Genomic DNA, 72,089 nt, shown 5'->3' with positions numbered 1-72,089 from the left:
GACTCAATCAAGATAAGTACTAAAAAAGTTTTTCAAACCATTGAGTAGCATAAGAATTTTTCACAAAATCTTTTACCAATGAGTTTTACTCTCTGGTAATCGATTACCAAAAGGTAGTAATCGATTACCCGTAGCTAGCATTGTTTTCAAAACTGATTTACAAAGCTGTAATCGATTACCATGAGCATGTAATCGATTACCAATGTTTTAAAACGTTAGATTTCAAATTTCAAGAGTCACAACTAGTGATAAAATATTTTCAAATCATTTTAAACTTGTGTAATCGATTACACAATACTTGTAATCGATTACCAGAGTTTTTAAACGTTTTAATTTTCAAATTTAAACATGAAGAGTCACATCTATTGATGTGTAATCGATTACACCTTGATGGTAATCGATTACCAGTGACTGATTTCGAAAAATAAATTTCCAAAAGTCACAATTCTTAAAGTGACTTGTTTTTGAAGATTTTTTTCAAAAGTCGCAACTTTTTTAGTGACTAGTTTTCACAAAAGTCACAACTCTTAAAGTGACTAGTTTTAAAGAAATTGTCAAGAGTCACAAACTTTAACTTGAGTCATCAAATGATTATAAATATGTGACCATGGCATGAATTTCAAAAAGCTAAGACTGATTCCTTTCATTCTAAAAGATTGATTTCTTTTTATGATCAACAGATTTCTTTCATAGAGTTTTTGTTCAATACTTTCTCTTCCAAGAAAAGTTCATTGTTCAAAAACTTGTGCTACTCTTCTTCTTCATTCACTTCTTTCTCTTGCCAAAAGATTCAAAGGATTAACCGCCTGAGAATTCTTTTGTTTCTTCCCTTCTCCCTCTTGACAAAAGATTTCAAAGGACTAACCGTCAAAGATATCTTTTTCCCTTTCCCTTTATACAAAAGATTTCAAAGGACTAACTGCCTGAGATATCTTTTGTATCCCCCTCACAGAGAATTCAAGGGACTCATTGCCTAAGAATTCTTTGTCCTAACACATTGGAGGGTACATCCTTTGTGGTACAAGTAGAGGGTACATCTACTTGGTTTGTTATACTGAGAACAAGAGAGGGTACATCTCTTGTGGATCAGTTCAAGTGGAGGGTACATCCACTTGGTTGTTCAACGAGAACAAGGGAGGGTACATCCCTTATGGATCTTTGGCTTGTAAAGGATTTTACAAGGTTGAAAGAAATCTCAAGAACCGTTGGTTGCTTGGGGACTGGATGTAGGCACGGGTTGTTGCCGAACCAGTATAAATCTTGTGTTTGTCTCCTCCTTCCCTACACTCTTTAATTTCCACTGTGTACTTTTCATTGCCGCTTTTACTTTTGGTTAAGTTATTGTTTCTATTCTTTACTTTCTTAACTTAGTAGTAAAAGCCTAATTGAATCTAGTAACATTAAGAAGGATAAATTTTTAATTAGTCAAGACACGTTCATAATTAATTCAACCCCCTCTTCTTAATTATTCCGAGACAACTCGATCCAACATAATATTCCCTGCACAAAAACTTAAATGATGTTAATTTAACAATTATTTGCTCAAAAAGGAAAAATTAGAAGAGAAAAATTACAAATTCCTATATAATTTAACCCCAAGATATACTCATAATTAGTTGTTATCAAAATCCCCCAAATTTAAATTTTTGCTTGTCCTCAAGCAAAAAGTTCAGAGTTTACCAATCACAATTCATGAGATAACTGCATACATTCCAAAAAGCTTCATTGGCCAATTCTCAAGTTCACAGTTGTCATAAGTTCATGAAAGGAGCAGAACAAGATGTACTTCAAATGAAATGGTTAGCAAGAATGACAGATCACAAGGAATAATCACCAAACTTCAGTCCTTACAAGGCTAGTGTTTCTCTCAATCCCACAAGTGTCTCGGTAAAAGTGTTTGAATTATAACAATTGAATAGTAAAATTCCCAACTTTGTACATCATCTCAATCAATGCTATCATACATACACAATGTGAATCACTAAGGACTTTATTAGGCTTATAACGTGGCTGGGCTAACAAAGAAATCATGATTTTTCTAGGATTCAAAGCTTAGGATCTAAGAGAGCATTCATTCGCCCAAATTATTTACAAACCATAACTTAGAAATTTTCACAACACCAACCTTATTGCTTTGCTACTCTTTTCAATACCTTTATTTTCTTAGATGATGGTTTGCCCCAGCTTTTATTCTTTAAAATAGCATAACTTTTTTTTCATTTTTTTTGCAAATGTAAAAACATTAATATTGGGCTGGAGTAATACCATATTTTGTAACTCAATTTAACTTGTGTTGTATATTTATTTTCTTGAATAGAAAACCACCCAAAAATATTTCCCCAAATTTGGGACAAATTTGTATGGATCCATGAGTACTCTCCTACAACCTAAGAAATGGTAGTTAGTAAATATCACATTTTGGGCTTGGGTTCCAATAACAATTTTTTTTACATTAGGCTCAAAAAGTGTGCAAGGGATGCATTCATTCACAGGATGGATTTTTGGCTAAGTAGCTTAAATAAAATAACAAACAAGGCCTTGATCATCTCTACATTATACATGCATTTCAAGCAACCCAAGAATCACGCAAAATCAGGAAATTAAAACCAGTTGTTCTCTTATAGTTGAAAGTTCGCACAACTTATTGGTTTTCATTGAAGTATCAAGGTTCTCATTCCATGCTTTTCTTTCAGAAATACTAACCTTTTCACTCTTGTACTATTAGTTCACACTTCATTACTTACTGTTGGATTGAGTGACCTCAGAATAATTAAGAAGGGGGGTTGAATTAATTATTCCTAAACATTTACTAATTAAAAAATTACTCTTCTAAGGCTTTTACTAAATTGTTAAGAGAATGAGGAGTAGAAGAGAAACTTAACAGAAAGTAAAAGTGGAAATTAAAATGCACAGCGGAAAGTAAAAGAGTAGGGAAGAAGGAGACAAACACACAAGAGTTTTTATACTGGTTTGGAACCAACCCGTGCCTACATCCAGTCCCCAAGCGACCTGCGGTCCTTGAGATTTCTTTCAACCTTGTAAAAATCCTTTTACAAGAAAAGATCCACAAGGGATGTACCCTCCCTTGTTCTCTTTGAAACCCTAGTGGATGCACCCTCCACTAGAACTGATCCACAAGAGATGTACCCTCTCTTGTTCTTAGTCAAACCCAAGTAGATGTACCCTCTACTTGTACCACAAAGGATGTACCCTCCAATGTGTTAAGAAAAAGATCTCAAGCTGTTAAACCTTTGATACTTTGTGAATGGGGATACAAAAGAATTCTCAGGTGGTTAGTCCATTGAACACTTTTGTATTAGGGAAAGGGAAGAATCAAAAGAATTCTCAGACTATGTCATTTTGAATTCTTTGACAAGGGAGAAGGGAGACACAAAAGAATTCAGGCGGTTATTCATTCGTTCTTTTGGAAAAGGGAGAAGAGAGACACAAAAAGAATTCAGGCGGTTAGTCCTTGGCGAATTCTTTTTGGCAAAGGGAGAAGGGAATGAAAAAGATGAATAACATAAGTTTTTGAACAAAGAACTTTTCTTGGAAGAGAAAGTTTTGAACAAAAACTTTTAGAAAGATGAAGAGAAGATGAAACAGAAAAACTGTTGAAAAAGATGAAAGAAAATATTGAAAGATGATTGAAAGAAATGATTGAGATCAAAATTAAATTGTTTCATGCCAAGGTCACATATTTATAGTTTCTTGATGACTCAAGTCAAAATTTGTAACTCTTGGCAATTCCTTTAAAACTAATCACTTAAAAAGATATGACTTTTGAAAGAATCTTCAGAAACAAGTTACTTGAAGAAATATGACTTTTGGAAATGAATTTTTCGAAAACAGTCACTGGTAATCAATTACCATAAAGGTGTAATCGATTACACATCAACAGATGTGACTCTTCATTTTAAATTTTGAACATCTTAACGTTTTAAAACCACTGGTAATCGATTACATGATTATGGTAATCGATTACAACTTTGTAAATCAATTTGAAAAAAAATGCTGGCTACTGGTAATCGATTACTACCTTCTGGTAATTGATTACCAAAGAGTAAAACTCTTTGGTAAAAGATTTTGTGAAAACTTCATGTGCTACTCAATGTTTTGAAAAACTTTTTAATACTTATCTTGATTGAGTCTTCTCTTGATTCTTGAATCTTGAGTCTTGAATCTTGATCTTGATTCTTCTTGATTCTTGAATCTTGAATCTTGAAACTTGATTCTTGAATCTTTGCTTGAAACTTTGCTTAACTCTTGATTCTTTGGCATCAGCAAAATAACCTTGGAAGGCATTGCTTCCACAATCTCCCCCCTTTTGATGATGGCAACCCTGAAAACACATACACATTCTTTTTCCTAGTCGATCACTCACTTATTTCTCCATATTCTCCCCCTTTGTTTTTGAATTTATGCTTCACTTGAAATTAAGTTAATTACTTATGTGAGTTCTTGATTTAATCCTTATTTCTCTCCCTCTTTGGCATCAACAAAAAGCCAAAGTGCGTAACAAGTATGAAACATACAAATACAACTATTCATTCACACAACAATCATGGAAAAATATAAACCAATCATGAAGCAAGAAACATGAATAGATCAAATATATATAAAAACCACATAAATGACATACACAAGAATAGAAAAACAATCAAACAAGATATCTTAACCATTCATAAATCTTAGAAAAATAATACTTCATAGAATGTCATATAATCCAGAAAGTCATTCATAATAACCAAATAAAAGTGCATACCTCTAGTCATATATCATCAAAATAATTAAGTTTAAAACTTCATAATCATAAACAACCAAGAGCAAGTAAATATAATCATCATGTTCAGTCATACTAAACAAATATTTAAAGAAATACTAAGTGTTCAAATGTCATAAAAACATAGCAAAATACAAGGCTTAAAAACAAAATATAATAATTAAACAAGAAAAGAGAGAATCTTATTGAAATCAAACAAGATAATAAATTATCCTCACATTATAATAGAAGCATATGTTCATAAATAACAAATAAGTCATAAGTCATCAAAACATAAATCATTTGTCTAAGTCACTTGCATCTAGAAGTCCTAATTCTCTTCTAATGGTGTAGAAAGAATCTTTGGTTATTGGTTTTGTGAAGATGTCTGTAAGTTGGTTTTTAGTATCTACAAATTTTAAAAATACAGTCACCTTTTTCCTAAGACTAAGTGCTAATTGACTACCAACACTTACCAAGATGAGTTTTTATTAACATAGAAGGTTCTATCATATCAAAATAATTTTATTTGAAATACAATATAATAATTTTGAAAAGCAAAACAAAATATTTTGAACAATTTATCAAGTAATTCAAACATATTAAACAAGAATTATACAAGGATTCAAGGATATAGATCACAGGCATTATCAAACATTCAGATTTTTTAAAGATAATTTAAAAACTTAGAAGGTTCAAAGAACTCAATCAATCATGTAATCATTATTTTCTCTGAAACCTACATGCTCAATATCTTTATTATGCTCATGCTTGATAACACATTTTTCAGAATCAAAAAGATACTTTATATATGAAAATTCTTATATAAAAATAAATAAATATAACATAATGGATTTTGAAAAACTTTATGAATGAACCTTAAGCAAGTAATTCACATGTCATATTAAAAATTATGCAAGAATCATACAAGAGATATAAAACCATACATAACCATTCATAAATGACTAATCACATATCACATAAAAAATCATGCATAATCATTAAAAATATATATTATCAAAATAATCAACATAACTTTTAAATATAAAAAAAATCATAATAACTTTCAATCACAATCAATCATCAAACATTTCAAATTAATTAAATTTAATTAACAATCAACTAACTATGCAAATTACTTTCAAAACAATTTCCAAATTTCAAATTTTTTTTTTAAAATTTCAATTTCAAATTTCAAATATTAAATTTTAAATTTTAAATTTCAACTTCCAACTTCCAATAACTTCCACTTCCAACTTTCAACTTCCATTTTCAACTTTCAACTTCTAGTAACTTCCATTTTCAACTTCCAACTTCTATTTTCAACTTTCAACTTCCAATAACTTCCAAATTTTAATTTTCAAACTTCCAATAACTTCCAAATTTTAATTTTCAAACTTCTTAAAAGTTGGACACAATTTCCAAAGACAAAAAAATCAATCATGTATATTGAAATTCTTTTAAACTAAATATAGTTAATTAATCAAGATAAATTTTAACATAAGTATCAAATAAAAATCATCAACACATATCATGGTAACTATTTACTTAATTCAATTAATCTATCATGTCAAAACAAACAAAACATAAGCAATTCAAGCATTAATCAATTTAAACAAAATTCAATTTATCATATATATTCAAAATTAAAACTAAATATAGTTAATTAAACATTGTAAACACAATCAAACAATTTCAACAATTATTTTCTATTATCCACAAAAATAACTTAACAGAAAATATTAATCATACCTTAATTCATAGAGATGGCTAAGATGTTACCTTTTTTGAGATTTTACTAATATTGTTGTCACCGTATGTAACATGTCCACTTTTCTTGGGAGAAATGGTTGTAAATTTAGACACATATCCTGTCATATGCTTGGAACATCCACTGTCGATGTACCACTTCTTCCTTACAGATTCTTCTTTGTTGTTGTCATGAGATTTTGTCATGAGACACAAGTTGACTTGGTCTTCATCATGATCTTGGAATAACCTGTTCCTGAAAATACTTTTGAAAAACAAAGAATCTAAAAAGGCCATTAATCTTGAAGTTGTTAGACTTTCTACAAGATACCTGCTCTGATACCACTTGTTGGATCGAGTGGCCTCAGAATAATTAAGAAGGGGGGGTTGAATTAATTATTCCTAAACCTTTACTAATTAAAAAATTACTCTTCTAAGGCTTTTACTAAATTGTTAAGAGAATCAGGAGTAGAAGAGAAACTTAACAGAAAGTAAAAGCAGAAATCAAAATGCACAGCGGAAAGTAAAAGAGTAGGGAAGAAGGAGACAAACACACAAGAGTTTTTATATTGGTTCGGCAACAACCCGTGCCGGCATCCAGTCCCCAAGCGACCTGCGGTCCTTGAGATTTCTTTCAACCTTGTAAAAATCCTTTTACAAGAAAAGATCCACAAGGGATGTACCCTCCCTTGTTCTCTTTGAAACCCTAGTGGATGCACCCTCCACTAGAACTGATCCACAAGAGATGTACCCTCTCTTGTTCTTAGTCAAACCCAAGTAGATGTACCCTCTACTTTTACCACAAAGGATGTACCCTCCAATGTGTTAAGACAAAGATCTCGGGCTGTTAAACCTTTGATACTTTGTGAATGGGGATACAAAAGAATTCTCAGGCGGTTAGTCCTTTGAACACTTTTGTATTAGGGAAAGGGAAGAATCAAAAGAATTCTCAGACTGTGTCATTTTGAATTCTTTGACAAGGGAGAAGGGAGACACAAAAGAATTCAGGCGGTTAGTCCTTCATTCTTTTGGAAAAGGGAGAAGAGAGACACAAAAAGAATTCAGGCGGTTAGTCCTTGGCGAATTCTTTTTGGCAAAGGGAGAAGGGAATGAAAAGGATGAATAACACAAGTTTTTGAAAAAAGAACTTTTCTTGGAAGAGAAAGTTTTGAACAAAAACTTTTAGAAAGATGAAGAGAAGATGAAACAGAAAAACTGTTGAAAGAGATGAAAGAAAATATTGAAAGATGATTGAAAGAAATGATTGAGATCAAAATTAAATTGTTTCATGCCAAGGTCACATATTTATAGTTTCTTGATGACTCAAGTCAAAATTTGTAACTCTTGGCAATTCCTTTAAAACTAATCACTTAAAAAGATATGACTTTTGAAAGAATCTTCAGAAATAAGTCACTTGAAGAAATGTGACTTTTGTAAATGAATTTTTCGAAAACAGTCATTGGTAATCGATTACCATAAAGGTGTAATCGATTACACATCAACAGATGTGACTCTTCATTTTGAATTTTGAACATCTTAACATTTTAAAACCACTGGTAATCGATTACATGATTATGGTAATCGATTACAGCTTTGTAAATCAATTTGAAAAACAATGTTGGCTACTGGTAATCGATTACTACCTTCTGGTAATCGATTACCAAAGAGTAAAACTCTTTGGTAAAAGATTTTGTGAAAACTTCATGTGCTACTCAATGTTTTGAAAAAAAATTTAATACTTATCTTGATTGAGTCTTCTCTTGATTCTTGAATCTTGAGTCTTGAATCTTGATCTTGATTCTTCTTGATTCTTGAAACTTGATTCTTGAATCTTGAATCTTGAAACTTGATTCTTGAATCTTTGCTTGAAACTTTGCTTAACTCTTGATTCTTTGGCATCATCAAAATAACCTTGGAAGGCATTGCTTCCACACTTACACTGACGCTTGCTATCACGAGAATCAACCATTCATAAAAATACTCATTAGTACACAGTTAGTCTCACTCATGCAATCGGTTCACTCAAAATGTGTTGTAACCAATCAATAAGTATCTATTTCTCTATCATGCATCAAACTAAATTAAAACTATTAAATGACTGAATTTAAACTGCTAAAATTAAAGTGTCCTAAATGCAAGAAATTAAAATGAAAATAAAAGAAAATGAAACCAAAACAAAATAAATAAAGACAAATAAAGAAAAATCCTTATCAAAATGGGCCTCGTTTTTGTGTTGGCTCTGGATCCCAAGCTTCATGTGCAGCAGTGATGCCCATGATGTAATCATCATCAGCTCCATTGTAACCCACGCCAGAGGTGTCACCCCCCTCTACAGAAGAAGGTTGACTCCTGGCCAGGCAACCTACTGTAGAAAAGCCTCTGGTGTCATCAGTGGAGGCTCCATAGAAAGATGAAGGGTTAACTGCTGCAGGTTCTGGATGACGAGGCGATGGCCATGATGGAGGCTTTGCATCATCTGGACTAGATGCTCCTGCTGGGAAGAGGAGGAAAAAGGCTTGCCGGCTATAGAAGAGGTGGTTGGAGGAGGGATTACCGGAGGTGAAGCAGGTGGAGCGTCTGGAGTAGTTCGGGCCTTGACTCGCCTTGGCCCCGGGAGGACAATGGAAGGTGTTGTTGGATTCAAAATTGGCTTGACTTCATCTTCTTCTAGAAACATAGACTTCAGGTGCCGCCCAACAAGGTCAGCTTCTTGCTCAATTTCCTCCACCTTAAAGCATGTCTTGTTATCATTGGGATGCTTTATTGCCTCAAACAAGTTCAAAATGACTTTCTGGTCCTCCACACTCATCTCCAAGTTCTCATTCCCCAGGTCCACAACACATTTTGCAGTAAGCATGAATGGACGGCCCAATATTAGAGGAATATTAGAATCCTCTTTTATATCCATTATCACAAAGTCCACCAGAAAAGTGAATTGGCGAACCTTAATAAGGACGTCTTCAACTACACCATATGGTCTGCTAGCTGAAGCGTCATTCTAGTGGGAGAAATCTTCAGATTCCCAATTCTCTGGCACATAGATAAGGGCATTAGATTGATGCTTGCCCCCAAATCAAGGAGAGCTTTACCCACTGACACATTCCTTATAGAGCATGGGATGGTTACACTTCCTGGGTATTTGAATTTTTGTGGTGAGTTCTTCTAGATCATAGCACTGCAATTTCCTTCCACCATGATGCTCTCATTATTGATATATTTCCATTTCTTCGTGAGGAGGTCCTTCAGAAATTTGGTATACAAAGGCATTTGCTGTAAGGCCTCTTTAAAGGGAATGGTGATCTCTAGCTTATTAAAGATGTGAAGAAACCGAGCAAAATATCACTCCTTATATTTCTTTGATGGCACCAAGGGATATGGGATGTCCTTCACTGGGACTGAGGGTATCTCTATTCTAGCCTTCCTTGCTAACTGACTCTTGGTCTTAGTGGGTAAGACCTTTTCACCCTTCTCCTTGCTTTCTTCTTTCTCTTCATCACCCTTTTCTCTCTTATTATTCTTTCTTTCCTCATTACTCACATCCTCCAATACTCCCTCAGCTCTCTTTTCTCTCTTTGCATTCTCCCTCCTCTGACTCCTAGTGAAAATTACCTTGCACTCCTCCTTGGGATTCTTCTCTGTGTTGGCCCCAAAATTGTTCGTGAACATTTCATCCAATTGCTTAGCTAATTGGCCCACTTGTACCTCTAGATTTCTAATGGCAAACTCAATGCTCTTGTGATTTGATAGAGAAACATGCATAAACTAATTCAAAGTGTCTTCTAGCTTGATGATTTTCTCATATAAATCAGGCCCTTGATTGAGAGGTCGATTAGATGAAACTCCTTGATTTATGTTGAAGTTATTCCTGGGGTGGGAACTCTAACCTTGGCCTTGAGAAAAATTTCCCCCCTGATTGTATCCTGAAGGTCTTCCTTTATGGAACCCTTGATGGTGTGGATTGGTCATATAGTTGACTTTTTTGGATACATTGTCTTGGACCATGCATATGCCTGACTTATGGGCCTTACTACAGATAGTGCATTCCCCAAGATGCATGACTGAAGAATGGGCAGGTTGCACTGCCTGCAACTGTTGAGGAAGCTTGCTTAGCATCTCTGTGAGGGTCTCTAGTTGCTTGGCTAGGAGCTTGTTCTAGGCTAGTGGTTCATCTTGTGATGTGAGCTCGAGAAGACTCTTCTTTGTAGGTATGTAGGCTCGATCACGAAGGATGGCATGATCACCGGTTGTCATATTTTCAATCAACTTCATAGCCTCATCAGATGTCTTTAGTTTGATCTTCCCACTAGCGGAGGCATTAAATAACTGCTTTGAATGGGGTCGCAAGCCACCAATGAAGATATTGAGTTGAACCGGCTCGTTGAACCCGTGGGTGGGAGTCTTCCAGAGTAAACCATGGAAGCGATCAAGAGCTTCACTCTGTGATTCATTGGGGAATTGGTGGTATGAAGAGATCTCCACCTTTCCCTCAACAGTCTTGGACTCTGGAAAATATTTCTTCAATAATTTCTCCACCACCTCCTCCCATGTCTGCAAGCTATTTCCTTTGAATGAGTGTAGTCATCTTTTTGCTTCACCAACCAAGGAGAAGGAGAATAGGTTGAGGCGGATGGCATCTTCAGGAACTCCAGCTATTTTCACTGTGTTGGAAATCTCTATGTATGTAGCAAGGTGGGCATATGGATCTTCATTGGGTAGTCTAGGAAAGAGATTACCTTGAATCGACTAAATGAGAGAATATGGATAGGAGATGTTGGCAACTTGAACTTCGAGTTGGGCTATGCTTATGAAATACTGAGGCGTAGAGGTACTAGAGTAGTCCTCCAAGGTCTTTGTTTGTACTTAGGTAGATAAATATTTAATTAAGAAAAAGATTTGGAAAGGTTGTAGAAAACAGTAAATTAAATTGCTGAAAATTAAATCAAACAAGAAAAAGAATTAAACATGAATTTAAATTAATTGATTAAAGATAAAAAAGATGAGAAAATCCAATAATATTATAGAAGGATATTTAGAAGATGAGAATGTTAGGAACTTAGCCTACCAGAGCTACTCCTTGATGTAATGTTAATGATTTTTCTCTATTTATAATTATTTCAATTTACACCTGCATCTACTAGTATACTCTAACTTTGGTCCGTCGCACGAAAAGAGTCTAATTTATCTATTTTCTCTCCCAAATCTCTTTGTAGAGCTAAAATACTAAATTGCATTAAGAATAGAGATGTATAACAGGCTAAACAAATATCAATCTATCCCTAGTGATGACTTTATTTAGATATCTTTTCCCAGTTCTATTAGAAAATAACATTTCCTAACGCTACCCCTAAAACTTACAATGCAAATGGATGATCAAGCCACAAGCAATAACATTAAGCACAAGAAAGAATAATGCAAATGTAATATTATAAATAGATAGAAAGAGAAATTACATCAAGAGTAGTTGGCTGTCAAGTTCCCAACAAAGGGATTTTAGTCTCTCATTGTCATGGAGGCTTTACAATTGCAAGAGGAGAATATTTAGTAAAGGGGGAAAAGATAAGAAAAGGAATGGAGGGAAGGAATGACTCTCATTGCTTGCTTCTCCTTCTTCTGGCTTTTTCCTTCTATAAGGAATTGTATTTTGTTGGAATTTTTATGTGTATTCTCCTTCTTCTCTCCTTCTTTTATAGGTACAGATTAGTGGACTTTTGAATTTGTCTGATTTCCTTAATTAGTTTATTTTCCTTAATTATTCCGCTTTCCTTAATTAGCCACGATTTCCTCAATTAGTCTTCTTTCCTTAATTAGTCATTCTTTCCTCAATTAGTCTTCTTTCCTTAATTAGCCCTTCTTTCCTCAATTAGCTTGTTTTCCTTAATTAACTTGTTTTCCTTAATTATTCCTGCATTTTTGGGCTTTATTTCCATCACTTTTAATATTCTCTACACAAAAACTTAAATGATGTTAATTTAACAATTACTTGCTCAAAAAGGGAAAATTAGAAGAGAAAAATTACAAATTCTTATATAATTTAACCCCAAAATATACTCATAATTAGCAGTTATCATAAACCATAGAGACTTTTCTTCAGGCGGCACATTAAGTGTTCTTTCCCTAGTTCTAAAAAACCTTTTGGTTGCTCTATATAAATTTCTTCCTCTAAGTCTCCATGTAAGAATGTTGTTTTTACATCAAGTTGCTCAACCTCCAAGTCTTGTTTTGCAGCTAGACCAAGAATTGCTCTAATTGATGTCATCTTCACAATCGGTGAGAAAATTTCTTCAAAATCTATGCCTTTCTTCTAGTTACATCCTTTCCCCACAATGCGAGCTTTGTACCTTAGGTTTGGGTTGTTCTCTTCATTCTCGAGTTTGAACACCCACTTGTTTCTTAATGTTTTCCTTCCTTATGGTAACTCTACTAGATCATATGTTTGATTTTCAATTAGGGATTGTATTTCTTCTTTCATGGCTTGCATCCATTTCTCCTTATCATCTATCTCAATGGCTTCTTGGAAACTTTGAGGTTTCCCATCCTCAGTGAGATTGACATATTCATCAGAGAAATACCTCTTTGATGGTTGTTTGACTCTTGTTGATCGCCTCGCTTAGGATTCATCTTCCGTCTGGATAGTCTCCATTGTTGATTTTTCCTTTATCTGAGTTGGATGCTCTGTCTAACTCTGCTCCATCTGGTCAAGCTATTCTATCTGAGGAGGTTACTCCGTTTGATTGGTTTTTATCATCTGAGTGGGTTCTGCCTCTTTTAGAAGAGTCTATCCCCTTGAGTTTCTCACTATGGGCTTTGGCTTCTCAGATTGTTGGATATCATGTATTGTCTAATCTTCGAAGAACACCGCATCTCTACTTCAAACAATCTTCTTGTTTATAGGATCCCATAGTCTCAATCCAAGTTCATCTCTTGGTGAACCAAGGTATACGCACTTTTTTTCCTTAGCATCAAGCTTTGCACTTTCATCTTTCGGAATATGGAGAAAAGCCTTGCACCCGAAGAATCTCAAGTGACCATAAGAGGCTTTCTTTCCAGAAAAAAAAAATTTCCTCTATCTCTCCATTTAAAGGTCTTGAAGGACACAAATTGATCAAATCAACTACAGTCTTCATTGCCTTACTCCAGAATGTCTTGGGGAGTTTTGAATGTGAAAGCTGTTAAACAAGTGGCCTCAGATTTCTTAAGAAGGGGGAGGGTTGAATTAAGATATTACAAACTATTTCCTCAATTAAAAATTCTACTTTGATTTTGATGCAAGTTCCAAGTTCCCTTAAAGATGAATTTCTAAATGATGATTCAAATTAAACAATCTGAATGTCAATGTTAAACAACAATAAATGAATGAGATAAGGGAAGAGAGAATGCAAACACAGTTTTTATACTGGTTCGGCAAAGTCCGTGCCTACGTCCAGTACTCAAGCAACCCGCATGAGATTTTCCACTCCCTTGTAAAAATCTGTTTACAAAGTCTGAACCACACAGGGACAACCCATCCCTTGTGTTTAGGAATCCTTACAACTTAAGAGACCTTCAGTCCTTTAATCAATCTCTTTGAATGAGAAGAAAGAAAGAAGAATTCTCTCTTGAAGAAAAGGATATTACAATTGAAGTCCATGGAGAAACTCTTAATGGATTTGCAAGTGTTTGCCCAAGAGTTTCTTTTGAGAGAGCATTTGGCAATGAAGTTCTCTTAAAATATCTCTCTCATACATTTTGTGTCCCAAGTCACCTATTTATAGGCCCTTGATGACCATTCAAAAATCTCTTGAGCAGATGTGACTCTCAGGAGTTATTTTCTGAAGAGTTGTGACTCTTGGGAGTTATTTTCTAAATTTCTGAATTCTTGACTTGGATCAAACTTGAGAAGCGCTTATATTTGGCATCATCAATGTATACATACATTCACATTCTCCCCCTTTTTGATGATGACAATCGAGTGATTTCTTTTCGACATCATCAAAACAATGCATGATCCACATTCTCCCCCTTTTGATGATGACGCTCATTATCCAAGGCTTGATCTTTTTGACATCATCAAAATCTTCATGATTTACATTCTCCCCTTTTTTTATGATGACAACCACCTGTAGGTTAGGAGCAACAACAACAAAAAAATATCCATTTGTATATAGTTTTACTCCCCCTTTGTTTTGCAATGATTGATTGCTTATATGAGAGAGTTGAAGATTTCATATATAAAAAGTTGTCTCTTAAAGATTTCACATATCTTTTATCTATCTCTCTCCCTTTGTCAACATCAAAAACAAATTATGAATAAAGAGGAGAAAAATGTTACCACTTGTTGCAATGTATGAGAATCAAGTGATACCAAAAGGCATTAAAACAATCATTCAATATTAATCAAGCAAAAACAAGTACAATAACACATCAATCAAACACAATCAAATACAATCACTCATCAAACATTTCAAATCAAATTAATTAAATTAACAATCAACTAACTATGCACAATAATTTCTATTCAAAAAAAATATTCAAATTTCAATTTTCAAATTTTAAATTTCAAATTTTAAATTTTAAATTTCAAATTCCAACTTCCAGTAACTTTCCCTTCCAACTTCCAACTTCCAACTTCCATTTTCAACTTTCAACCTCCAATAACTTCCATTTCCAACTTCCATTTTCAACTTTCAACTTCCAATAACTTTCATTTCCAACTTCCAACTTCAACTTCCAGTAACTTCCACTTCCAACATCCAAATTTTTAAGTTCAAATTTCAAATTTCAAATTGCAAATTGCAAATTTAACTTTTCAAATTTCAATTTTCAAATTTAACTTTTCAAATTTCAATTTTCAAATTCAAATTTCAAATTTCCATTTCAAAATTTCCTTTTCTAAATTTGAAATAGTTTTCTTAAAATATGAAACTAATTTGAAAAGTTTAATAAATTCTTTAAAGACAATCAAAAACTCAATCAGGAACAACCATCAAAGACAATCAAAACTCAATCAAAAACAATCATCAAACACAATTAATCAAATATAAAATATAATCAATCAATCAAACTAACAAACATTGAATATCAATCAAGCAAAGACAAACACATCAATCAAAAAACACAATCAATCAATCATCAAACACAATCAATCAAATTCAAACACAATCAATCAAATTCAATCACAATCATCAAGAACAGTCTAAACTCAAGTAGAAAACAAGCATCAAAAGTAATCAATCAAAGACAAGTGACCTGTTGGTATCATTTGATATCACTTGTTGGACTTGTTGATCAAGAGGCCTTTGTTGTCTCCATAAATCACATATCCACTTTTCTTGAGATTCACTTTTCTTAGGGAGAAATGTGGCTTTTGTTTGTTGTCTTCATAAATCACATATCCACTTATCTTGGGGAGAAATATGAATAAACTTTGATGCATGCCATGTGATTTTATTGCAATCAATTTTGTCTTGCATGTTTAAAGAACATTATTAAATTGATTGTTGTTTCTTCTGCATTCTGAGCCTGTCTCATCTTTTAGAAGGGGGTTAAAAGTTTGTTAGTGGGAAATTAATTCAACCCTTCTTAAGATTTATTAGGCCACTTGTTTAACAAAAGCATACATCTGACTTTCTCTGCAATTGTTTTATTCATCCTTTTAGCTAATCCATTTACCTGAGGAGTTTTTGGAGGTACCTTCTCATGTCGTATCCCATGATCCTTGTAGTGTGCCTCAAATGGGCATCTATATACTCCACCATTGTTTGATCTCAAGCATTTCAGCTTTCTTCTAATTTTTCATTCTACTAAGGCATGAAACTCCTTGAAAGTTTGAAGAACTTGATCTTTTGTCTTCAACGGATACACCCACACCTTTCTGGAGTGATCGTCAATGAAGGTAACAAAGTATTGGGCACCACCAAGGGACTTTTTAGACGTTGAGCAAACATCTGAGTGGACAAGATTCAGGATTTGCTTTCTCCTTCTGGCCTCATCCGATCTTTGGAAAGACACTCTACATTGTTTACCTGCAAGACAATCTTCGCAGGATTCAAGTGGTTACCTCTTTATGTTTGGAAAGTGATCCTTTAATAGAGACTCCAAACCTTTCTCACTCATGTGACCCAATCTCTTGTGCCACAATTCTTTGGTTGCATCTTGAGCAACATTTGTCTCCCTTTTGCATATCTTTTCATACATGATGTACAAGGAGCCTTCCTTCTTACCTTGAGCAATGACCATGCTTTCTCTAGTAAACTTTCATCTACCAGCACCGAATTGGTTTATCATCCCAGCTTCATCTATTTTTCCTATTGAGATGAGGTTTAAATGCATCTTAGGCACATGTTTTCCTTCAACACAAGCTTGCTTCCATTTTCAGTCATCAGAGTCACCTCCTATATGCCAACAATCTTGTTTGTGACATGGTTTCCCATCTTCACTGTACCAAAATCCCCTTTATGATATGATGAGAAAAATCCTTCATGAGGAGTAACATGCAAGGATGCTCCAAAGTCGATTATCCATATACAATCATCAAATGTAATATTTAAATAATTTTCATTACCGATAAGAAAAAAAATTTCATCATCTGATGTCACAACAGTAGTGGTTCCACCTTCATTCTACTTCTTTGGGTTAATTTGGTTAGCATGGACAATTCCAGCCTTCTGATCTCTCTTAAAGAATTTTCACTCAGACTTCTTATGACCCAACTTTCCACAATAGTAGCAACTCAAGCCTTTAGGACGAGACTTGGATCTTCCTCATGATTTCCCATGGCCTCATTTACCATAGTGTTTGCTCCTTCCTCTATTTTCAACAACATTTGCTTTGAAGTGACTACTCAAGCCTCTCTCCTTTTGTCTGGACTCTTCATTTAGCAAACTATCTGTGACATTATCCATGCTAAGCTTTCCATCTGGTACAGAGTTACTGAGAGTGATAATTAGTGTGTCCCAACTCTTAGGCAAAGAACTGAGGAGTACAAAAGTTTGTAATTCATCATCTATATTCATATCTACCTTCTTCAATTGATTAACAATAACTTTGAAGATGTTTAGATGTTCAATCATGTTCTGATCATCCATATACTCCAGCTTGACCAAGCGCCTGACAGGATGAGCTTTATTCCTCGATGTCTTCTTTTGAATCAAAGATTCAAGCTTTTCGATAACTCATACACATTGGTATAAGTTGATACATGCTCGGACAAGCTTCGGTCAGTATACTTGTGAATTATAGCTACAGCCTTCCAATTAAAGAGCTCTCATTTGTTGTCCTTCTTCCTCTCCGGCTTATTCTCATGGGTGATTGGCTCGTGCAAATCCTTGCAGTATAGATGGTCTTCCATCATTGACTTCTAATAGGAATAATTTTTTTAAATTAGCTTGAACATATCTTCATCATGAGTGACAACTCCCTCCATCTTGAATCACACGGGATAATAACTCCCCCTGAGCCAAGTGAGCTTTGATACCACTGTTGGGAAACACTGACACTATTTCTCTCTCTGTAGACTCAAAATAAGCACTTAGCATAAATGGAAAAAACAAGAATAGAGAGTAGAAGAATGACACCAATAATTTTTAACATGGAAAACCCTTTCAATGTGAAAGGTAAAAACCACATGACCAAGCCAGTAAATATCTCCACTATTAAAAGTAGGATTACAATGACTCTCTTAATACAAGAGAATATCTCTCAACCTCACCCAACAAGGATGGTTTACAATTTCTCTCTACTCTCACCAAGTGTGGTGAAAACTAGAATTCTATTCCTCATTATCACTCTTGCTTTTATGGGATTAGATGGGATACTCCCACTCTTCACAAGCCTCCCTATTTATAGGAGAGGAATGTGGCTTCCTTCAAGAGTGAGTGGTGGATGCCAATAAATGATTTATATTCACAAAGCTCCTTGTCACTCCAATCTTCACCTTCCTAAGTGTAGTGTGTAAGTCCCAAGGTTAAAGAAACCAATTTTGAGTCATTGGAAAGTGTTCCACAACATGTTATGCTTGCCTTGGAATGTGCTCCTCAATTTTCTATGTATTTAAATTTGCTTGTTTACTTGAATGTGAACCAACCTTAATTATGGAGGAATTTTCAACACAAGTGAGGGCAGTACTGGTGGGAAGAAACTTAAGTAGTGTTCCCACTCCCAAGAGAGATAAGGAAAACGTATATAAAATTAACCTTAATAGGAATTCACTTCTGCTATACCTTTTATTTTCATTCAAAATATTAGAGATAGTGAGATAGAGCTCTCTCTGTTCAGGTATTCCAATTTTCTAGTCTTTCAAGAAGTTATCGATCTTTTTGAATGAAGGTATAATTTATTTTGTGACTTTCCCATCAATAGCTAAATTCAATGCCTTCATGTAGACAAAATTGGCAGTTTGGAGTCTCCAAAAGATTGTACAGTTTGATCAAACTGAAAAGAAAAGAGAAGATATTTTTAAAACAATAATATAAATAGTCACAATAGAATGCATTTCCAAAACTCTTGAACCAAGTAGCATGTGATATTACATCTTCAATCGCACAGCAGGCTTTTTGTTTTGGCTATTGAATTATTTTTGTAGCTATAACTTTTACAATCTCCATCACTTCATATGGATTCTCATTCTTTGTAACAAGATTGTAGATGATATGGAAGATGGCCTCTATATCACGTAAAAGAAATAACAGAACTTGTTAACACACTCACAATAGTTGGTAACATTAAAGGCGCATCCGAATAATCCTATCACCCTGAGCAATTCTCTAAGCAACATCAAATTGGACTGTAAACAAAAAAGTGAGAAATACAACACCAAAAAAGGAAGCGACAAATGCAACATAATCAAGAAAAAAGGTCGAGTGAATATCACACATCAACAATGCCATAACCAAACTAGCACACACACAAATCAATGGTCGTGGATTGATGTATCAACTGTAGAAGCAAGCTTCATGATGATGATTCAAGTATGAATCAAGAAGTTTTGATGATGACAAAAAGCCCAAAAGAATGATTTCAAGATTGAGTCAACAAGTTCAAGATCAAGATTAATTTCAAGATTCAAGAGAAGAAATCAAGAAGACCTCACAAGGGAAGTATTGAAAAGGATTTTTCAAAAACCAAACATAGCACAATTTTGTTTTACAAAAGAGTTTTCTCAAATTTTTCTAAGTTACCAGAGTATTTACTCTCTAGTAATCGATTACCAGTTTACTATAATCGATTACCAGTGATAAAATTTGATTTCAAAAAGCTTTTAACTGAATTTGCAACGTTTCAAATGATTTTTAAATGGTGTAATCGATTACAATATATTGGTAATCGATTACCAGTGTATCTGAACGTTGAAATTCAAATTCAATTGTGAAGAGTCACATCGTTTCATAAAAAGCATTGTGTAATCGATTACATGATTATGGTAATCGATTGCCAGTGACAAGTTTTGAATACAAAGTCAAGAGATGTAACTCTTGACATGATTTTCTCAAGGTTATAACTCTTCCAATGGTTTTCTTGACCAGACATGAAGAGTCTATAAAAGCAAGACCTTGACTTGCATTCAATAACTAATCTTTTTGAACAACTTCTTGAACAACTTTTGAGAAATCTTTAAACCTTTACTACCTTTACAATTCTTTCCTACTCATCTCTCTTTCTTCTTCTTCCTTTGCCAAAAATCTTTCTAAGTTTTCTGTTTTCCAAACCTTGTTCTTCTGCAAGTGAAAATTCTGCAGAAAATAAAAGTGTGCTATATCTTTTCTTTCTCTTCTTCCTTTGCCAAAAAGATTTAACAAGGACTAATCGCCTGAATTATTTTTGTGTCTCTCTTCTCCCTTTTCCAAAAGAACAAAGGACTAATCGTCTGAATTCTTTTGTGTCTCCCTTCTCCCTTTCCAAGAGAAATCTCTTGATTCTTCCCTTTCCCTTAAACAAAAGATTTCAAAGGACTAACCGCCTGAGATATCTTTTGTTTCCCCTTACAAAGATTCAAAGGACTAAACGCCTGATAATTCTTTGTCTTAACACATTAGAGGGTACATCCTTTGTGGTACAAGTAGAGGGTACATCTACTTGGGTTGTTGTAACTGAGAACAAGAGAGGGTACATCTCTTGTGGATCAGTTCAAGTGGAGGGTACATCCACTTGGTTGTTCAAAGAGAACAAGGGAGGGTACATCCCTTATGGATCTTTGCTTGTAAAGGATTTTACAAGGTTGAAAGAAATCTCAAGAACCGATGGTTGCTTGGGGACTGGATGTAGGCACGGGTTGTTGCCGAACCAGTATAAAATTCTTGTGTTTGTTTTCTTCTTCCCTACACTTTTTAATTTCCGCTGTGTACTTTACTTTTACGCTTTACTTTTGTTTAAGTTACATAACTTAGTAGTAAAGCCTAATTGAATCTAGTAACATTAAGAAGGATAAGTTTTAATTAGTCAAGGTACATTAATAATTAATTCAACCCTCCTTCTTAATTATTCCAAGGCCACTTGATCCAACAAGTGGTATCAGAGCAAGTTTCTTATAGAAAGTTTCACAACTTCAAGATTCATGGCCTCTTTAAATTCTTTATTTTTCAAAAGTAATTTCAGGAATAGGTCATTACAAGATCATGATGAAGACCAAGTCAACTTGTGTCTCATGACAAAATCTCATGAAAACAACAAAGAAGAATCTGTAAGGAAGAAGTGGTACATTAACAGTGGATGTTCCAAACATATGACGGGAGATGTATCCAAATTTACAACCATTTCCCCCAAGAAAAGTGGACACGTTACATATGGCGACAACAACAAAGGCAAAATCATTGGAGTCGGTAAAATAGGTACAAGTTCCTCTACTTCTATTGAAAATGTGTTACTTGTAGAAGGTTTAAAGCATAGCCTATTAAGTGTTAGTCAATTATGTGATAGAGGATATAAAGTATCTTTTGATTCTGAAAAATGTGTTATCAAGCATGAGCATGACAAAGATATTGAGCATATAGGTTTCAGAGAAAATAATGTTTACATGATTAATTTAAAACAAAAATCTAAAAATGATAGATGCTTTCTAAGTAAAGATAATGATCCTTGGTTATGGCATAAGAGAATTGCTCACATTAACATGGATCATCTAAATAGATTAATCTCAAAAGACATAGTTGTTGGTTTACCAAAATTAAAGTTTGAAATAGATAAATTATGTGATGCATGCCAGAAAGGTAAACAAACAAAAGCATCTTTTAAATCTAAGAATATTGTCTCTACCTCTCAACCATTACAATTATTGCACACGGATTTGTTTGGACCTTCTAGGGTCATGAGTTTTGGTGGAAGTTACTATGCATTAGTAATTGTTGATGATTATTCTAGGTATACTTGGACTTTATTTCTTACTCACAAAAATGATGCATTTCATGCATTTATAAGACTTGCCAAAGTCATCCAAAACAAGAAAAGTCTCAAAATCATCTCTATTAGAAGTGATCATGGAGGTGAATTTGAAAACAAGGATTTTGAAATGTTTTGTGATGAACATGGCATAGAACACAATTTTTATGCACCTAGGACACCCCAACAAAATGGTGTAGTAGAAAGGATCTTTAGAAGAAATAGCTAGAACTCTCTTAAATGACACTCCACTTCCAAAATATTTTTGGGCTGAAGCTGTCAACACCGCATGTTATATTATGAATAGAGCCTTAATTAGACCCATTCTTAAGAAAACCCCATATGAATTATTTAACAATAGAAAACCAAACATTTCTCATTTACATATTTTTGGATGTAAATGTTTTGTACTAAACAATGGTAAAGAAAACCTAGGTAAATTTGATGCTAAAGCAGATGAAGGCATCTTCCTTGTTTAGTCCCTACATAGCAAAGCCTTTAGAATATACAACTAAAGAACCGTGACTATTGAGGAATCAATACATGTTTCTTTTGATGAAACTAATATTACCTCTACGAGAGAGGAGTTTCTTGATGATATTACAGATTCTTTGGAAGATATGCACAATCAAGAAAGAGATCTAAAAAGGAAGAGAAATGAAGAAAACAACGATGCTCAAGATAACATAATCCAAGAAAATGATTATCTTCCCAAAGAATGGAGAACCTCAAGAAATCATCCTCTTAACAATATCATCGGAGATATTTCAAAAGGGGTAGCCACTAGACTTTCTCTTAAAGACTTATGTAATAATATGGCTTTTGTTTCGTTAATAGAACCTAAAAACCTTAAGGAAGCCATTATAGATGATCATTGGATAGTAGCTATGCAAGAGGAATTAAATCAATTTGAAAGAAATTATGTATGGGAATTAGTAGAGAAACCTTCAAACTATCCAATCATAGGAACTAAGTGGGTATTCAGAAACAAATTGGATGAAAATGGTATAGTAATTAGAAATAAAGCTAGACTGGTAGCAAAAGGATATAACCAAGAAGAAGGTATAGACTATGAAGAAACCTTTGCACCCGTAGCCAGATTAGAAGCCATTAGGATGCTTTTAGCCTATGCATCTATTATGAACTTTAAACAATATCAAATGGATGTTAAGAGTGCTTTCTTAAATGGTCTAATTCAAGAGGAGGTATATGTAGAACAACCTCCTGGGTTTGAAGACTCACAAAAATTAGACCATGTCTATAGATTAAAGAAAGCACTCTATGGATTAAAACAAGCACCTAGAGCTTGGTATGAAAGATTAAGTAAATTCCTATTAGAAAAGAATTTCACTCGAGGGAAGGTAGATACCACCTTATTCATAAAAAAGAAGGGTAATGATATCTTATTGGTACAAATTTATGTTGATGATATAATTTTTGGATCTACTAATGAATCTATGTGCAAGGAGCTTTCTATTGATATGCAAAGTGAGTTTGAGATGTCCATGATGGGTGAGTTAAATTACTTTCTTGGACTACAAATCAAACAAACAAATGATGGGATCTTTGTCAACCAAGCAAAATATTGCAAGGAACTCATTAAGAGATTTGGAATGGAAAACTCAAAACACTTGGCTACTCTTATGAGCACCAGTTGTTACCTTGACAAAGATGAATCCGGTCAACCCGTTGATGCAAAGCAATACAGAGGTATGATTGGATCTCTACTCTACTTATCTGCAAGTAGGACAGATATTATGTTTAGTGTGTGCATGTGTGCAAGATTCCAATCAAATCCAAAGTTTTCACATCTAATGGCAGTTAAAAGAATTGTAAGATATCTATTAGGAACAGTTAACTTAGGATTATGGTACCCCAAGAATTCTTTATGCAATTTAATAGGATACTCAAATTCAAATTTTGCTTGATCAAAAACAGATAGGAAAAGCACTAGTGGCACATGTCAATTCATAGGGTCTGCTCTTGTTTCTTGGAATAGCAAGAAGCAAAATAGTGTAGCATTATCCACAGCAGAAGCAGAATACATTTCTACTAGTAGTTGTTGTGCACAGATTCTGTGGATGAAACAACAACTATCCGATTATGGAATTGTATTAGATCACATTCTTATAAAATGTGATAACACAAGTGCCATAAACATATCTAAAAATCCAGTCCTTCACTCTAGAACCAAGCATATAGAAATTAGGCATCATGTTCTAAAAGGTGAATGTGTTTTAGAATTTTTAGATACTAAAAATCAACTTGCAGACATCTTCACAAAACCACTAAACAAAGATTCTTTCTACACCATTAGAAGAGAATTAGGATTGCTATATGCTAGTGACTTAACCAAATGATTTATATTTTTTTATGACTTTTGAATACTTAGTATTTCTTTTAATATTTGAATAGTAAAACTGAACATGATTATATTTACTTACTCTTAATTGTTATGAGTTTTAAACTTAATTATTTTGATGATATATGTCTAGTGATATATGCTTACATTTGGTATAATACTTTATAATCATTTATGTATGGTTTTATATTTCTTACGCACTTTGGCTTTTTGTTGATGCCAAAGGGGGAGAGAAAATAGGGATTAAATCAAGAACTCATATAATTAAATAACTTAATTTCAAGTGAAGCTTAAACTCAAAAACAAAGGGGGAGAATATGGAGAATTAAGTGAGTGATCGACTAGGAAAAAGAATGTGTATGTGTTTCTTGATTTCAGGGTTATCATCATAAAAAAAGAGGGAGATTGTAGAAGCAAGCTTCATGATGATGATTCAAGTATGAATCAAGAAGTTTTGATGATGACAAAATGCCCAAAAGAATGATTTCAAGATTGAGTCAACAAGTTCAAGATCAAGATTAATTTCAAGATTCAAGAGAAGAAATCAAGAAGACCTCACAAGGGAAGTATTGAAAAGGATTTTTCAAAAACCAAACATAGCACAGTTTTGTTTTACAAAAGAGTTTTCTCAAATTTTTCTAAGTTACCAGAGTATTTACTCTCTGGTAATCGATTACCAGTTTACTATAATCGATTACCAGTGATAAAATTTGATTTCAAAAAGCTTTTAACTGAATTTGCAACGTTTCAAATGATTTTTAAATGGTGTAATTGATTACAATATATTGGTAATCTATTACTAGTGTATCTGAACGTTGAAATTCAAATTCAATTGTGAAGAGTCACATCTTTTCATGAAAGGCATTGTGTAATCGATTACATGATTATGATAATCGATTACCAGTGACAAGTTTTGAATAAAAATTCAAGAGATGTAACTCTTGACATGATTTCCTCAAGATTATAACTCTTCCAATGGTTTTCTTGACCAGACATGAAGAGTCTATAAAAGCAAGACCTTGACTTGCATTCAATAACTAATCTTTTTGAACAACTTCTTGAACAACTTTTGAGAAATCTTTAAACCATTACTACCTTTACAATTCTTTCCTACTCATCTTTCTTTCTTCTTCTTCCTTTGCCAAAAAGCTTTCTAAGTTTTCTGTTTTCCAAACCTTGTTCTTTTGCAAGTAAAAATTTTGCAGAAAACAAAAGTGTGCTATATCTTTTCATTCTCTTCTCCCTTTGTCAAAAAGAATTCAACAAGGACTAATCGTCTGAATTCTTTTGTGTCTCCCTTCTCCCTTTCCAAGAGAAATCTCTTGATTCTTCCCTTTCCCTTAAACAAAAGATTTCAAAGGACTAACCGCCTGAGATATCTTTTGTTTCCCCTTACAAAGATTCAAAGGACTAACCGCCTGAGAATTCTTTGTCTTAACACATTGGAGGGTACATCCTTTGTGGTACAAGTAGAGGGTACATCCTTTGTGATACAAGTAGAGGGTACATCTACTTGGCTTGTTGTAACTGAGAATAAGAAATGGTACATCTCTTGTGGATCAGTTCAAGTGGAGGGTACATCCCTTGTGAATCTTTGCTTGTAAAGGATTTTACAAGGTTGAAAGAAATCTCAAGAACCGATGATTGCTTGGGGATTGGATGTAGGCACGGGTTGTTGCCGAACCAGTATAAAATTCTTGTGCTTGTTTTCTTCTTCCCTACACTTTTTAATTTCCGCTATGTACTTTACTTTTACGTTTTACTTTTGTTTAAGTTACATATCTTAGTAGTAAAGCTTAATTGAATCTAGTAACATTAAGAAGGATAAGTTTTAATTAGTCATGTTACCTAGTTCGAATTACTACTTTCTTTTGACGTGACAAATTAGCAATTCAAATTGCTACTTCATTTTGACGTGACAAACCAACAATTTTGAATTGTTACTTCCTTTAAAGTGATCATCCAGCAAATCCAATTTGTTGTGTCCTTAGTAAATTGTTAGCACCTCTTAGTCTCATAAAGGACATGACCAAATCACTCACTTTGGTGATTTGATAGTGTTTTAGCAGCTACTAAAAATTATAGCATCATGCATAGGGTGAAACAACTATTTAAAATTATTGTTTCATCCTTTTTTATGACTAAACTGCTAGGTCCTCAAATTGTTAGTTTGACCCTGAACTTTGGTCAAAACATACACATGTCATTAATTCATTTTAGAAAGAACTCATCTTAGTAAAAAGTTTATAAAAGTGACCCAAAAAGGTCAATCTCTCAAATTAATTTATAATATATCACTTTTTAAAATATAAAATTGTAATTGAAAAGTGTAGTTACATAGCTTAATATTGAAAGATAAGTTCAAAATAACTTCTATTTAAGCTAATATGTAGAAAGCTTCTCTAAAAGATCAAATAAATTTACAAATTAATATCACCTTTAATTTGAGCTTAAAAAAATTATTTCATTTTTTCTTCCGTATAATCCCAATGAACCTAACAAAGTGAAAACGACCCAAAATAAATTGTTTGTCCTTCAAACCTATAGAATATATCAGTACATCATTTGAGCGAAAGATTATACTCATTACTCTCCTTTTTTTTTTGAATTTAGTATTAAAATCGCTTGATTTTAGACTTGGTATAACTCAAAGTTATAATTCTATTTGGTTTGCTCAACCAATAAATTATTCCAAGAATATACAAGAAGATAAAAAAAAATATGAGATTGTATTAAAAATTATATAAAAAAATATAAGAATATCCTGTGGTGTTGAGAGAATTGGACAAATAAAGATTCAAAAAAGAATAGATTAGAAGTTCTAAGTTTATCCCAACACAACTAATAAAAATTAATATCATCTTTATATATTTGTCTAGATTAGATTATAATGATTTAATAAATAAATATAATGATTTAATGACTTTTTTCTGTTTGACAATCCAATCAAATTAGTATCAATTTTTTTTTTTTTTGTCTAGATTAGATGCTCTTATGTTCATGATTTCAAGCGAATGAAGCCATGGAATTCCTTTCATCTATTGTGTCCGTACCAAACAAAATCAACCTTAGACAATGGAATTTTTGTCAGAAACATACCCAAAAAAAATTATTTACAAAAACATACATATCCTTTATTATTTATATAAACATCCAATTTTATTATTCACAAATATATCCAAATTTACACTGTAATTTTAATAAAAAAATTTGCAAAAAAACATTAAAAAAATGTGGCCACACTGCAATGAACGGAGAATTTTTAATAAAGGAAAAGAGAGAAAATGAATATATAGTATAACAGTTGTGTCAGTTACTCCATCTCAAATATGGAAAATCGTGAAGCATGACGAGAGTGAGAAGTTACCGTCTCATCAATTTAAAACCATGTAATCAGGCAATTGAATGAATAAAAAATGAAACAATTGTCTGTTTACAGGATGAAAAAATCGTGAGCCGCTACCTTCTCTTCAGTTACTTTTTCTATATTCTTTCCAATGTAATAATTTAATTTCTCATCTTATCCTGTAATTGATGATATATTGCATTTGCAGTAAGTAGTTGCAGAATATTTCAGGGCAAAAAACGTATAAAAAATTTGGATACCAAAAAGGAAATATTCCTATATATATTGTTAAATTAATTTGAGGATAGATGAAGAGAGTAAGCAATTATTGTCTCATTAATTTTAAAATCGTATTATATATCAAGCAGTTGAATGAATAAAAAATGGAACAATTATGTCAGTTTGCGGGATGAAAAAAAATCGTGAAGTGAGCACTTATCTTCTCATCAATTATTTTTTTGTACACCTTCTTCTTTCTCATCTAATAATTTAATTTTCCATCTTATCCTTTAATTGATACATATATTACATTTACAGTAATTGGTTGCAGAATATTTCAGAGACAAAAACATATAAAAAAATGTGGACAAGAATATATTCTTTATATATTATATATTGTTAAATTAATCATGGTAGAAATTAACAAAATTATTTTTACTTTTACAATTTGTAAGTGTTTTTTTACATATAACCCCAAATTAAAATTCCAACTACATTAAACTTTGAAATTTTTTAAGTGTTTTTCTTTACCGTTTCAACTTTCTAGCTTAACATGGCATAGGATAGGAGCAACCAGTGACATTTCATGCACCAATTTGGGGTTCTAAGGAAAGTGGCCCATTTGCTCTTCTAGTTTCTCCGAATCCGATCTCACCACCCTTTATCTATATCTCAATTTGAGCTTTGAATCATCGTCGTCGACATTCATAAAATCATCACAATTCATAAACCACTCTTCTCTCTGAAACGCAACTCGAGCAAGTGAGTTTCCTATCTCTGTCTCTGAAGAAAACCAATTCTGGGTACTGGGTAGTTTAGTCATCAGTGACAACATCAGTTTCTGTTTTAAAAATCTGATCTTGTCGTGGGTTTTGTTGCTTGCGGGTCCCTTTTTCATTTCTTTTTATTAATTAATTACATAGAATTTGTTTCAGGAATGGGAAAGTTTCAGGTTATGACTATGCCCAATTCTTCTCTGCAAACTTACCTGAATGTGGGGAATTTATCACTGTTCCAATACAAATTGACCTGAAAGTTACTTTTGTTCCAATACAAATTCTCTACAATATTAGACATTGAATGAAATTCTGGGCAGTTTAGGGGTGTATTGAATTAAGATTTCAAAGGATTTTAAAAGACTTTTTTATGATTAAAAAGTCTTGTGGTATTCAATCAAGACTTTTATAAAATATAAACAAATCTTGTGGTATTCAATCAAGACTTTTATAAAATATAAACAAATATTGTGGTATTCAATTAAGACAATAAAGATTTTTTTTTCAGGGCAACAAAATCTGTTGGTATTCAATTGAGATTTCTTACCACTTTTAAAATGTCTTTTGGTATTCAAAAGTAAATAGATTTTGATGGATTCTTTTGTGGAATGGATTTTGAGAGACTTTTTAGCTAGAAATACACATAAAATACTCCTCCAACAATCTCACCCAAACCCTTGAGACTTTTCATAATCTTCCAAAGACTTTTTCTTCTCCTGCCGAACAAGACACAAACCACTACCAGGTTCATTCTCTTACAACTTTTCAATCAATTTTACCTATTTTTTTAATGGCAATCGATAGTCAATATTGTTCATACTATATGTATATTACGCAAATCAAAAGAAAAGGGTGTTGTATATGCTTCAAGATTTCGTATTCATATTGTTTTCAACGTCCGGGCAATGAATATGCATCAAAAGAATGGCAATTGATATGCATCAAGATTTCATATTGCTTTTTTTTTAGTACTGTATATGCAAATCAAAATAAAAAACTCTTTTTTTTTCTGTTTCTTCAACTTGTTTTTTTACAACGTTCATTATTATTATTATTATTTTCTTGTGTTATTATTAAAATGTTAATTATTAATGTGTTATTATTATTTTTTTGACAGCGTGTTATTATTATTATTATTGTTTAATAATTTTTTAATTGTTATTGTGTTATTATTATTGTTATTTTGTTAATAGTTTTTTTTTAAATGATTTTATGATATATGAGTATTATTTTTATGGAAAATGCTAACATGTGCCCTTAAGACACTTGTTAGTGTATTATGTATAGAAATTTTGTATTGAAAATTGTGCAATTTACTTTTTTAAAAGTCAAAAATTGTTGTTTTTAAGACATAGTTACTATTGGAAGTATCCTTAACATGTGCCCTAAGTGCGCATGTTAGCATGACCCTTATTTTATTATTAGGTAGTTTTTTATTGGTTTTTCTATTGAATTGTATATTATTCGGGATATAGTCACTATACTTTTGACAATTAGAAAACAATAACTATTTTTGTCAAATAACTAGTTTCTTATATATATATTAGCGATCAAATGGGGGATTCACAAGAAAATAACAAAGGAAAGAGTAGAGACAAAGATAATTATGTATCTTGGACTATGGAGGATACCAATGAGTTGTTGCACCTCTTGGTGGATGCTATGAATAGGGGATTGCGTGATGCCAATGGGTCACTTAGCAAACAAAATGTAGAACGAATAATACTTCCTCAACTCAATGCAAAAACTAAATTCCCTAAAACTTATAGTCATTATTTGAGTCGGATGAAGTGGTTTCGAAACCAGTATAACATGATGTCAACCCTTATGCGCAACAACTCTGGCTTTGGATGGGACCCAATTGGAAAAACTTTCACTGCTCATGAGGATGTATGGAAAGATTACTTAAAGGTGAGCTAAGTTCATAATCTTTTAAATATATTAATAGTTATAAATTTAGTAAATTATAATATTTGTAGTATATTAACAATGATTTTTTTTTAGTCCCACCCAAGTCACAGCAAACTTCGAGGAAAAAGTATGGTTGATTATGAGTATTTGAAGATCGTTGTTGGGGGTGGAGTTTCTAGCGGGAATAATTCTATATCAGTCGATCCAGATGATACTGATGCAACAACTTTTGAGCCAGAAAATAGAACTGTTGGGATAGAAGAATTTTCATATGATCCTAATAGTGATACATTCATAACACCAAATAACTATGAACCAGCATATCAGCCTCCATCACCAAACCAACCAAGTCCACCATCCCACCCCCCTTTAGATTCAGAGGTTCCCATAGAAAAACAAAACTGTCACAAGCGAAGGAGATCCGAGTATGGAGGGAGTTCAAGCGCTGTTGGGATCAACAATCAAGGCAACGTTCTGGAAAATCTTTCTGTTGGCATTGGGACTATTGCTGTGAATTTTGAAAAAATATCCAACATGATGGAGAAAAGAGAAAAAGATAGAGATAGAGATAGAGAGCTCGAGGGTATTATTTGGGATGTTATAAAAGAAATTCCAAATTTGGATGACATAACGCGTTTCAAGACAGCTGAATTGTTAAATACTAAAGCAAAAAAGGATTTTTTCTTGAAGATGTCACCGGAAGAACGCTCATCTTGGATAAACTTTAAGTTAGGGAATAATTAATATTTTGATCATCTATTATTAACATATTATTTTAAACATCGTGAGTTTGTTGAACTATATCTTTTGGGTCTCTATTTTGGTTGAAGTATTTGGTTTGTTTTTTGGTCGAACTATTATGGTTGTATTTTGGTTGAAATATTTGGTTTGTTTTTTGGTCGAACTATTATGGTTGAAGTATTTAGGTTATATATTTTGTGAAATTGTTGTGGTTAAACTTTAGTTATATTTATTTTATATATGAATTTGTATTAACTTTGATATTGACTTATAACCATGACCATGACATAAAGAACGAAGAAATGGATGGAGATATATATAATGAAGATACAAATGATGAAGATATAGATGACGAGGAAACAAATGAAGAATTTTATGAAGCCACATACACATATGTGATGGCAATTTATGCTTTAATAGATATATTAAATCAGTTTTTGAATATGATGCGTGGTGAACATATTGAACGTCCATTAACTCGACGACAAATTACTAGTCGGGGATATGACTATATACACAAAGCATTAAACGATGATCCTGCAATCTTTCGACAAGTATATAGGATGTATCCTGATGTATTTCGAAAGTTGTGCACGATTATAAGAGAAAAAACACCTTTGGAGGATACAAGATTTATTTGTGTTGAAGAAATGCTTGCATCATTCCTACAGATTGTCGGCCAGAACACTCGATATTGTGTAATCCGCAATACATTTGGCCGATCACAATTTGCTACAAGTGAAAATTTTCACAAGATTTTGAAAGCTCTGAACTCATTAGCACCTGATTTAATGGTTAGACCAGGCTCAACTGTGCCTGCAAAAATAAGGGAAAGCACAAGGTTTTATCCTTATTTTAAGGTATGTGATCATTATCTAATTATAACAAAATTATAATTATAATTGTGATTATTATAATAATATTTATGATTATTGATACACACACTTTAGGATTGCATTGGAGCTATTGATAGTACACATATTCCCGCATCAGTAAAAGGACGAGATGTAAGCAGTTATCGTGATCGTCATGGAAATATATCACAAAATGTATTAGCTGCTTGTAACTTTGATTTGGAATTCATGTACGTTCTTAGCGGGTGGGAGGGTTCAGCACATGATTCCAAGGTGTTAAGTGATGCTTTGGCAAGGAAGAATGGACTTAAAGTGCCCCAAGGTAAGTATTATCTGGTGGATTGTGGATTTCCTAATCGACGCAAATTTTTAGCCCCATATCGAGGTGTACGATATCATCTACAAGATTTTGCAGGTCACGGTAATGACCCTGAAAATGAAAAGGAATTATTTAATCTTCGGCATGCATCCTTAAGGAATGTGATTGAGAGGATATTTGGTATTTTTAAATCGCGGTTCACAATTTTTAAGTCAGCACCTCCATTTCTATTTAAAACACAAGCAGAGCTTGTGTTGGCATGTGCAGCACTTCATAATTTTCTTCGCAAAGAATGTCGTTCTGATGAATTTCCAGTGGAACCTACTGACGAGTCTTCATCTTCATCTTCAGTGTTACCAAATTACGAAGACAATGATCATGAACCCATTGTTCAAACACAAGAGCAGGAACGAGAAGATGCTAATATATGGAGGACTAATATAGGTTCAGATATGTGGAGAAATGCTAATAATTAGGCGAACATGAAGTGAGAATCACTTTGTTATTATTTTTTTAGGCAATAATGACTTTGTTATTAAAAGGTTTAAAATTTCTATCGTTTTTATTTTCTTTATTCAAACATTATAATTTATTTATCATCTTTTTCATTCACTTTTGTAACTTCCGTTATTTTTTTGTTTAAAATGTATTAATCTTTCAAAATCTTAAAAATCCATAAAGTACTTTGAAATCTTAAAAATCTGTGTTAGAAATCCATTAAAATCTTGGGTTAAGAATCCTGATTGTAAAAAGTCTTTTAAAAAAAATCTTTTAAAATCCCACAAAATCAATACAATCCCACATAATCTTTTAAAATCTTTAAGATTGTTTTTGTCAAAATATTCTCTCAAAATCCCAATCCAATAGTCACTAGTGACAACATCATTGTTTCAAAAATCTGATCTTGTTGTGGGTTTTGTTGCTTACGGGTTCACTTTTCATATTTTCTTTTGTTAGTTACTTAGAATTTGTTTCATGAATAAAAAGTTTCTGATGATGACTAAGCCCAATTCTTCTCTGCAAGCTTACCTGAATGTGGGGAATTTATCACTGTGTATCACACTTTGAATCCCAACCCACCAACCAGAATGTTGTCTAAAAGAAAACCCCTTTACAGATTCCCACTCATTCCTGTTTCTGCCCTTATCATATGCCTCTTCTTCTTGGTTTTGTATCACTACCATGCAAAACCTGATTCCCAGTTCCATGGATTGTCCAAAACTTCATCAACATCATCACATACCCCTCGATGCTCCGGGCAAGCCCTCGCCTTGGGGGAGAAATTCGTGTCGTATGCACCTCACAGCGGGTTCAGCAACCAGCTTTCGGAGTTCAAGAATGCTGTTCTGATTGTGGGGATACTGAATCGGACTTTGGTGGTTCCTCCCATTCTGGATCACCATGCCGTTGCCCTGGGTAGTTGTCCAAAGTTTCGCATTGTGGATCCAAAGGATGTTCGGATGTCTGTTTGGGATCATGTGATTGAGGTCATCCAGAGTCGAAGGTTAGTGAGTTGTCACTTGTTGTTGGGTTATGATTTGTGTTTTTGCGAAATGGCTGGTGAAGAAGGCTTGAACCAATGCTTTGGGTGTGTGAATGCCAATATGATCCAGATGAGATTGAGTGGATCTATTAAAATTTGATTTTACTTACTAATAAGTTTGTTGTGTTCTCTTAAGTCTTAATAAATGATTACTCACAGGTCATAATTCATTTAGCATAAATTTGAGAAAAGTTGAAGTTCTGGTCCTAAAGGTATAATATCCAATGCTTCAACCATAGTTATTTTGTATCCCTCTTTTTTCTTTTTGTGTGATTTTTTTATCATGCCAATTGTAGAATTATAACCATTAATAATACTCTTGCTCCCATCAAGATAAATATGTCCCCTTCCCCTATTCCTGCCTATGTATATAGGATATTTTAAGAAATGATTTCTTTCTTAATAGTGGGATCCATGGAAAGAATAGGGATTTTTTAAGCTATTTCCATGGCTATCAGAGATACTGACGACTCTTTCTATTCCATGATTTTCACAGTGCAAAATCATTTCTACCAGTTGCTTGCTTTTTGGTTGATATATAATTGTAATTGATAAGGTTTCCTTTTGTATCATGATAATGGCGGCTGTAACTTTCAAAGTAAAATTTAAGGGCATGAATACCTTTCTTCCATGGTTTCTGTATGATTGACATTTTATATTTGAAACTGCAGTTCACTTGGTTACCTGTATGAATTTATTTGTTCATTTTTCTCACAGGTATATCTCCATTGCTGAAATTATAGATGTCTCGTCTTTAGTTTCTCCCTCTGTTGTTCAAGTAATCGATCTTAGGGATTTTGTGTCAATATGATGTGGCATCAGCATAGATTTGGCTTGCATAAAAGATACAAAGTTGCAGTCCTCTGTTTCTGAAAGGCTAAAGCAATGTGGATCTCTGCTAGCTGGGGTCCATGGTAGTATTGGAAAGTGTATATATGCTGTCAATGAAGATTGCAGAACTACAGTATGGACTTACCATAAATATGGCCATGAAGATGACAAGTTGGATTCATTCCAAGCAGATGAACAACTGAAGCAAAAAAAGAAAATATCATATGTTAGGAGATGGAAAGATGTATTTAAGACTCTTGGACCTGGTTCTGAAGTTGAATCAGCCTCACTACTGGTATTTGGAAGCCTTTTCTCTGCCGCATACAAAGGTTCTGAACTACATGTTGATATTCATGAATCTCATCAGGACCAGAGGTTTCTATCATTGATGAAGAAGATTAAACGTATTCCATTTGTCCTAGAAATTATGATTGCCGGAAAGCAGTTCGTTAAAGAAACCATAAAGGCTCCATTTCTTTGTGCACAACTTAGACTGCTGGATGGGCAGTTTAAGAATCATCAAAAGGCTACATTTCACGGATTAAGGCAAAAAATTGAATCTATGAGGAAGGAAGGCCTTCTACCCATTCATATTTTTATAATGACTGATCTTCCTGGAGATAATTGGACTGGTACTTATTTAGGTGATTTAATTAGTGACAAACGTAATTATAAGGTGCATTTCTTGAAAGAGAATGATAAGCTGGTTAGGCGAGCAGCCGTAAAACTCATGGCAGTGGGTCATGGACAGAGGTTCATTTCAAATTCAGATACTTCAATTAGTAAAAGGTATTGTTCCAGTCAGAGATTACCAGATCTACTTCTTTATGTTGAGCAGACTGTATGTAGCTGTGCATCTCTTGGTTTTATTGGAACTCCTGGGTCAACAATTGCTGAAAATATAGAACTAATGAGAAAGATTGGCTCAAGCTCTCAGTACTGTTGATTGCTTTGTGGAAAATCACTTATGTTAATAGGGTTTTGTTGATTGATGGGGTGAAAGTTCAATCATGTTTGTACCAGGAGATGATTGAATAAGCCACGTTCTGAGTTATCTATTCTTTCCCCAAATTTTGACAATTAGTCACCTATGCCAAACAATAGCCATTTCTTAGGAGACAGACAATCAAATGTCAAGAGCATTGTTCTTATGTTAGGTATGAAACTCTGCTATGCATATTGTTTCCAAAAGGTTACTTTCTTGATGCAATTTAAACCATGACAGAAATTAGCACCGAGATTTCTGTCAACTTTGTTATTTTTAAATGCTTTGTTTTACTGGATAAATTCTATGAGCAGTTAGTTTCATGGGGAATTGACTTTGTTTCTTGCTCCCACTTTTTACCTTGTTCAAACATTTAAGGCAGTGTACTAAGTTGTCATTTTTTTTTTCATAACATGCCATTTTGCCTCCCCAACTAGCCCACCAATCTTTTCCTCTTCTATCTTGAGTTGGTGGAGTGGGAGCAAGTAACCTTGTGTAATTTGTACGACTCACAATGGCTTTGATGCCTGAGAATTTCTATTTTCTTGAACATGAGCAAGTTGAATACTATCTTGCTACTAAATGGAAGACAAGTACACAGCCAAATTTCTTCCACATCAAGGTTTAGATGTTGTTTGAGGCGTGCTAATTTACAAATATATGAAGTATGAATGTGTGTCTGAATTATAAGGTAATGGCTAAGTATTGTGGAATATGGTTTGATCCCGCGATATTTGAAATCAATTATATGAAAATAAGATTATCAAACTCGAGAGTTTATGTAGACTCGTGGAAGTTCCGTAGATCCAACTTGTAAGAATCTACTTCATATAAAAATAATAAAAAAATACATATAAATAACACATCAACATTTCAACAACATAATAAAGTAAAATAGTAAATCATAAATTCTAGAGCAAATTACACTCATCCCCATGTGTTTAGGGTTTATCACACTTACAACCCTTCCGTTAAAATGAATTTCTTTTGTCTCTCCTAAACCATCATTATTATTAACGGTGTTAAATTTCAAATGAATGTCCAAAACACCCTCATCACTTAGAAACCCTCATGTTGCTCTCTCTCAAACCCACCCTCAAGCCTACATTGAAACAGTGCTTCCTCCTTTCCTCTGCTGCACACATCGACAACACCACCGTTGAACTCGCCTCCGCTACCTCCCCAATCATCAAACGGCACAACCTCCTTCTCCTTCGCCACCACCGGAACATGCTCCACACTCTCCAAAACCATCTCTTTGTCGCATACAATGAGGATCGGCTTAGATCTGCAAGGTGACACATCGTCGTCAGTGACCTATTGCACAACCACCAAAATCTAGTGAATTCGTTGCACACACACAAAATCTCGACAACTTCGTCGCACACGCACCAAACCCCGACAACTCTGTTGTGCACCCACCAAACCCCGACAACTTCGTTGTGCACCCACTAAAACCCGACAAGCCAGAGGCACACCTACCAAATCCCAACAAGCTCGAGGCACACCTACCAAACCCCAATTTTTGAATTGTTGTTGGATGCACGATTTGTGTTTGATTCGGTTAGTGGGGTTTGTGGCGAGTTGGGATCCATGTGATGGATGTGTGTTTGTTGATTTTTGAGGTATATTGAACTCGAATCTGTGTTGTTAGGATCCCTGTGGTTGTGGTGGAGATCGACGAGTTTGGCCTCGAAAAGGTAGCAATGGAGACACATGTCCAAAGATTTTTAATTTTGAATTTGAAAGCATGATCAGGTAATGTGTGTTTTATTCTCTCTTTTTTTGTTTTTATTGTGTTATTGTTCATGTGGTCAATGACCTGGGTTGTGTTGATGATTTGGGTTGTGTTAATTATGTGCATTGAAATTGTGTTTTTGAATCTACTTTGAGGTGTTCTTGAACTTGTTGAAACCCAGAAAATCAAAGTGTCTCCATGAAGAAGATAAGGGCATTTTGGATCCAAAAATTCATTAAAATGCATGTGCTTGGCACATGACATCTTAAAGTTAACAAGATAGACAGTTAGGGTTTGTGTAAGGTTCCAATAATGAGTGGGTTTGAGTATGATAAGTCTTAAACACAGGGGGTGAATGTAATTTGCTCTAAATTTTATAATACTTAAATAATCAAGTCAAGTAATGCATCATTACTAAATAATAACTTGTGGAGGTGATGATAATGGTAGAGTATTCTTATTGAGGGTTTAATGTAGTTGGAGAAAAAGGAATTGATGTTGTTAGAAGTGAGAGTTCTTCAATTTAGGAATAACACATCAAATGAAGATATGTTGAACCCTAAACGCACCATAAACAACCCAAAACAATTTGTGTTTTGATCTAATTTTTTTAACTTATCGACTAGTAACTCAGTAATAAACTTGAGAGTCTATTGAGTTTGCATAGAATCTACCAAATCTATTCATATTCTACTAAAAAAAATTGTATACAAGTCAACTCGCAAAGGATAAGTGGATTCACAAACTCGTAAGAATTAGTGAGTTAATTCGAAATTTTGATGACGATGGTTGGAAAGAGACTTGATTGAACTTAAGTACATTTCAATAACACCACCTTAACATGTTAGTCTCCATTACATTTTCAGAAAGAAGATGGTATTATTATTTTTTTACATAAACCAAATCATTAATATTTATTTATTTATTTTACTTGTTTAGACTACTGTACCCTGTTTGGTGTTGGCAACTTGGCATCCGTGCCTTAGCCACAAGGTGCTTAAAGTGAGTGTCAATTCCTATACTTGCTGTCTGCCCACATGGAGCAATGTTTTCAGATTGGGCATCTGTTATAGTTTTTTTACATTGTTTACTACGGGCACGGCTCATTTCAATATTCTGGCAAGGAGAGGATGCTATTTGACTTGGTTCCAATCAAAAAGAACAAAAGCTAAAAAATGTTATACCTTTTAAAGCACTTCAGGTTAAAATTAGTGTTCCTTTTTAGTGTTCTTGAAGCACTTTAATATGTTCTCAGTTATTTTAACCATCGATCATTATTTTCGCCCCGTGCATACCTTACAAAACCTAATTCTCGCACGGTGCTTACCATGTATGGGATACGCACGCTAGCCGACTTCTTTGTTTTAATTTTACAACTTTGAAAGATGAAACAAAATTTTAATCATATTTATTATTATCAACTTCAAAACTTCATTTTAAATCACAACTTCAATGAAAGTTGCAAGAAAGAAAATGATCGTTTACAAACTCATTCATGTAATAACAAACTAAAATAATGCACAATTTAATCACTCAAGAAAAAAATAAGTAATTTAAATATTTCAAAAAATAACTTATTATTAATAAAAGTATGAATGAGTTTGTTAACTATTATGAAAAAAAATTATTTCAAAATAAATAAATAATAATACATTCTACTTTAATTTAAAATACAGCACAATCTTAATCTGTCATAATTTGAGAAGAAAAAAAAAAGTACATACTGTTACTTCTTTTAAAAATAAGTTTACCTTCAAATTATTTGTCTTCTATTCTTTTTATTGTGAAATATCGGCGATAACATCTGTCATTTAGTAAACAAAACGAAACACTTTGTCTGGTTCCTTTCTCCTTCTAAGACTATTTTTAATAAAACCAGAATATATAATTTTAAAACTCATTTTATTTTATTTTCTAAAAGCATATTAAGCATAATACAAAAAGCCACATATTCTCTTATTCCATCACATTTTGCCCAACAACTCAAGAAACAACTACAATAAACATATAAAAATGCAAATTGGATTCGTTACCAACAAAAAAAAAGTGCTTCGAGCAATAAATTTAAAATAATGAAGTCAGATTGGAACAAGAAAAGCTAAAAACATTGATGCACAACTTTAAAAAAAACGAACAATAACCTACATTACCAACTTAACCCCCAAGGACCGAGTTCATGTTATGTAAAATTCAGGGTGTGTTTGAATTCACGTTCAATTCACTTTAATACTCAGAAACATGAATAGAAGTGCATTGAGAAGTAGAAATGAGAAAAAACCAAATACTCTCGTACATGTCTAGAAACAAAGAAATCGAACAAGACCAATGCTGCTTTACTTAATAATTGCATTGAGAAGTAGAAATGAGTAAAAACCAAATACTCTCGTACATTTCTAGAAACAAAGAAAACTAACAAGACCAATGCTGCTTTACTTAATAATTCCATCACATGGAACAAGACCAATGCTATATATGATCCCCAGGGTCATTTCAATAAAGTCAGCATCATGAAATGAACACAATAATAAAGATAAGAGAACATTTATGAGCCACTTTAGCTCATTCGCACAGTAAATTTCATTAATCGAAACCCACACAATAACACAGAACAACAAACCTATGAATCAGCTTAGTTTGGCCATCAAGCCACACCAACATTGTCAAGAGATTCAATTGAACAAGAAACAAAGTCCACTGGTCTAAACACAATGCAACACTATCCATTTTACACATGATACATCACATGGTAGGTATGAATCAGTTCCCTGGAGGACCACCAAAGAGGTAATGCAAGGAAGATCCACCACCCGGGGCAGCATGAACCTTGGTAGATGGCCGATCCTGCACCCAAAGCAAAACCATGATTAAGAAACAATTCCTCAGTACCATAACCAAAGCTTATTTAAACAAGGGCCAATAAAGTTAACAAATTCAATCCCAAAGCATGAAATCAATTCTATAGTGTAAAAGAAAGAGAGGTACAGTTAGCCGTGCTATGGCAGTTGTTTAGTACTTTTTTCTCCATGTACAAATTCCTATCATTTCAGAATTTCACTGTGCTGAAAATTATAATTAAATTGCAGCATCAAACACCTCTGCTGACTTCACTTAACATTCAAATAAAAGGAGGATCTGGTGCACAAGATTCCCAACTAGTGAGGTGAGGTCTAGGGAAAGGTAAATGTACATAACCTTACACTTGCAAACAAAGACCTATAGGTCACAAGGCAGCAACCTTATGACTGCACCAAGGCTCACCCTCTCACATAACACTCAAATAACAAACTGTATTTACATTAAAGGTCAACATGATACACAAAAACTTCCATGATCAACAAAGCATGAGGCATGAAATCACAAGGAAATTTTCTATAGGAAGCCACCATAAAAAACAAAATATGAAATTGCTACATGGCAAGCTACAAAATTACAGGAGTAGAACCAATTTCTGTAGCATGTGTCATCAAGAAAAATGAGATATCGCAATTTTAGTTCATGCACTTACAGACAGAAAAAGGAGGACAAAGTACATATAACTCTAAACAGGACTAGGGAGGGAGATAAAGAAATATTAATTCTTAAAGATTGAGGTTGCTTTGTTAGGTTATTTGTCAGACAAAACCCAAGAAAGTACTCAGAATCCACACAAGATAAACAAGAAAATAAAGAAAACATGCATAAAGTGCATATTATATCTTATGGATATGCAAGAACAGGAGACAGAATTCCTGTTACTCCCTGCTTAAGTAATTTATACATGGTTTCCTTCCTACCAACAGAGCAAGGAACCATGCTTAAGTAGCTGAGCCAAGAAATCTGAATTATTCTTACATTAAAGTTTTGAATTTTTCACTATAGCTTTATGCTAATAGAAATCTGAATTATTCTAAGTAATTTATACATGGTTTCCTTTCTGTAGCACTATTGCAATTCAAAACACTGTTTTACTGAAATAGGATCCTTGTGAAAACTAACTTTGCAACTTCATTACTTTTTACTGAACTATTACTAGGAAATGGTAAGCAAGAGGAGGAGACTCCAATCCTCGTCTACTTTACTATTAAGCTTTCTAGTATTTCCTAGGCTAATGTAAGTTGAAACAAACAAGTATATTTAGAGCAGATATGCAGAAAATAGCAAGAGCTAATTACATAATACAATTAAAATTAAAATAATCATAATAGATAAGTTGAGAAGGGCAGTACAGTGAGAAAGTTGCCACAGTTTTGCCCATCAGCGCGATGGTAATTGTTTTTGAGACTTCCAGGAATTCCAGCTGGAATTTGCTTATCAGCTGGTGCTGGTGCTGGTGCTGGTGCAGGTGCTGGTGCTGCTGCTGCTGCAGGTGCAGGTGCTGCTGCTGCTGCTGGTGCTGGACTTTGCTTATCAACCGGTGGTGAAGGAGCACTTGCATTTTGAGTGCGAGCACCATTTGCACTGCTGGCAGGTACCCCACTGCCAAAGAGATAATCCAAGGAACTCTGTCCACCACCAGCACTGACCCCACGACCCATTTCCAGTCTGTTTGGTGTCACTAAACCTATATAGCAGCATAACATTTTTTTTGCCACAAGGAATTCAACAACCAACATTCATGGAAAATAACAAACCAATAGCATCAGCAGACAGAACCATGAGCTATCAGAACTCAACAAAAAAGAAACAATTATATACCAAGCACCCCAAAGTAATAAGTTTATTAGTTTTTATTGCACACAGATGATTATTTTACATTAATAAAAGAGCATTCATAAAGTTTCAATCACATACAGTCTCCATCTTTCATCTTTCAATTACATTCACGGGTAAGCTTATCAGTGTGCATAAACGAAAAATGCAGCTGTCAAAAATGAAAAGCTTGAGGATAGGCAAAATTTTAAATCCATGCATTTAGTGGTCATCAAAATGATTGAAAAGGTAATTTGCAGGAAATTTTGAAACTATATAACCAACATTCATAAAGTTTCAATCACATACAGTCTCCATCTTTCATCTTTCAATTACATTCACGGGTAAGCTTATCAGTGTGCAGAATCGAAAAATGCAGCTGTCAAAAATGAAATGAATAGGGAAAAATGAAAAGCTTGAGGATAGGCAAAAAATTTAAATCCAAGCATTTAGTAGTCATCAAAATGATTGAAAAGGTAATTTGCAGGAAATTTTGAAACTATATAGCCATTTTATTTTGACACATAAACATAAATCCCCTTTTCCTTTTCCTTTTCCTTAATCTGCACATATCTCTTCAAGAGGATAAAATTTCTGAGGAAGATCAGATGAAAAGGGCACTCAGCCCCATTTCTCCTATCCTACAATGCAATAAAAAATTTCATCTGATTGCATCCCTTTTAGTTCCATCATTATACACTTCTTTCTTCACAGATCAAGCAAACACAAAACCATTCCAGGGCCAGGCACTTCTGATCTAGCTATTCCCAAAGTGCATGGACTCAACACTTAAAAGGCACAGAATGGAATAAGAAAACCAGTGAGATCAGATGCTAAATCTCAGAACAAGTGACCCATCAACAAATCAAAGCTAAAAAATAAATCTTTAAGCCACTCAAGCATAAAAAACACAATCAGGAACACGCCACAACGAGATTCACAATCCAACTCACACCCGTCAGTCCAAACTATTTAAAAAACAAAGAAATCTAACCTCAGGGGTAAAAAAAGCCAAACCCCACTAATTGTTTAGCCAAAATGAAAAAAGAAAATACACCAACAAGCATGCAAGAAAAGAAAAAGTCCCAGAAATTAAAAAAAAAAAAAAAAAAAAAACATCATGAGTTAACTAGAAACATTATCATCAGACAATAGAAAACAGCACATGAAACATATATGATTAAAACCCAGAGAGGAAAATAGGTAGCACATGGTGTGGATCGAAATGGAAACAAAGAAAGGAGTGAGATCTGAAGTTTTTTTTTTCTTACCTTGTTGCTGCAAGAGAACCACTCACTCACTCTCACTCGCTGATAGCAACCGAGTCGGCGAGGCTTAACACACTATGTAACAGCTATAAGAAAAAAGGTGATATTTATAAAGGAGCCAAATTTATTCAAAAACATAAAAAGTAATTATTTTATTTTTTTATAAAAAAAAAATTGAATTTTTTTTAGTGTGGTTGTGGAGCAAGGTCAATCAACTGAGCTGGCTTTTAGGCCCACAGCAATATCCGTGGATGGGCCATGATCCTTGCCTGGCAAGCACAATAATGTCCCTCACGTGCATAAGTCTTGGTTGTCGTAGACGCGTACTCAATACTTATGTTAAGAAGGCACAATGGAAGGGGTGGTTGTTCTTGTTCCCAAGTAAATTTTCCTTCACCACAACGTTTCATTCATCAGAGGTAACCGTTATAAATCAACAAAAAAAAAAAAAGATATTCGTTATAGGATGAGTTTAATGATCATCTACTTAATTTTATACCATTATCTAATTATAAATTATTATTAATATTATTTTTTTAAGTAATTCATAATTATATTAAAATCATTCAGTATTCATCTTAACTCCCACATGTTAATCATATATTTACTTTAGTTTAATCTCTTACATTTTTTTTCTTTGCATTTACTTTTTTTTACTAACACAACAAATTGTTAGTTGCTATAATGATTTGTGCATGGTGCAAATGCGCGGAAGCTGCTCTTTATCATAAAACTAAATTTATTATATCTTTTGAGTTGTAATTAAATGACTAGATTTATATTATTAGTGTATAATCTATTTTTCTCTTATATTATTATGCTAATTTTTCAAAAAAAAAGCTAGATTAAGTTTTGCTTGGAATTATTTTTAATTTAAACTTTCATGGTTTTGAAATTTAAATTTTCATACTAAATCTTAAATAAAAATCATACAAAACTTCTTAATTCAAACTTATTTAGTGATGTAACTTGGAGGTGGCAGTAGGAACAAAGAAGTGGTGGATAGGTGATAAATTTGTAACGATAGAAAGAACAATAATAATATTAGTAGTAGAGATAGTTGTGTTAACCGTGGTAATGTTGACAATTATGATAATCATAATAATAATAATAGTTAATGTGATGGTGATGATTGTTCTAATGATGTAGGGATAACAATTAGTATAGCCATGATAATAATAATAGTAATAATGAGTATTAATCAACTTATGATAATGAATAATGACGATAGTGGAAGTAATGATTAAGAGTGTTCAAAATTGAATCAAATGGAACATAAAATCAAAAATCAACCCAAAAGATTGCAATATGCAGAAAAATCAAAGGGCATTGGTTTGGTTTATTTTTGTTTTTTCCCAAACTGTGCAATTTGGTTTGGTTTTCGATTTGGCATGTGAAAACCAAACCACACTATTAGTTCAATATAGGACTCATATTAATCATATATGTATATGACAATATAACTTTAAGCTTATGTAAAATGACAACACTTACACTCAGTCTAAATTTAATACTAAAACACTTAACACTTAGTCTCTCACTCTCCTCTCTCCTTTCTCGTGAAACCCTAAACTGAAAGCATAAAATCGCTCTCCCTATGACCTTTTCTGCGTTTGCGGCAACGACTCTCTCCGATGATAACACTTATTTTTTTTTAAGTTTAGTCGTTAGAACTTGAAAGTAAGTATTATGTACTGTTTTTACTTTTAAGTTTAATAATTTTATTATTTAAGTTGAACGATTATTATTCAAGTTGAAACTTTAAGTTGATCATTTATATCATTGATTGTTAAACTAGTTATTATTCAAGTTTTATCCAATTATAACAAACATTTTAAGCATTTTTTAATACTCAAAAGATTGTTTTGGTTTGGTTCAAATTTCATAAATAATCTAAATTGGACCAAATCGCACCACAATTAATTTTTTTATTTGATTCAGACTAATTTTAAGTCAAAACTACATCAAACCACACCACGAACACCCCTTGTAATGATGATAATGAGTGTGGTTATGGTAGTAATTGCGATTATGGTAATGGTGATGAGAACAACAATAATAATAGTGATGATAATTGTAATGTTGATAATGACAAAAGTGATAAGATTTAGCTATCATAATTGTTAAAGATAAAATAAAATCATAATTTAGCTATCATAACTTTGATAAAATGTTCAATTGATCAAGAGAAGAAGAATAATAAGACTAAAAATTAATATACATACTGGAAAAATAAAACTTTCATAGAACTTGTAGAATCGAAAATAAAATTCATTTTGTAGATGTCAGTCAGATCATGAAAGTAGTAACTATATCTAATATAAAAAAAAATCTCAAATTGTTTTGAATTTTTCTTTAAATGAAATACTTTACTTAATCTTCAAAAATAGGACCAAACCTTATTCTATGATATATTATATGGAAAATGTTAAACGAACACCACAATAGTGTCACACCCCAACAATGCTCCACCTCCAATAGACACCCGTGAGTTGACGTTAAAATATAATATCCTTTTATTTAATAATATAAAATAAAAATAAAAAATTAAAATTAAAAAAAATACTGAAAATTGGGAAAAAGGTTTGAAGATCCAAATATTCTCGCGCCTAACTATATGAAAAAGGGATAAAATATTGATGGTTGTGTAAAGAAAACCCATTTCTTTTCCTTTCGCTTTGAGCTTCAATCTTCATTGCCGAAAATGAGAGAGTGCATTTCAATCCACATCAGCCAGATCGGGATCCAAGTCGAAAACGCTTGTTGGGAGCTTTATTTATTGCCTCAAACGCTACATCCAAGTATGATTCCTCAACCCTAAATCTTTGTACGGTAAATATTTTAACCTACATTTTCTTGAATTCACTTTTTCACGTTGTTGAGATGTTAAATCTTGATCCATTTATGTTATTAGTTCTCTTTCTACATGTGAACTATGTGTTTCTTCATGATTTTTTGTCGTATGTATGTATTATATGTGTTTCATTCTGTATTTCTTTAGAGATTTATTGATTTGTATGTACTATGTGTTTTATGCGGAGATTTTTTGCATTTTGTTTGGATTGATTCTTAGATTTATATGTATGTTAGGCATTCTATGAACATTTCAATTTGGTTTTGTGTTGTTCGGGTGATTTGGAATATAGATTTAATAATAACACCTTGTTTGTTTAAAATATTCTCCATATTTATTTTTATACTTGAAATGGACAAGAATCCTAGATGCATTGGTTGGCACCAACCTATAGGTGGTTGTTCTGCAACCTTTGTTGGTCGTGTATTTGCCTATTTCTTACCCACAACTTTATGCTTATCTACTTTTTGGGTATATTTATGTGTAGCATCATATTTTGTCATACTTGCATCCTAATTTTTTAAAGAAATGTTGCATAGCTTCTAAAGGTTTTAATTTTTTCTTGTGAAATGGTAGGTGGAAAATTTGTTTCTAATTGCTTTTCTAGTTCCCAAAATTTGTGATTTGGAGTGCATATGAGCTCCACTCCACTCTCAACCTCCTAACTTTTTCTTTTTTGGTGCCAAGAAAATGTGAGCCTTGTTATGTGATAGTTATATTAGCAAAAAAAATTATTAGAAATCTACTTGTATGGTTATACATTTTAATAGCATACACTCCCCTTCATTTACAAGTTTTCTTATTGTCTTTTGACTTGCGTTGCTTCGTATGTTTGTGTGGAAAAAAATGTCCAAGAGAAAGACTTGATTTGAGACATCAACATAGAGGATTGATTGATTTTTATTTGGCCATGCATTGTTTTTTATGAGCCCTTATATATGTGGGTAAAAAAATGGTGTGTCCCACATGCCATGGCTACCTCATCTTGTCAAGCTTTTCATACATATTTTAACCATGGCTCCCCAACCTAGTTCATAAAAAAAACAGTTTGTTTAAAGGTTGAAGAAGAGTGATCAAGGTAAAATGTTCAATGGGCTTATATTGTGTTGATAGAAATTAGAACTTATGTTGCATGTTTGCATGATGGTGTGTTCGGCCATTTGTTGCTTAATTTTCTCCATTGAGTCTGTATGACTGTATGTGTATGATATACAATAATCTTTTACCATTCATGTAGGATCTGCATGAGTTTTATGTGACTCTAAACTTTTAACAAGTTTAAGTGCATTTTACTTGTTAAATTACCTTGTCTATATATATGTCAGAATTTACACACTAATTTTATGCAATATTCTCAGGGAAGGGAACAAACTGAATCTAAGTTATCCTACACTAATGCACGATCCAACACACCAAAGGAATTTCAAGCAAATACTTTTGGGAATTGGATGAATTTGCCCTTGAACTTGGCATATGATCTCTTCCACTAATATATAATTGACATTTTTTTGTTGGTTTGGTCTAAAGAAGCTTAATAAAAGAAACTAGAGAGAAGGAACCAGGTAAAGAAAAAGAACCAGACACTTGGGTGGACTTCTATTTATGTGGTGTTAATATAAGAACTATCCTAAGGCGAATCTTGGTATTGGCATGCAACATTAATTTTGTTGTGAAGATCTCAATCACATCCTCATGACATAGTAGAAAATAGTGCATAGCAAGTGCTTGTAAAATTATTTCCTGTCTTTTCCTTTCCTTTTTTCCCATTATTATTGTGTTCTTAGAATTCAACATTTTCATTTTTCTTTCAGCAGTTATAGTATGTTTATTTTTTGTAAATATTATTACCCTGCTTGTGGGAGTTTCACATTTAGAATTGTAGATAACTGATTCTTTTAAATAACTTTGCTTATTCTGATGTATAATAACTCGTGAGTGTGATCATACTACTATGCCTTTTAGGCCATGTAGTTCTTTATGAGCTGAAGTAACTAATCTTACCCCCCCCCCCCACCCCCCCATTAATTTCAAGAAAATGAATGGTGATGATGAAAATTAACTAATCTTACACATAGATCTGCATTTCACTCCATACTTGTACCACAAATGATTAATTTCATAAGGTTATTCAATATTGTCTATGGTTAACTACATTTGAAAGGATGGTTAATTTTGACTAAAATGTTGTTAATATTGTAGGTTATTGTTAAGTACATATAAAATTATGGCTACCATTGCCTACAAAACGGATAAACATAAATTAAGGTCTCAATAGCCAACCCCTTGTGCAACAAAATTATCGATATGTATCTATCATTAACCACTTTTTTGGCTTATCAAATGATAAATGAATAATAATTATCTCAAAAATGAAAAAAATACCAATAAATGTAGCTTGTGTGATCCCCGTATAATGGACGTTGAATTATTCTCAAATGACATGACATATGCTTTCCTCATATAAGTTCAGTTCTTGATGCATAAGAAATTTATATTCACATTTGACATTTTAGTAATAATATTAGAAGGGTTAGAGTTGACCACAAATGATAAAAGTTTAACTATTATTTATGATAGACTTAAATCACCTAATTCATAGCATGAATACAAAGTTTCCTCATATGATGTGCATTAACTTTAAAACAATAGTAAGAGTTGATATGTTCATTATACACTTATCAAATAATTTAGGATTATCATTTTTTTAGTTTCTAATGAAAGTGTAGATGTAAAATGAATCTAATCGAATCTAACTACTTAATTTACTAATGTAACCTTAACTATACACATAATTAACCAGTAAATGTAATTTGTATGATTCTCTTAGAAGAATTATTTCCTCAAGTGACATTACACAAACTTTGCTCATACAAGTTTAGTCTTTTTGGTATCAGTCAAAGAAAATCATGTTCACATGTGACTTTGGAGTAATAGTATTAGAAGGGTTATAGTTAACCACCAATGATAAAAGGATAATCTTTGTTTATTATAGACAAAACCACCTTATTCATGGCATGAACACAAATTTTCATCATAAGTTATGCTTAAATTTAAAACAATGGTAAGAATTAACATGCACATTATACACTTATTAAATCATTTAGGATCATCTTTTTTGTAGTTTCTAATAAAAGTTTGAATGTAAAATGAAATTCAATAAAATGTAACCACTTAAGTTACTAATTTAAACTTAATTTTGCACATAACTAACAAGGAAATGTAGCTTGTGCGATTCCCTTCGTATAAGTAGAATTATTCTCTCTCAGATAACATGACACATGCTTTGCTCATACAACTTTAGTCTTTCAAGCATGAGCGAAAGAAAATATATTGACATGTGAATTTTGAATAACAATATTATAAGGGTTAGAGTTAATCACAAATGATAAAAAAAAAAAAAGTTAACCAACATCTATTATAGACTTAATCACCTTATTCATAGCATGAATACAATTTTTATCATATGGTGTGCCTAAATTTAAAACAATAGTTGGAGTTAACATGTGCGCTATACACTCATCAAATCATTTAGGGTCATCTTTTTTTGCAGTTTCTAATAAAAAGTTTGAATGTAAAATAAATTCAATTGAATGTGACTACTTAAGTTACTAATATAACCTTCATTTTCCGCATAACCAACCAATAAATGTAGCTTGGGTGATTCCCTTGGTACAGATAGAATTATTCTCTTAGACGACATGACACATGATTTTTTCATACAAGTTCAGCTTTCTAGGCTCGAGCCAAGGAAATTCTTGTTTACATTTGACTTTTGAGTAATACTATCAGAAGGATTAAAGTTAACCACTAATGATATCAAGTTAACCATCAATTATGATAGACTTAACAACCTTAATCAAAGCATGAATACAAATATTCATCATATATAAGATGTGTTAATTTAAAATAATAGTAAAAGTTACCATGTGTAATATACACCTATGAAATCATTTAGGATCATCATTTTGTGTAGTTTCTAATGAATATTTGGATGTAAAATGAAACCCAATCGTATATAACCAGTTAAGTTATTAAAGTAATCATAATTTTGGGCATAACTAACTGGTAATTGTAACTTTCATGATCCTCATATGATAGAGGTTTAATTATTCTCAAAATACATGACACACGCTTTCCTCATATAAGTTCAGTCAGTCCTTCATACATCAGACAAACAAATTCCTGTTCACGTGACTTTTGAGTGATTATATTAGAATAATTAGAATTAACCACTAATGAGAAAGGGTTAACCATTGTTTATTATAGACTTAATCACCTTATCCATAACACGAATACAAATTTTTATTATATTTTGTGTCCTAAATGTAAAACAATTATAAGAGAATATAAGTTATATTATACACTTATTGAATCATTTAGGATGATCATTTTTTGTAGTTTCTAGTGAAAGTTTGAATGTAAAACAAAATTCAATCGAATGTAATCACTTAAGTTACTAAAGTAACTTTAACTTTGGTCATAACTAACAAGTGAAAGCTTGAATGTAAAATGAAATATAATCAAATGTAACCATTTAAGTTACTAAAATAACATTAACTTTTGCATAACTAACCAGTGAAAGTTTGGATATAAAACGATATCCAATCGAATGTAGCCACTTAAATTATTAAAGTAATCTTAACTTTCACATATCTAACCAGTGAAAGTTTGGATATAAAATGATATCCAATCGAATGTAACCACTTAAATTATTAAAGTAATCTTAACTTTCGGCATAATTAACCGATGGGAGTTTTGAAGTAAAACGAATTCCTACCGAATGTAACCACTTAAGTTACTAAAATAAACTTAACTTTTAGCATAACTAACCAATACAAGTTTATATGTAAAACAAAATTCAATCAAATGTAACTATTAAGTTACTAATGTAATTTTAACTTTGCGCATAATTAACTAGTAAATATAACTTACATGATTCCATTGGTACAAGTAGAATTATTTCCTCTTATGACATGACACAAGCTTTGCTTATGCAAGTTTAGTCTTTAAGGCATGAGTCAAAGAAAATCTTATTTGCATGTGACTTTTGAGTAATAATATTAGAAGAGTTAGAGTTAACCATCAATGGTAAAAGGATAACATTTGTTTATTATAGACTTAACCACCTTATTCGTAGCATGAATACAAATTTCTTTTAAATGGTATGCCTAAATTTAAAAAAATAGTAAAAGTTAACATGCACATTATACACTTATCAAATCATTTTGGATCATCATTTTTTGTAGTTTATAATGAAAGTTTGGCTTTAAAATAAAATGCAATCGAATGTAACCACTTAAGTTAATAATGTAACCTTAATTTTACGGATAACTATGGTATATCCGAATCAAGTGTCAACTCTTGATTCAGATATACCATAGTTACACAATTTTCATAACCAAAAACAATTAAGAACACTTTATTTTAACCAGATGAACTACCACATTGTAATATAGAGAACAACATAAAGCTCTTAGTTCAATTATTATACATCGATTAAGAAACTTTGTGTCTTGCATGTTATAATAGGTAACATGAACCCATGATATACAATTTTCTCATGCACATGTAGGTAGAGAGGAAACTATATAAATTACAAGATAACTTGTATATTAAAAAAGATGATAACACCAAAAAGTTAAAAACAACAACAATAATAAATAAAACAAAACTCTGATGAGACAATCACACCATTGCAACTAGTAGCTAATAGTTTCCAAACCATTAAATTCTATCATAAGGTTTTTGGTCAGATATCTGATCTAAAGGTCAAGAAATTGTCATACTAACAGTTTTACCAATGCAACAAAACTCTGATGAAACCATCACACTAGCATATGTATGATCTAATGACCATTTCTTAGTCCTATTTCCCACTTTGCGGCAATGCCAAGTATAAATTTGACAACAAGGAATGAAGTGGTTGCCTTCAACTTTTACTCTGAGTAACCACAAATTATGTGCTTGTATGCACTATACACATGCTAAATTTATAATTAAATTTTTTTAAAATAATTAATAGAAAAAGAAACTTCAAGACGCAATCAAGTTCTAAGTATGTTTCTAATTCTAAGCATAAATTTGGCTTTAGGCATCATCAATTAAAAATAAATAACTAAAAATAATTCAGCATCTAGTTCACAATTGAAATTCTGAGCCTTCATATTGTAGGGATTGGAATTCAGCCACTAATTCTTTGTTTATTCTTTATAAAGAGACTGAACAGAATGATGTTAAAAGCTTTCTATCAAAGACTATATTTATAGGAAAAAAATTATCAAAATTTACAAGTTAAAAGAAACTATTCAAGGTTAAGATATATCATACCTTTGATAACTTAATCTTATGATTTGTGCAAAACCTTTGCAATCCCGAATTAAATATGAGGGGTATTCATTATTTAAATCTTAAGCCTCCACACAAAGATAAGAAAGTAGATAATAATATGATTAGAATATCCGAATGTAATTGCAACTTAGAGACAAAGAAGACTTACCTCCCCAACATTGAATGTAATCTTTGATTATCGAAGAAAAACATAACAAAAGGTGAAGTACATTGAGTATCCATTTTAGTCCCCAATATTTGAAGGAAACAAATTTATAATTAGAAAAAATAAGTGCTTTGTGTAACAACTCACATAAAGCAGGGAACAAAATTATATACCCGAACATATGAGATGGTATGAATTGGGCTCAGCTTGTGAACTTTGAGTTGGAGATTTTTCTTGGAGTCGTCATTTTTGTCTCTACCCTCTACCCTTCTTGGACTCCTTCACTTCCATTGGCTTTGGTGCCATGCTTTCTCTATAGAGAAGAGAGATGCTATGGTACATAAGCCAAGCATCATATTAGTCCTCTTGAAAGAATAAGAGGAAAAACCCTTGAGAATGGTCCCTTTATTCCATGATGAGTAGGTTGACAACATCATAACTTAAGTTACCTTTACATCCTTGGTCAAAGGAGTAGTATACATTCCATAGGAAGAAACTGTAATGATAGGTGCATTAGGGGAAGCTTTTTCTAGTAATGGTACCATCAATTATGTCATGGTATGCCTACTAATTTACAACAAAGCTGAACTCAAACTTGGACTATGACATATTACATTAAAAGGCATAAATCAACTCAAGTTATAGGTAGAATTTGCAAATGTTCTTTTTTCCATATGAAACAAAAATGACCCATTCTTTTGAGGTGATAACTTGATTTTTCTTAAGTGTGCCAACATTGCTAACCTAGATGCAAGAATTATGTTCACATTAGATTTACTCGAGCCTAAAGTGGCTTACAAATATATTTACCATGTTAGTAGTTCTATTTTCTTATTGAACAATACATAATAGAAGTTGTACATTGTAATTTCTTGGAATGAAAAAGTATCCATCAGCAATCCACACTCCACATGTATTCATGAAGTTCACACGATGAAACTACCAGCAACTACAACTATGTTGGGAAGTATTATATTTTGTTGAAATACTAATAATTGTTAATTATAAGTATATTTGGGGTTAAATTATATAGGAATTTGTAATTTTTCTCTCCTAATTTTTCTTTTTTGAGCAAATAATTGTTAAATTAAAATCATTTAAGTTTTTGTGGAGAGAATATTAAAAGTGATGAATTTATGATGCTTATTGAGTAAAATAAAACTAATTAAGGAAATATAGCTAATTGAGGAAAACAATGCTAATTAAAGAAAGAAGACTAATTGAGGAAAGTAGGACTAATTAAGGAAAGAAGACTAATTGAGGAAAATATGGTTAATTATGGAAAGAAGAATAATTAAGAAAAGCATGACTAATTAAGGAAAGTAAAGGTGGGTTTAGTGCAAGAAGCTCGCTAATCTGCACCTATAAAAGAAGAAGAGAGAAGAAGAAAAAGACACACAGAAATTCCAGGAGAATATAATTTCTTATAGAAGGCAAAGGCTAGAAGAAGGAGAGACAAACATTGGGAGTCATTCCTTCCCTCCATTTCCTTTCTTATCTTTTCCCCCTTTACTAAATATTTTCCTCTTGCAATTATAAATTCTCCATGACAATGAGAGGCTAAACCTCTTTTGTTGGAAACTTGACAATCAACTACTCTTGATGTAATTTATCTTCCTATCTATTTATGAATATTACATTTGCATTATCTTTTCCTAATATTATTGCTTGTGGCTTGATCACTCATTTGCATGGTAAGTTTTAGGAGTAGCGTTGGGAAACATTATTTTCTAATAGAACTGGGAAATGATATCTAAATAAAGTCATCACTAGGGATATGTTGATATTTGTTTAGCCTGTTATAAATCTCTATTCTTAATGCAATTTACTATCTTAGCTCTGCAAAGGGATTTGAGAGAGAAAATAGAGAAATTAGGCTCTTTCACCCGGGGGACCAAAGTTAGAGTATACTAGTAGATACAAGTATAAATTGGAATAACTATAAATAGAGAAAAATCATTAACATTACATCAAAGAGTAACTCTGGTAGGCTAAGTTCCCAACATTCTTATCTTTTGAATTTCCTTCTACAATAATATTGGATTTTCTCATCTTTTATGTCTTTAATTAATTAATTAACTTAAATTCTTGTTTGATTTAATTTTCTGCCAATTTAAATTACTGTTTTTTCTACAACCTTTCTAAATCTTTTTCTTAATGAAATTTTCATCTACATAAGTACGAACAAAGTCCCTATGGATACTCGGATTCCCGTTTTAACTTTACTACTTAGGATGAATTGGTACACATGTCAATCCATCAACAAATACAATCGATAATTTACTAACACATGAACTGATACATTCTTTTTAGAAAACTTGGAAGCGAATGACTTTATCTCATTGACAATAGAAAGGTCACTAATCTGCTAGATAAATTAGATAGTCATATAAAATCATAAAATTTTCAAATGCTTTCAGCTTATCTACTAATTTATAGAAGGTTCCATAATAAAACTCATGTACAATGCATGAAATTAGGAAATTCGTGTGCCTTTGATTTTGAAAATTAAACAAAAGATTAGTGAATTGAAATACATGAAAAAATATTTATAATTCCAAATATACATTTTGATGGCCAATTTTAGTTTGAATATCAAAAAGGGCAACCCCTCCTTATTACGACATACAAGATAGACAGTTTCATTAATCATAATATCTAATTTCAAACTTAAAAGTACAAAATTCCAAAAACAAACATAGGAGAAAGATGAAAACTGCTTTGCAAGACCCTCAACAATTGCATAGCCAATTCTAGAATTAGCTCTAATAACAATACATGTCTTTCCTGGTATTTTTATTTCCATGTCCTCTGATTTGAATATCTCAGAAAGATCACTATGAAAATTCTGATTTGTACATCAATTAAAAAATCATGAGGCCAAATAACAACGACACTAACAAGTAAATAATAACAACATTAACAAATGCTACTAGTTACACATAACAATAAATGACACATAGTGGGTGCCAAGTTTCAATTCAAGAACACATGCCTCAATGGTTAATGGCTAATTCAAGAAGCTCTAAGATATTGATACTACTTTTGATCATTCTCATTGGATTTTCTAGTTTTAAAAAATTAACATCATAGCTATAAATCTTTTGAATGACTGAATCTTCAATATAAATTATGGAAGCCTTTCCTGTTTCACAAAAATAAAAGAAACATCCTAGTTCCTAAAGTGAACCAAAAAATTAAGGTGAAAGCTAAAAGTAAAGGTGTTTTTTTTAATGTTTATGGACCCAAACTAAAAATATATATGTTTGTTTCTTACAGAAAAAAATAAGAATAGATATACAAATTATGGGTTGCCCCATAATGTAGAAACATACCAATTCGTGCTTACAGGTAATATTAGAGGGAGCTGGTTTCTTATAACAAATACCACATTATGCAATTAGGGATTTACAATCCAAGGTTCCAATTCAAAGGGATACAGATCACAAAGCCATGAAATAGTTGAAAGGTTTTACAAACTAGATATTAGAGTTACTTGAGAAGATTTATGAAGACTAAAGTGGTGAAAATTGGGGATAAAGAGTAGTTAGTGGATGCTTGAACTGAAAAGTGAAGCAACTCTGAATTTAGTGAAGTGAAGCTCAGGCTGCGACGACAGTGATGTACAACATTCTCATTGTGACGATCTGAGATGATGCTCAGACTACGATGATGTGTGACGATGCTCAATGCGACAATTTGAGATGTGCTAAGGCTGCAACAATGTGCGACAATGATGTGAGACGTGCTCAGGTTGTGATGATCTACTATGTGCTCAAACTGCCAAGAGGTGCGACAATGAAAGGTTGCCCTTGTGATTTTGAAATCGTGTAGTGTGCCATGAGGAGTGGATGGTTATGCCTCTTCCCTCTTTATTTTAGTTTTTGATAAAAAAAAAATACTTTTTTAATTATTAAAAAATATTACTCGTTAAAATATGCCACATAGGCAAGTCGATCTATCTATCACTATTCTATTTATATAAGATTTTTCACTTTCTTATTCTTAAGCATACAGAGTAAGAGAGAGCCTCTGAGTCATGTGATCACTCTCAATTTTTTTCTTAAATTATTATAAAAAAATATTCGTGACTCCTAAAGTATATAAAAAACTTTTACTTTATTCATTTAATATATTTTTCTTTTTATTCAGTATTTTTGTACTCAATACAAATATATATATATATATATATATATGTTATTTATAAAAAAATATTAATTATATATTAAATTTCTTGTATATATTAAACTTGTGATTTGTTAACTAATTTTGTCTCTCAAAGTTTGGACTCCCGTGATAAGAGCAACAATAATGGTGATATGGTACTTATTTTCTCTGACTAAAAAAAAAAGAGAAATCCGGCCACTTTTTTTATTCTATACATAAGAAACAATTTACTTTTCACAAACCCAATATATGTAATTGGAACGTTATACGTTTTAAAAAAGGACAAAACATATTCATCCCAAACGATGAAATGACATAACATCATTTTATTTCACTTCCCAACTTTACCATGTTCAATTATAACCTGAATGTTTAACTACTATGCTCACTGTTTATATATATGAAAAAAAATAGGATGGAGGTGATGGTGCCAAGACATTATCATTGTCATCGTCTATGGCTGCCTAAACTAACTATTAACTACGAGTTCGCACCAAAGTAGGAAAACCTGACTACAAACCTGCATATACTCCAAACATGACAACGACCCTGGATCACATGATAGATAGAAACACCATCCACACAAATACCATTTTTTTTCATGGTCTAATTAATTAGCTTGTATAATTTTGTACGTGCTAACAAATCAAAGCATTCAATTCGAAGAGACATTACATGAATCTAGCTAAGCCAGAAAAAAGGCATTTTTAATCTGGATTCATCTTTTGATCTATAATAATTGGGTAGCAAATTTTGAGGAACTTAAGCTTGGTTAAAGAAGAAAATGGAGAATGTAAAAGACTTTTATGTGTGGACAGAAAGGAATCTTGTTCGGCTCCCAGAGCATATTTATATTTTTTTTTATCACACAGCATATTTATTTATATCATCGGTGAAAGTATTTGGAATACTTATTAATTATTCATTTTTGAAGTATATATTCTAAAGTATTTAGCTTAATCGTAATCATATTTATAGACTCATTCAACAAATGACCGGTACAAAAAAAAAAGACTTATTAGTTGTTATCAAATTATTGTATTATATACGAATAAAAGAATTATTGCATTATATACATATTCTTCAACTTTTGTCATCATATAAGAGTTAGACGTTAGTGTTAAAATTAAGAGCATTGATTAAAAATATGTTACTGTTAAAAGAAAAAAAATGACTTTTACACTACCAATCAAACAAATGGAAAGCCATTGTTATAGTTCATATTTAATTTGGGTTAAGTTTTTTGAAAATTTCAAATTAAGACCAAATGCAATAAAACTATTTTTAGATGCATAAAATCATTATGATTAAGGATATTTATTTCTTACTCTGTTTTATTAGTAAAAATATCATTAGAATGTGTACACATGCATCCTTCTTTTGTTGAAAAAATAAAGACAAGTAATGTGAATTGAAAAGGAAAAGAAAAGTCAATTCATTGATTGAGGATATATATGTTTGGATAAAAGTTGAAAAAATATTTTTGTAAACTCTAATGTATAAAATGAAAAACGGGAATATTGCTTTGAGAATAAAAATACTATTGATCACTCTTAACTAAAATTCAAACATACACTAACTAATTAGGCTTCATGGGAGACTAAACCAAAACTCTAATAAAAAAAAATCAAACACCTATATGTATAAAACAAACGAAATATTAAAAGTTAATGGCGTTGTTCTTCCTTTAAGCTTTGTTACTCAGTTAATCCCTTCACAAAGCTACCATGGAGCACTTTGCTTTGGTATTCCAATTGCAACAGTTGCTTGCTACTGAGGCAAAGTTACCAGGAAATGCAACTCACCAAGCAAACTTTTCCAGCAAAAGGGCTAATTAAGTAGCCAAAGACAGAACCTTACTCAAGCATCACGCATGGAACAACTTGCATTGTATCGTTCATGTTTCGAAGATCATGCAAACACCACCTACTTTATCTTGTACATGTAATAAAGGGAGCTTCTTGGCTCTAGCAAAGAACACTAGTATATTTCAGCAATGCTTAATATTAGGGTCATATAATAATCGTGCAATATAATCTTACAAAAAATGATTTTGAATTGAAAACTTAGATCAGATTATTTACTTGATTAGTTTTTTTTTATCAAGGAAATTTTGAATGAAATTGCATTTTTTTCATATATGAGAATTGAAGATGGTATTAGGAGGTTTATAACAACTCACACTTTCTTGTTCAACTAACTAAACTAGACCCACAAATAAAATTGCCTTTGAAATCAAGTATATTTAAAAACTTTATTATAAAAACAAATCAGTAGTAAATTTTAATACAAATTTTGGTTTTAACCCAAAAGTTGTTTAAGTTGGTTCAAATTTTTGTATGCATAATTAATTTCTCAAAATAATGTTAAACATATAAGTTTTTGGCAAAAATTACATTCATTAATATTTTAAGGAAAAATTATTCTTTTGATCTTAATTATAGTTAGAAAAATTTTACATGTTAGTCCTTACAATTAAAAATTATATCTTTTAGTTGTGTATAATCACTTTAGGATCTCTTTTGATCCTTCCTGTTACAAGAACTAAAATATGTTTGTGTTATGATAAAGACTAAAAGGAATTTAAAGGTGTTACTGGTATAGACATTAAAATGAATGATTTTTAAATATAGTGACTAAAAACTAAAGTTGTGTAATTATAGAGATCAGAATAATTTTTTCATATTTTGATTGGATTTTGAATTATATAAAGTAATTTTTAGTAACATTTACTTACAGCAATTGTATCTGAAATTCTTAATGATGGAGTGGAGGAAAGTGGAAACTTCCTTTTCTTCCATATACTGAGATGCGCCGAATTTGTCGGTCACCCACCATGTCCATGACAACCACTAACGACAGTCACAATCGACATTTAATTTCAAAATTTAATAACACTACACTTATAACTTGCAAGCTTCCAAAGTGGCCGTTTCAAGTTCTTTTATAATTTATACTAGATGTTAAATTCTCAACCAGTTTGGAGTAAGTTTCACTTTCTTCTTTTTCTTTAAATAATTAATTTTTAAAAAATTAAATTTCTGTGAACGTAAAATTTTTACACTATTCATTGTTAAAAATTATTATTGTAAAGTTTAATAAACTTTTTTTTATCAGTCAAAGTTCAAAAAACTTATTATACACTTTAATTTAATTCAATTTGTGATTGAATGATAATTTAAAATTTATTATATTATTAATATATAGATTCAATGGTTGTGATTTGATGTTAAAACATTAATTTGTGTTGTGAATGGTATTTTAAAAGTGACTTTAGACAAAATGATTTTATTTAGAGAGTAAAATAAAATTAATTTTAATGCATCAAAATAAATATATTTTTTGAAATTTAGTATATAAATGTAACTTAGTTCTATAGAATGAAAATTTTTAACATTTTACTCGTATCAGAATTAATTCGGTAAATTTCACTCACTAGCGTGCGAAATTTATTCCATTAACGGAAATGTGATTCAGATTTCAAACAAGCTAATATTACAAGTAATTTTCATATTTTACTAATACTTTTAAGAAAATAAAAAAATCAAATATAAAATATGATATATTTTAAAATTTAAAGAAAATAATTCAAAGGATAAACACACTTTCCAATTTATTAATTGCTTGTTTATTGTAATTTAGAATAGAATAAAGTCATATGAATAACATTAAATAGAAAGAAATTTATTTTTTTATAATTAAATAAAAAAAGAAATGGAAGATATTAGCAAGGAAAATTTTATTTTATTAATAAGAAACTTCCTAAATTAGTAATATAAATTTTAATTATTTTATAACTTAAAACTAAATTTAAAAAAATGTCATATGGAGAAAGTAATAGTAATTTTTTTATGCCCTACCATCATCTGAATGCAGACAATTAAGACAACTTGTCTTGTGCCATAACTTCATCTACCCATGATCATTAATAAATTTGTAATTATTATAGAAACCAAATGCAATAAGTATTCGGCTATTCGCAGACGTTATGAATGCGGAAGATGCTCTAGTGCTGTAATGCTGTTATATAGAACAACGATTTCTAATGTTATTAATTGGATAAATTATTATTTTTTATCTATTTATTCAATAAAATTCAATAATGTCAAAAGGGATCCTACTCTGCACACAATTCTTCACACAAGGTGCTTGATTCCAATAATGATCTCTGAGTTCCGATACCAACTTCACCAATTTAATGCACCGTTAATACATTATCTCCAGTTTGTATTAGCAAGCGAAGAGTGAATGGTATTGATCATTCCAACGTTTATTGTTGATAAAAACAACCAAATAAATACACTCTTGGGAATGCATAAGGCCTTGAAAAAATGCAAAGCATTTCATAGCATCCAGTATTATATATACCCATCATCTGTTCATTTTTTAGTCCAATTCAACATCAAATTTCTGTTAGTATTTCTTTCTTTCAAATGGCGAAAAGGGTGATAGAGATATAAAAAAAATTTCTTGGAAATATTGGTTGAAGGTTGTAGGTTAGAGTAATTCGTTTGTGATTTTTCTTTATGGACATGTAGCAAAAATAGTTGGTCTGTGGTAGCTGCAAGTTCTGTACGTATACTCCTTTGTTACTTTTTATTTATTATAGAATTTTTTTTCAGTGTCATGTAAGTACCACTAACATGGCGAACAAGGGATGAGGCAAACTACATATGAAATGATTTTTTTTAAAAAAATTTGATAATGCACAAATATTTCAATAAAGATGTCTTGAAGTGTGATTCATAGGTTTGAAATTAATGTAATATGATTATTTTTGTCTAAAATTCAATTTGCTAGTTTTCTTGTGTCGCTTTCTTTGTTTGCAGGATAAAAAATAATGAGCTTTCCGTGATAAAGAAAAGTTGGAGTGAGGTAATTTTGAATGTGTACTAATTTTTCATCAGAAGAATTACAATACCATTTTCCTTTTCATTAAAATTTCTTTCATTGATATCAACTAATCTATTTTCTCTTAATTTTTCATTTGCCATGTATAAGTTCAGTCACGGACTTTTTTTTTCTCATAATACTAGTTGTTGTTTAACTTAAAATCCTATAAATGATAATTCATATCTGTATGATTATTGCCAACATGTATCGTGTATTATTCACGTTTGTCATTCATTTTTAGTGTTTAGAACACACCAACATAGTAAGACCGTCAACATAATTTTTATTACTTCTAATGATTTATTTTTATATTTTTTCTGCATTGAAAATAATAAACTTTTCGTTATATCACTACTAGAAAATAAGATTTTTACATCGGTTATTTAAGATTTTTAACATTGCTTATTAACCGATGTTGAAAGTAATATCGTTAACATCAATTTTTTTAACATCAAAAAAATTGATGTTAACTAATAAATACAACATCAGTTATTTAAATAACCTATCTTATATAATAAGAATTATGAAAAAAGAAAGTTATAAATCTACATATCAACATCGGTTTTTTAAAAGATCGATGTTAACTGTCACTAACAACATCTATTTTCTCTTATACTAACAACATCGGTTTTTTAAAAAAAGTGATGTTAACTGTGACTAACAAAATCGGTTAAAAATTGATGTTGTTTTAAAACTTTTTTTAATATGTTGTTTGTTTTTTCAATAAATCCAAAATTAACCTGCAAATATTAAAACCAGACCACACAACATACAATTTTCATTTTGTTTTAAAACAACTTTTATAAAAAATTTCATGAGAAATTTACTAATTACTATGAATTAAAAGCATATTTAATGTTGAGATATAAATTGTAAAAAATGTAAAGTAAGTAAATATAAACTACAATTACAAAATTGCTTGAAAATTCTAAGTTTCATTTTTAACTTTCAAATAGTACTTTGCCCACTGGATGTGAAGTGCCTTCAATTTCTCTAGTTTAAATGGTCTAGCATCAGTAAAATATTGTATGATATAATAAAACATAAGTTAATAATATAATAACAATCATAACAAAATAAAATTTGGTGAATTAAAAATTACCATTTCTCAATTATTTTTGAAATTTCCTAAGATTATAGTTGACATCCAGTGCATGACGTAATATCCACATTTACTGCTTCCTTTTTTGTCTATTACATTAAATACATTATGAAATTTAGATATTCAACGTTAAGTACAAATTAGTTTACACAATACTAAAATATAAGTAGAAACATATTGTTTAAATGATTTACTTTAACAACAATCCACCTAGCAGCAGATTTTGATTTACTTTGTTGAGTATCATGAAGTCCTTTCAAAGCACTATTGAATACAAATATGGATGCATTGGTTTGCTTTGTTACACTATTTTTTTTTTTTTTTTGGAAAAGCATGTCCAAACAATTAACTACATTAATTGAATAATATAATATGACTTAAATGAAAAGATATATGAAAACTTTTGTCTGGTATATATTTTCTACTATTTTCTAATGGCCTTGTAACCTAATTAATCCCAATCCTATTTTTAAAATGGTTCCAAAGGTTGATATAAACAACTGCAAAATTGCTTAAGCCACTCAACACAGACTTAAGTTTTTTTTTTTTTTTTACATAGGAAAAAGTACTTGAAAACTACATAATAAATTCATTCCAGTAATATAAACAACCTCATTAGAGGATTAAACCTTTACAAAATGGTAAAGTCTATAAACAGAAGTTAATTAAGTGCAATTAAATAAAATTGAAAAGTAAGGTTTTCCTCATCTGCATTCATACCATAGCTTCCTCATGAGGGAAGAAATTGACTTTTTAGAGACTAAGATTCTCCATAGCTTCCTACCAATCCTTTGAGAACTTTTTAGAGACTAAGACATAAGCATTCATAAGTGATTCAAATGAAAAGTTTTTCCTTTGACTCTACAAGCTTGGTCATTTGCACCATTTTTATTTTATTTTTTACTATTGATAGTAACTCTCAGATCAATTCAAAAGAAAAATGTCTAGATTATTTATGAAATTATTTTTCAGTTGTGAAGCTCAAATCATAATATATATATATATATATATATATATATATATATATATATATATATATATATATATTACAATGCATTTTCTAGAACAATTTTAGCTAGTTAAATATAATAAAGGGAAAGGCATATATTTTGTCTTTATGTAAATTTGAATTTAACATTAGCAAGTTTCATAACATAAGAGACTAGTACATGAAACACATAATGAATTACAATATAATTTTTTTAAAAAAAAGCAATTTATTTTAAGTGATAAGGTTTTCATTCACAAGGGAAAAATAGTTGTTACTTGTTACGCATTCCTATCAAACTAACCAGTTCTACTTTTATAAATTTCACCAACACAAGCACAAGAAAATGATAGCAAGAACAAACCATTGAATTGCTACGTGCATATCAAATTCCAATTTTTTCACAAGTGAAAGGACTAAAAATTAATTTACATACAAAATATCAACAAATAATTCAGTAATATATCAATATATGAATTGCATGTGAACAAGAACAAAAAAATATTTCAACAAAAGTTGTCTTATACTTGTGTGTTTGGTGATAACATATAGGAATTTTGTCTCCTTCTCTGAGAGATCGTAAAAACCACTTAGATTTTTAAGTAACATCTTAAAACTAAATCTTATTAAAAAAAACTAAATTTAACATCTTAAAACAAACCAATGATGGGGTTTTTTTTATAAAAAAAACCCACCTAATTACTATAAAGTAAGATGAATCTCTACTATAATCTTAGCAAATTGGTGAATAGGAGCATATAGCTGTTAATTATTAACTATGCAGCGTACACTTTCCAGAGAAAGCGTTAGCATCTAGTTCATATATACTCTAGCGACGAGGAAGAAGAAGAAAAAGCTACAATACTACGAAACTAGCGCTAAAAAACCAAATAATACAAACTCGTACGTTACGTTGTTCTTCCATTATTCCACATTTACTTCAAATTTCATTACCACCACACAAATTAGCACAAAGATAAGCAGAAAATCAAAACAGTGAAACAATACTAAGGTGAAACATTGAAACTGTGAAAGTACCTTGGCAACAGAAAAACAAGTTGAGAAGAGCAAGGAAAAAGACAACCGACACCAACATTCTCTCTCGCCGCACGCGACACTAGCGAAGAGCATCGTTAGGAGAGAGAGAAGAGGCTTGAAGGAGTGATTGGCAGGTGGCGAAATTCGGCAGAGCAACGGTCGACGGTCATGGTGGAGACGGCTACAGGCCGAGCTGGTGGAGAAAGAACGCATTCAAAAGTGCGAAGCAGAAGAAGGAATCTCGAAGTTTGAACAATGTCACCGTATGGTTAGAATGATTTTGGCTCATTAGGGATTTGCCAAAGTGTAACTTATCCTTTTTTCATTTTCATATAATAAATAAAATATAAAATATGAAAGGAGGCGTAGAGGGGTTAGTTAGTATATGTTTTTGAAATTTTTTTTATGGAAATTTTTTTTCATTGAAATAAATTATTTAAATAAATAAAATATTATAACTAAGTTACAAATTTTTTTTTTCTATAAAATATAAAATTTAATAAATAATCTTAATAATTATTTATGCATATTAAAATTAAAATCAAAACATATTTACATCAATAAAAAATATTTTTTAAAAAAATAATAAATTATAATTATATCCATAAGTAAAAGTAGTCGTAGGTATAAGTTTGTAGAAAATTTAAAATATAATGATGATTTAATATTTATTTATTGAATGGTGACAAATATTTTATAAAATATACTTTTTAAATATTTATTAGACATTTTGATAATAAATAATATATACATTGTTTGTATAAATATTTTTGTATGATAAATTTTTATTTTTATAATAATTAAATAAAATATAGTAATAATAAATTTTAATTGTTTGATGATATAATTTTTTTTACCAACATTCTATAAAAATTCTATAAAAGTTAAACTCTACTATTAAAAACAATTTTTTATTTTTATTTTCAAGTGAACTAATATGCAATAATTAATATAAATGTGTGTTATATTTAAATGATAATCATGAAATAATAAGATTAAAATTACAAAATTTATTTTAAAAATTTAGTTTAATTTTTAAATGCTTACATTTTGAATTTGCTATTGTTTATTAATTATTATATTTTTTAATTAAAATATAATTAATAACTCAATATATGATTTTTTAAAAAATATATAAATAATTAAAGAAAAAGAGTTTATATTAGCATCAGTTATTTTAAAACCGGTGTTGTAAGTGCTTAGACAACATCGATTTTAAAATAATTGATGTTAAAATCGCATTAAATCGAATTGTTAACATCAGTTATTTAAAAATCGATGTCGTTAAGCACTTACAACATTAGTTTTAAAATAATTGATGTTAAAATCACACTAAATCAAGCTGTTAACATTGGTTATTTGAAAACCAATGTTGTAAGTGCTTAACGACATCGGTTTTCAAATAATCGATGTTAATAAGACAATGTTAAAACTTATTTTTTTAGTAGTGTATAATTAGTGTATTTGATAATATGCTGAAATTCAAATTAAAACTTACACACTTAATGAAAGGTATAATTATGAATACTATTTGATTAATGTCTTTCTTCTTTTATTCCATATTTTTTAATCCTTTGTGGATAATGTTTTCTAAAAAATATTTTTAAGTTTTAATTTTTTTTAAATCATTTAGTATTTCCTTAGGCTAATGAAGGCTTAGACCTGCACTCAATGTTATACCTTAAAAATGCAATCTCACCTTAAATGATATACTGTTGCGCGATTGTTGTGACTGTGTTTAATATATGATAAAGTTAGATTGACTTCCTGAAATTTTGAGACAAAGTTAAATTGACCTCCAGAAAATTTGAGTCTAATCTAACTTTGTCTCAATTCATTAAGATTGTTCAAATGTGTAACTACATTTGTTAGCTTTTTATGAAATGTATTCGTGCTGGCATTTTACATCACATCTCATTTTTTTTCTATCTCTATTCTTTTTTTACCTGCTTATCTCAATTGGAGATTCAAATGTAAGATCATAGTTGTCTTTCTTCTTCTAATAATTAAAAAAATTATACCAAGAAGTTAAAAAATTAAAGAATAAAAGACTTAAAAAACTTTTGTTTGAATGTCTTGAACTTATATATAACCAAAACATAACATTGATCAATGGATATCCACTCTCCATTAATTAGTTTTAAACCATATACTATTTGGAACATTAGATTCTTCAACTTGAACATGTTGATAGTACCTACTTAAAATTATGAGATAATAATTTTTAAAAATATACTAATGTTTGATATCTCAATGACTAAAACTTCATTTTTGATATGTCATTAATTACTTTGTATCTTGTGCTGGAACGTAGAGTAAAAAGATCAACTAATTAGGTGCATGGTACCAACAACAAAGTGGGAAGATTATGAATAAATATATAGAAAGTGGTAGCTTTTGAATTGACATATGGCTGGTGTATTGGGAATGGAAGTTTCTTTTTGGTTAAGTACTTACATCGAATTTTTGTAGTCAAGGGATGTGAAAATTTAACATGTATGTTGTATAGACAACTAGATTCACCAAATATAGCCATCACACTTTGAGGATAGTTTCCAACTAGTGGCATCAAATAGGAAAAACATATAGTGAACCATTTTTAGTTACGATTTGTCTTGGATTAGAGCTACATTTTTATAGTTACCTATAGTTGGTTTATGTATTTGTCATGCTATAGTCTTGGCTAGAGCATGGGTGTAAGTTTGATTTTTCTGGTATATTGGTGAGGTTGTGTTAATTTATGGATGGTATTTTAAAATTGTTTCCATTTATTGCACTCTTAATGTTATGTATATTTTGGATTGACTTTAATACTCTATTTGTTTTTATATATAAGACATAAATACTTAATTTGTGGAGTAACATTTGTAGGCTGATAAAAAAACTAATGTCTTGTTGTATATGGTCTTTGTTGAGGAATTGAAATTGAAAATTGTTTCCTTGGTAATGCCAATTACTTAATTTTGTAGAATTAAGTTTCTAGTTAATACAAAAGTCAACATTTTTAATATCAAAATATAAATTATTTTTACTCTCACTACTAAGAAAATCATTTTTTACGACTCATTCTAAGACGGTTCCTAGGAACCGTCTTAGAATGTACGTCAGTGACATTTTTGTAATTATTGATAATTTAACTACGACAGTCTACTACACCCATCTTAGTAGGCATGTCACGATGATATTTTGATAATTTGAAGACTTAATTCTACGACGAGTGTCATTAGAAAATCGTCTTTGTTAATTTAAAAAAAAAGGTTTTTCGATTTGTTTTTGACAAAAAACGTATGGTTTCTCATGCATTCTGCACAACTAAAATGAAACTATGATTATTTTAGTGACTTGATTTGGGCAGAAGACAGCTTTTAGGTGAGGGATTGGATACCTGTCGTGGTTTGTACCAGAGTATTTGGCATACATAGATGGGGCTATCATCAAACATTGCTTTGTTGTAACATATTTTTAAGTGTACACCTATTTCTTATTTTCATAGATTTTGCTTTTTTTTTTCCTTAACTAGTTTCATTTGTCAATTCAAATATCAATGTAAATGTTGACTTATGGATGTGCAGATATATCTTCCATTGCATTTATTGACCCATTTCCAATAATTGACTTCGTAACTCAATTGTTGAACATAGATGTATCCTTTATTTAATATACATTATATGTATACTCTTCTGCTTAAAGTCATGTTACTTTGCTATCTTTAGTTTTTGACTGCTTGATTCCAATTTGATGTCAGGATGCTTTACAATTTTTCCTACATTTTCTTGATCAACTTGAGCGAGCTAATTAATGTTGCGAAAGTTGAATTGGATCTATAACATCCCATTTTTCGTAAATAAATTAAAAAGGTTTTTTAGTAAAAAAAATAATAAATAAAGTTTTAGAAAATGATGAGGTTTTTATAATTAAATAAATAAAGGGAAATAACTATATTAAAATAATTGTTTGAAGAAAAAATATATTTGATTTATTCATTTGATAGGGAATAAAATAGAATTTATTTTTTATAAACTGATAAAAATAAATAAATAAAGTAAATAATAGTTTATGAGTACCTTAGTTATAAATAGTGATATGTTAGGTCAGTTTTCAGACTGACTATGCCTCTCTTCCCCTCATTTTCGTTTTTCTCTCTTCTCCTCCCAAAACTTCCCGTAGACCACCAAACCCGTCTCAGAAAAACGATGATCTCAGACTCATTTATCGTTGGATCATCGTGAAATTTAAGCACCAGGTTTGAAACTCAATTCCGAGCCTTTTCACCGTTGGTAATTTTGAAATCATGTCGGAGTTGAGATAATTACACTTTGCATCGTATCATTTTTCTTTCACGCAGAAACCCAGAGCTGTCTTGGTAAAATTACAATCCCGAACTCGTTAACCGTTGGATTGTCGTGAAAGTTTTATATGTGGTTTGAGATTTAATTGTGCACGCCTTCACTGTTGGGATTTACGATATAATATTCATGGAGGGAGAAAAAAGAATCGCACAAAGACAATACAAATGGAGGCTTTAATCCCTTCTCATTCTATCTAACGTTTGGAAACCCTATCAGAGCAACCAAAGGAAAAACTTGAGAAATCTCAGGAAATTGCTAGAGATGCCTCTATTGCTACCGGAATGTGAGTCTGCTTAGAGGTAAGGAATGAATTTATCACAATTGAGGGTTAGAATGAACATGTGTTGGGATCCTTAGAGGATTAAATTGGAGTTTATTTTGGGATATTTATTGACTTATAATTTTTGCTTTATGATTACAAATACAATATTATTGTGTTTTATGTACCAATTGATGTTCTGATAAGTATTGATTGATAAACTTGAGTGCTTTTGATGTTTTTGTGTTTTGACCCATGATTTTGATATAATTGTGTGAAATTATTTGAGGGGTTTTACTCCCCATGTTGTGATAATTTGAACCTGTGATTAATGGTGAAATACATGTGTATTGAGATGTGTGTATTGAGTTGTGAGCTATGAACTGTGCAATCACACAATTGTAAGATCCTTTAAGGGCGACGAGTATTGTGATGAGATCCACTGTGGGAACCCGGCGAGTTAAAATGGTTTTGAAAATAATTGAGTAATTCTGTGTATTGCATGGTTCATAGGTAAAGTGTATATGATTCATGAAGTGTGATAACGTGTTAAATTGAGATTATACCATTGTGATTGAGATTCAGTGTATGTGATAAACTGAGTATGCACGTGATTGAGATGTTGTGTGCATTGAGTTATGAACTATGAATTGTACAATCACACGACTATAAGACTCTTTAAGGGCGACGAGTTAAAACTATTTTGAGAACAATTGAGGAGTCATGTGTTTTGTACAGTTCATATATAGAGTATGTGTGCTAAAATATTTTCTAGGTTGGACCTGAATCGGGAGGGAGAGGCCCTGATAGACTCTTCAGAGTGTAGGCCTTGAGGGTCACTCGGTTTGAGTGCTCCTTTAAGCTTATGTTGATCCCATATGGTTGGAGCATTCTCGCAAAACACCGTGACCCTGACTGGTTTCCCTATGATCTTACCTAGTGAGAGTGACCTGACTTGCTAGTGTGTGGTTTGTCTTGTCATGTACTCCTAGGCGCCCGACGAGATTTTTCACTGACATGGTACCACATTGCATATAAGATTGAGTCTTAGTGTATATGTTGCATAATGCTTGTGTATTGATCGATATTGATTGACTTGGTGATATTGTGTGTTGATCCTTGAGTACGTGAATATTGTGAAAATGAATGAGATGTGTTGTGTTATGATGTGATATTGGGTGACAAAGTGGTGAAATGATGTGAGCTATGTTTAAGTAAGTTTTATTTTGTATTTATGATATTTATACCTACATGTTGTATCGTTACTCTTCATTAGTTAGGAATGTGATAACTCACTCCCAGTGTGCTATTTGTGTTTGGATCCTGTGATGATCTCAAACCTTGTGTTCGTGGGAGCAGATGAATAGGTGAATGACTATGAAGAATCTCATGCTAGAGGACACGAGAACACAATGCTCTGATAGGATGTGACATTAGGGTATAAGTTCTATATTAATTGTATGAAGTTTTAGACACTGTTGTTTTGAGCCAAAGTGAATTTATTATTTATTTAGACAAATTTTATTATGATGTTAGAAAAGTGAAAGTGAGTCTTTTACCATTTGAAAGATTTGTATTTAAATGTGTTTTAAAAAAACTTTTAAATTAATTATGTTTTCTTTATTCCTTTATTAGTATATATGTGAGGGGTAGAGGGCGTCACAGGATCCATCTACGAGTTTCAAATTTGGTATTGAAGATAGAATTTTGTGTTCATTTGGAAAAGTTACATATATTACATGACATGCCTACATTGTTTCTCTCAATATCCCATTACATGAGGCAACTAACAAAAGTGAGTATTTATGTGAGTGACCTTTCCTTATGTGAGAATCAAAATGTCTTTGGGATTCTAAATCTAATACTTGTTTTGTTTTGAGAAATATCAGAAGAATTACAATCCTGTCACAAACTGAAACCAGAGAAACTTGCAGTAGTGAATGTGGACGTGGTCTATCTTACAATTTTTTCTACAAAATGAACTTGGCTTGGTTTTTGTTATCTGTTTGCATATGTGAATCTCTGCTTTTAATTCATATAATTTGTGCTCAATTATATAGATTGAATTATTTACAATAAAACTAATAATTTGATGGATTGTTACATTTTTATTATTAGTCTAAAAAACCCAAAGACATACCGGGTTGGCCCTGTCCCTAAGCCTAATATCCAGCTTTAGTTTTTTTTGATTGACAACTTGGCCTATGGGTTGGCATTGGGAAAGAGCCCTTTCCCTACGTGGCTTTACGGGCTTTTGCTCACAGTTTTTTATCTAGTGGGCTTTTTGGCCTTGACCTATATGCACTAAGGTTGGGCTTGTCTTGATGGGCCATATTGAGCGCTCTATTTACTAATAAATTCTTACCATCTGATGTATCTCAACTCTATTGTTGCTACTATGTGATTATGAAATTGTTAATTATGCATTTGATGGTTATCCAGTCTTAGATAATTTTTTGGTCTACAGAATGATTTGTTGTATAGACTTGAATTAGAGAAGGAGCACAAGAAATCAACATCCATGGA

General features: G+C 31.6%; 3 protein-coding genes and 2 pseudogenes across 4 annotated transcripts; 4 read left to right on the top strand and 1 right to left on the bottom strand.

Annotated features, from left to right (window-relative positions):
* Positions 1-29,874: 29,874 nt before the first annotated feature.
* LOC114399689 (uncharacterized protein At2g29880-like) lies at positions 29,875-32,185 on the top strand. 2 transcript variants are annotated; one of them, XR_003663798.1, is made up of 3 exons: positions 29,875-30,473; positions 30,567-32,074; positions 32,165-32,185. XR_003663798.1 is itself a non-coding variant. In XM_028361900.1 (2 exons), the coding sequence occupies exons 1-2, from the start codon at positions 30,117-30,119 to the stop codon at positions 31,215-31,217; spliced, it is 1,008 nt and encodes a 335-aa protein (XP_028217701.1). In that variant the 5' UTR covers positions 29,875-30,116; the 3' UTR covers positions 31,218-32,156. The 2 variants fall into 2 exon arrangements, 1 of the variants encoding a protein (XP_028217701.1); XM_028361900.1 differs by lacking the exon at positions 32,165-32,185 and having other exon boundaries at positions 30,567-32,156.
* Positions 31,517-32,980, top strand: LOC114398487 (protein ALP1-like). Its single transcript, XM_028360693.1, has 3 exons — positions 31,517-31,768; positions 31,886-32,074; positions 32,165-32,980. The coding sequence occupies exons 1-3, from the start codon at positions 31,517-31,519 to the stop codon at positions 32,861-32,863; spliced, it is 1,140 nt and encodes a 379-aa protein (XP_028216494.1). The 3' UTR covers positions 32,864-32,980.
* A 277-nt stretch (positions 32,981-33,257) lies between these two features.
* On the top strand, positions 33,258-36,298 carry LOC114399389 (annotated as a pseudogene).
* A 3,505-nt stretch (positions 36,299-39,803) lies between these two features.
* LOC114400008 (protein SPIRAL1-like 1) lies at positions 39,804-43,549 on the bottom strand. Its single transcript, XM_028362249.1, has 3 exons — positions 43,424-43,549; positions 41,690-42,024; positions 39,804-40,325 (listed from the first exon to the last, which is right to left on the bottom strand). Exons 2-3 carry the CDS (start codon positions 41,996-41,998, stop codon positions 40,242-40,244), a joined length of 393 nt encoding a protein of 130 aa, XP_028218050.1. The 5' UTR covers positions 41,999-42,024; positions 43,424-43,549; the 3' UTR covers positions 39,804-40,241.
* A 12,887-nt stretch (positions 43,550-56,436) lies between these two features.
* Positions 56,437-72,089, top strand: part of LOC114400456 — a 17,759-nt pseudogene continuing 2,106 nt past the window's right edge.

This window comes from Glycine soja, chromosome 19 (assembly GCF_004193775.1).
Source record: "Glycine soja cultivar W05 chromosome 19, ASM419377v2, whole genome shotgun sequence".
Lineage (NCBI taxonomy): Eukaryota > Viridiplantae > Streptophyta > Magnoliopsida > Fabales > Fabaceae > Glycine > Glycine soja.
This window is presented reverse-complemented; position numbering and strand designations above follow the sequence as displayed.

Excerpts from the sequence above, each read along its gene's own strand:
- LOC114399689 (XM_028361900.1), top strand. The coding sequence starts at position 30,117 with ATGGGGGATTCACAAGAAAATAACAAAGGAAAGAGTAGAGACAAAGAT. Across the intron at positions 30,474-30,566 it reads TATGGAAAGATTACTTAAAG|TCCCACCCAAGTCACAGCAA; the intron begins GTGAGCTAAGTT and ends ATTTTTTTTTAG.
- LOC114400008 (XM_028362249.1), bottom strand. The coding sequence starts at position 41,998 with ATGGGTCGTGGGGTCAGTGCTGGTGGTGGACAGAGTTCCTTGGATTAT. Across the intron at positions 40,326-41,689 it reads ACTGTGGCAACTTTCTCACT|GATCGGCCATCTACCAAGGT; the intron begins GTACTGCCCTTC and ends CTTTGGGTGCAG.
- LOC114398487 (XM_028360693.1), top strand. The coding sequence starts at position 31,517 with ATGGATGGAGATATATATAATGAAGATACAAATGATGAAGATATAGAT. Across the intron at positions 31,769-31,885 it reads ATCCTGCAATCTTTCGACAA|ATTGTCGGCCAGAACACTCG; the intron begins GTATATAGGATG and ends TCATTCCTACAG. Across the intron at positions 32,075-32,164 it reads GGTTTTATCCTTATTTTAAG|GATTGCATTGGAGCTATTGA; the intron begins GTATGTGATCAT and ends CACACACTTTAG.